The sequence below is a fragment of the Pelodiscus sinensis genome, chromosome 32 (assembly GCF_049634645.1).
Source record: "Pelodiscus sinensis isolate JC-2024 chromosome 32, ASM4963464v1, whole genome shotgun sequence".
NCBI classification, from domain to species: Eukaryota; Metazoa; Chordata; order Testudines; family Trionychidae; genus Pelodiscus; species Pelodiscus sinensis.
In genome coordinates, this window is record NC_134742.1 from 4,019,494 (window position 1) to 4,089,718 (window position 70,225).

Here is a 70,225-nt window from a genome sequence, read left to right on the forward strand (position 1 = left end):
GCCCTATTTCCGGATGGACAATAACTTTTGCAGGGGACCACTTAATGAATGTTGGTACCTGATCGCAGGCCGGCTCCGCCTCCCCAAGAAGGGGTAGGGCTTTGGGCAGAAGGGGCGAGGAATAGCCTCCCCCTGGAGTTGTCTGGAGCCCGATGCTTTGCATTAAAAACAGGTGAAATGCACACAGCTGGGCAGCCACCACCAGGGCAGGAGCTGGGCGGGGCAGGCAGGCAGCTGCCCAGGGTTGCTGTGGCTATTTAAAGAGCTCACAGCTCTGGCACCTGCTGGTGTAGTACCATGCCCTTTAAATAGCTGCAGCAACCGCAGGCTCCCAGGGAACACAATAGTACCGGGGCCGGGAACAGGGAGCCGTTTGAAAAGCAACAATTTAAAGAACATAAGAACATAAGAACGGCCGTACTGGGTCAGACCAAAGGTCCATCTAGCCCAGTAGCCTGTCTGCCGACAGTGGCCAGCATCAGGTGCCCCAGAGAGGGTGGACCGAAGACAATGATCAAGCCATTTGTCTCATGCCATCCCTCTCCAGCCTCTGACAAACAGAGGCCAGGGACAACAATTCTATCCCCTTGCTAATAGCCTTTTATGGACCTAACCTCCATGAAATTATCTAACTTCTCTTTAAACTCTGTTCTAGTTCTAGCCTTCACAGCCTCCTCTGGCAAGGAGTTCCACAGGTTGACTATGTGCTGTGTGAAGAAGAACTTTCTTTTATTAGTTTTAAACCTGCCACCCATTAATTTCATTCAGTGGCCTCTAGTTCTTCTATTATGGGAACTAATAAATAACTTTTCTTTATTCACCCTCTCCACACCACTCATGATTTTATAAACCTCTATCATATTCCCCCCAGCCCCCCATCTCCTCTTTTCTAAACTGAAAAGTCCCAGTCGCTTTAGTCTCTCTTCATATGGGACCCGTTCCAAACCCCTAATCATTTTAGTTGCCCTTTTCTGAACCCTTTCCAAGGCCAAAAGGACTTGTGGCTCATGGCCCAGTGTAGCACTGCAGCTGGGAGCCATTATAGAGAACCCTGATATAAACAGAAAGTGGCCAGATGCAGTCTGCAGGCCAGATAATGGCTCCCAGCTGCAGTGCTACACTGGGCCATGAGCCACAAGTCCTTTTGGCCTTGGAAAGGGTTCAGAAAAGGGCAACTAAAATGATTGTAAACAGGCAGGGAACTCAGTCACTAGCGACTCATGTATTTAAACCAAGACATGGAGGCTACATCTAGACTGGCATGATTTTCCGCAAATGCTTTTAACAGAAAAGTTTTCTGTTAAAATCATTTGCAGAAAAGAGCGTCTAGATTGGCACAGATGCTTTTCCGCAAAAGCACTTTTTGCGGAAAAGTGTCCGTGCCAATCTAGATGCACTTTTCCACAAAAAAGCCCTGATGTCCGTTTTCGCAATCGGGGCTTTTTTTGCGCAAAACAAATCTGAGCTGTCTACACTGGCCCTTTTGCGCAAAAGTTTTGCGCAAAAGGACTTTTGCCCGAATGGGAGCAGCATAGTATTTCCGCAAGAAGCACTGATTTCAGACAGTAGGAAGTCAGTGTTCTTGTGGAAATTCAACTGGGAAGTGTAGACAGCTGGCAAGTTTTTCAAAAACTTGCCAGTCTAGACACAGCCGGCAGGTTCATTTCCTCCTGCCAACAACCCATCTACCTGCAGGGTCAGTTCCTCTTGCCAATGGCCTGGAATTGTTGTTTTTCTCTCCATATATAGATAAAAAAATTTCCTGTGGGACAACACAGTGACGTCATCACATCACGCTGTGTCCACAGGAGCCAAGCCCCACCCACTCCCAGCCTGGCCCTCCGCAGGGCCCACATGGAGAGTTGGGGCTGCCTCTGATTTGGCCCTCCCCTCCCCTCCCCTTCCCTTCCCTTCCCAGTGACCAGGGGGAGAGCCATAGTAGCTACGGCCTTTGCCCTGCCTTCCCTGGTGGCAGAGGTGGGGTGGGGGGCAGAGACTGGGTCCAGGGTGGCTGCAGCCTGGCCCTTCCTGGTGTCCGGGGGGAGAGCCTTGCCCACTGTGACCTCCACCCAGCTCGCCCCTCTAGCAACCGGGCGGAGAGCTGAGCCTGGCCCAGCCTCTGCCTGGCCCCCCGTCCGGGCGGAGAGCCGGGCCTGGTCGGGGTTGGTGTGCAAAGAGCCAGAGCTGGCTTAGGGCAGAGGGAAGATCCAGGGCTGTGCAGGGGGTGGGGAGAAAAGATGGACTGGGGCAGCCTCGGCCCCAGGCCCTCCCTGGTGGCTAAGGAGAGGGGGGAAAAACCAGGACTCAGGCTCCCTGGCAGCTGCGAGGGGAAGGGCTGGGTGGGTGGCCTTAGACCCTGGCCCTTTCCAGCTGAGAGGGGAATTGGTGAGTGTAGCGAGCAAGGGGTGCAGCCCCCAGTACAATTAAAAGCCACATCTGTGAGTACAACCATTTTGTACGTGCTACGTTTGTTAATAATAGCACATGCCTTTTGCACGCTGCATGTGTGGCGTGTTGCGCATAAAAAAAAGTCTAGACGTTTGAAATCAAAGGTCTACATTTATGAGTTTTATCTGAATAATTATTGCAGGTTCGGGCCTTTTGGTGAATGGTTTCATCTGTCACCGAAATGCAGCTGTTCTGGGATGAACCATATCGGTTGTTTAACATCAACACTTTATACCAAGAACTAAAAAAGAATGCTGTAACCACAGTGCTAGAGGTAAGTGGAGTTTGGTTTTGTTCCAGTGCTAATCAGACAACAACATAATATAGATCCTACATTCCTCCAGTAATACCATTTTTAAAGATGTCGAAGAGCTGAATAGTGATTTGAGTGACATTTAAAATTCTTTATCTGACCACAATAATTTCAACCCCTGATCTTCTGCCTGAACTTCTGGACTTTGTCCCTAACTGTGTTCTTGTTCTTTGATTCAGTATTTTCCATGAGAGAGTGTTACAACCCACACTGAGTTAAGTATAGCCATGCAAAACTTTCTGTTGTTTGCTTTCTTTCAGAGAAAGGAAATGGAGGGTTTCACCAATTAAACTGTCCACTTCAAACCTGTCATATCCCTGAGCTCCGTAGCCCAACTGCTTTTTTTTACAATACATGGAATAAGCTTGAAAACCTAGTGGAGAAAAAAAAATCTGAAGAATCGCCAAATTCTTAATATTGTTTGTCATTGGGGCTTACAGCCTTCATAGAACCATAGAACCACAAAGCTGGAAAAGACCTCAGAAGGTCATCAAGTCCAGCCCCCTGCTCTAGGCAGGACTGATCCCAACTAAATCAACCCAGCCAGGGCTTTGTCAAGCCGAAACTTAAAAACCTCTAGGGATGGAGACTCCACTACTTCCCTAGGTAACCCATTCCAGTGCTTCACCACCCTCCTAGTGAAATAGTTTTTCCTAATATCCAACCTGAACCTCTCCCACCACAACTTGAGACCATTGCTCCTTGTTCTGCCATCTGTCACTACTGAGAACAGCCTCTCTCCATCCTCTTTGGAACCTCCCTTCAGGAAGTTGAAGGCTGCTATCAAATCCCCGCTCACTCTTCGCTTGTTATTTTCAAAGAGGTTAACTGCATACATACCTATTAACTGTCATGACTTGTTAACCAGTACTATAGCACCCTTTTTGGTGCAGGGTTTTGCAAAGCCAGCAGACTGATGTTTTTCACTAACTGCTCTGTTCATGATCACAAACATCTTCACAGACTAAATCATTTTTTGGTGCAACTCTTCTGCCTGCTGTCATTCCTCCGACAGCAGCATCTCCCGTGATACATAAATTAAACAGGACTATGTATTTTGCGGTAGCATTTGGAATTGTTATGGAGACAGATGCTAATGTTATACATGCTATGAGCTGATTGTATATAATCACTCTGAATGGAACTCGCCATTGAAAGAGTTAGTTTTACTTTGACTCAGCATGCACACATATTCCACTGTAGGTGCATGTGCACCCAACACACTAGAGTTAGAGACTTTTGCCAGCAGTACCACTAGTCAGCGCCTGTATCTCTGTTATCCTTGTGCACAGAGCCAATGATAAATGTAGGCGCGGCTGTTACGTCCTCTCAGATCCTTCTTACTGCCCATGGCAAGAGTTGGAGTTCTCCATCACTCATGAGCTGTAGTTAGCTCGCTTTAAGAGAGAGAAAGTTTTTCACATTGTACATAGTACAACAGGTACGGTTGTATCACAACCTCCCTAGGAAGGAAAGGCAGGGGGTTGCCACATGACAATACCTGTAAGGCATTTAAGTGTGGGGTAGAGTGCAGGGGCCTTATGGCAAGGGGTTGGTGGGTGGGTGTGTGTGTGTGTTCAAAGCAGGGAGGTGACAGTGTGGGGCACTCAGGGAGGGGGTTGGGATGTGGGGGAGGTGCAGGAGTCAGGACAGAGGGCTAGACCTGTGGGGAGACAAGGCAGGAGTCAGGGCAGGGGTTGGGGTGTAGAGTTGGGACAATCTGATTTGGTGACCCTGTCCCATGTTGCTCCTGTTCCTGGCCAAGTGGGAGCTGTGGAGACAGCGCCTATAGACACAGGAAGGGAACACAAGGTTCAGGAGCCGTTGTAGCACCTCTGGGCTATTGGTCCAATGCCTGGGATCCCAGCTGCCAACCCCACATGCCTAGGGCTCTTGGCTGGCTGCATTGCTCACTGGGGCTCTGCTACCAGCCCCATGCACCAGTGGCTTTGCTCCTGGCCTCACCTTTTTGGGGTGGAGAAGACAGGGGTAAGGAGGCTGGATCAGAGCCCCACCCCCAGCCTGCCACTCCATTACTTCTGCACTGGAGCGCATGGCTTGCTTTCGCCGTGCTTCCAGTTTAGTTTAGTTAGCCAGTTAGCTGTTGCGGGGAGTGGAGATTTGCCAAGAAGGAATCACCAGGATTTCAATAACATGTCGCATACAGGGCTGCTATTCTTGTCAGTGACAGGCACAAAAGCTGCCTAATTTGCTTAGCTAAGAGACATGAAAGAGGAAAATGTCCTAGTTGTGCCTCATTTCTAGTTTCCAATGAGAATGAAGAAGCAGAGAAATTTCCTCCTTAAAATTCTTCTTGAAAAGATGACGTGTCCCTCCATGGAGGATGGCCCCAGCCCCTGCAGAGTGGGGGGTGCCTCTCCAGTTCCTCTAGCCTGGAAAAAACATTTAGTTGAAATTTCACTTGTCTTTCTCTCCTACGGTCTCCTCAGAGCTCTCAGAACCATCAGAGACCGATAAACTGTCCAAGTCTTGCTTTTTACCTCACAAAAAGGAACTTTAAAAAGTTCTTCAGTGCTGAGCTGAGGTCTGGTCATAAGCACCAATGCTTCAGAAGAGGTGTCATCAAGACTGGTGCCTTCACCTTTTCCTGGAAGGCTCTTTGACCCCTCCCCATCAGGTTTGGTACCAGCTTTGGCAGCTGTCAGTGCCATCCACACCACAAGCATTTTTGTCTCCCTCAGCTAGGCTCACTTTTGCTGAAAGTGCATTGTCCAGTCACAGTCACAGCTGCCTCAACTATGTAGGCCCTGTGTCTCCATGTAGCAGTAGGCACCATCAGTTTCTGCTGCCTCACCTTTTGGCATTTCATCTGCCTCGTCCGCTTCTACTGGCTCTGTCGGACACTTCAATGTCATCGTTTGGGGCACCACCGTGTGTCGCCCGTGCCGAGACCCACCAAAGCCATAGGAGGTGCTCCCCCATTCACAGAGGAGAGTTTCTATTTCCTCTTCAGACTCTGCACATGACAGACTTGTGTCTCTTCCAAGGTCTTTCAGGTCTCCATAAAGATGGCAGAACAAGGAGCAATGGTCTCAAGTTGTGGTGGGAGAGGTCCAGGTTGGATATTAGGAAAAACTATTTCACTAGGAGGGTGGTGAAGCACTGGAATGGGTTACCTAGGGCAGTAGTGGAGTCTCCCTCCCTAGAGGTGTTTAAGTCTTGGCTTGACAAAGCCCTGGCCGGGTTGATTTAGTTGGGATTGGTCCTGCCTAGAGCAGGGGGCTGGACTTGATGACCTTCTGAGGTCTCTTCCAGTTCTATGATTCTATGATCATGCTCTAAGGTTGCTGAAAACATTGAGCAAGGCCAGTATTTGTATAAGGATGCCCCTCTGTGGTCCCCACCATCATGGGCAGTTCTGTGCCTCCTGGACTGTGCCAAGGCCTTCTGTCAGCTACACAATCCAGAAGGACATCATCTTCTCTAGCTCCTGTAGCCCCTATAGAGCATCCTTCTTTAGAATCTCCATGTCCTTGCTCACTGAGTAGGAAGCGGCAAGGGGTGAAGCCTCGAGGTATTTCTTCCTCTTCTCCTGATGAGACCATCACACTAGAGTCAACATTGTCTATCTATGAAGGCTTCAAGGTCTTTCAAAACCTCATAAGGTGAGTGGCATCGCAGGCGGAACCAGTGGAAGACAATACACACAAACAATTGGAGGCCCTGTAGACTCCTGCCCTTCCTATTAATGCAGTTCTGTTGGAACCTGCTAGCATTCTTTGGCGGACACCAGCTTCTATTACACCCACTGCCAAAGAAGTGGCGTACACAATATAAAGTTCAATTCCAAGAACATGATTATTTCTTTACTGACTTTGTCCCAGATTCTCCCATAGTCATGGTAACAAATGAATGAGGCAATTATATTTAAAGGCTACTCTGAAAGAAAAGGAGCTTACGAGAATGGATTTGCAGAAGATGAAGACCTGTATCTTTGCTAGCCTTCAAATTAAGGTGTTAGAACTTTGCCTCTCGGATGGATTACAGCAATATAATATACTTAGACATGAAACCTCCTGCGCTTAGGAAACTCTTATTAGTACAGAGCGCTCTGCAAGGTCTCAGGCCTGGTCTACACTAGGATTTTATGTCGAATTTAACCACATAAGGTCAATTTTCTAAACAGTGAGTCCACACTACCAAGCTCGTTCTTTAAAGAGCCACTAAAGGTGCTTTTGGTCCTATTGCTTTTCACGAGGAGTAACACTAAATTCAGCCTTGCATGCTTGACTTTGTTGTAGTGCAGATGCAGTGTTGTGAAATTCAACATTCTTGGCCTCTGGGAGACTGTGCCTACTCAGGCCAAATCTCTTGACTCTACTGCTCTCCAGGTGAACAGGAAAAGCCTGTTGAATTTGAAGTTCATTTCCTGACCTCAGAGCAGGCAGCACAATTGAGCAGCGCACATGGCTATGAGTTCCATGAGTTCAAGTGCTGTGAGCACCAGTTGCAGACAAGCACCAGCATGGAGCATGCAGGAGATCCTGGACCTCATTGCTGTATGGGGAGAGGAATCTGTTCCCACAGAACTACTAATCAGCAGACATTTATGCCAAGATCGCAAAGGGCATGGAGGAGAAAGCATATGCAAGGGACACCCAGCAGTGCCACGTTAAAATAAAAGAGCTTGGTCTTGGAAGAAAGTTCCAGATGGCAGCTTTGTGAACAGACAGGCCGTCCTAAAGATGTGCACATCGTGCACCTTTCCCGACCATCCCACGCTGATATTGGTGAAATGACCCTTGTGATCCACCAGCCCCTGCAGCACCATTCAGAAGTAGCTCTTGTGGTTTTGTACTCCTTGGCATGGTGCTCGGGTGCCACGATAGGCATGTGTGTTCTGTCTATCGCCCTGCCACAGTGGGGGAGCCCCAGCTTGGCAAAGCCCTTCACTATGTCCTCCATGTTTCCCAGAGTCATTTCCCTCTATAGCAGAAGGATACTGATGGCCTTGGCCACTTGGGCTATGTCTACATTGGCAGGTTCTCGTGCAAGGGTTCTTGTGCAAGAACACGACCACACTGCCATGTGCTTTTGTGCAAGAGCATCCATGGCAGTGAGGACGCTCTCTTGCGCAAGAAAGCTCTAATGGCCATTTTAACCATAGGCCTTTCTTGTGCAAGAAACCCCTGCCAAGCATCCACACTGTCCTCTTGCACAAGAGCTCTTACACAAGAGGGCTTACACCTGTTACAAAAAGGGCGTAGCTCTTGTGCAAGAAGTCCTGTCTTCCGACGCCGTACTGCAAATCTTCTTGCACAAAAGTGGGCGGGCAGTGTGGACGCTCTGAAGGTTCTTGCGCAAGAACAGCCGTTTTTGCACAAGAACCTGCCAGTGTAGACATTGCCTTGGATCACAACAGCAATTCACAAAGTGCCTTGAAAGTGACCTTGAGCATTTGGAAGTTTTGCAGCCACGGCTGTTCATCCCATCCCTGCATCACGATGGGGTCCCACCAGTCTGTGCATGTCTGACAGCACTTGAACTGGGTTCCACTGTTACCAGAGGATCAAATCTGACACTCACTTAGCTCACAAGTGCTTCACATAAGAGCATGTTCATGGCCTCCTGCAATTCATCCTCATTCCGATGGACCATGGATATCATGTGGATATGTTCCAGCATACAGCACATGATGGTTAACATCGTTATCACAATGTGCAGCGAGCTCCAGCATGGAATCCATGCTCGCAGTGTTATGGTATCTGCATGGGTAGCCAGGTAAAGAAATGGCATGAGAAGAATATTTACCATTACAATAAACTGGAGTGGAGAGTGAACAAACAAGTGCATTATGGGATGCTGACAGCATGTACCTAGAACAATCTGCTGCATGGTTTTGGTCCTATTGTCCATCAAGAGTTTAACCCAGAATGCAAAGGGCCACAGGCTCTAAGGTATAGCTACCCACAGGGTAGCCTGCCATCTGAGGTTGTGCTACTTTGACCTACTTTCAACAGTGTCAAATTCTCTTGCAAAGTGGGGACACGTGCCTTAGACTTAACAAAATTGGGTGGTAAAACATCGACCTTAATAAATGAAATGTAATCTTGTAATGTAGATGTGGCCTCAGTCCTTGTCTTCAAAGCACTCAATGGCCTAGGCCCAATGCATCTAAACCGCCATCTAAAGCTCTAGGATGAAGGCTGTTATAATAAATTAAACATACTATATGTTACTTCCTTCAATCATGTTTGTATATTGACCATTATCAGGGCTCACCGAACATTATCAGGGCTCGTCCGGCGCAGATCGCCCAAACCTGGCTCTTCTGGGTTGCAATCTACTCACCACGGGTGAGTAGATTGCATTATTTGTTGAGCCCTGCCCATTATTGTGAAGATATGCGCCTTTGACTTAACCACATTGGATGATAAGACATTGACCTTAAAAATTTCAATCCAACTCATAGAATAGATGTAGTCTTAGTCTTGTCTTCAAAGCACTGTATGGCCAAGGCCCAAGGCATCTAAACCACCATCTAAAGCTCTAGGATGAAGACTATAGTTGTCAATTGCATTCCCCTCGTCCAATGGGATCACCCAACAGAAGCAGGACACAGAACGTTCTCTGGAATGAATTTCCCAAAGAACTAAGGATCATCACAAACTTTCCCATCTTCCACTCCAAGTGCAGGGCACGTTTCTTTGGCCTTGCTGTCTTGCCATCTCTAACCACATAGCAACAGGTATATTTATATAAAAACAACAACCCCCCCACACACACACGCTACCAAACCAAGACATTTTGCTGCACATTTCTCCCTCTGGGGAGGTGAGGAGAGAACAAACACATGACAGGTGTTAGTCACGTTGCCTAATGCACTAACACAAGTCTCTCAGACATTACGTTGAGGAGCACATTGTAAGATCTGGCATAGAAAAGAACAGAAATATGCTACTGCTCACCAGAGGGCAGACATCCACATGAGGCTGCTCTTAGATACAACTGTACGCTCACATCTTCCTCTGTACTTGCCATGGCTGGAGAAATAATTTATGCTGATTTAAACATTCCTGGAGCCAGTTCCTCTTCGAGGCCACCAAAACGATCTCCGCACCTCAGTAAGTGGATTTAGTTTCTTATTTTTGCCCCAACATGGGTAGTCTTTGGTGAGGATTCCATTTTTCTAAGTTGTTTAGGTTTGGTTTTTTGACTTGCAGCCTAGGCAGTTTAGAGAAACTGTGTCTAGAGCCAAAAAGCAGCTCCATGCTTTATGTATGGTAGGACTGAGCTACTGGGAAACCCTTTACCACTCTCAGCATTTGGCAACTGAATTCTCTTAAGGTAATAGAGTGCCCTTTAGCTTGTTAGTGCTACATGTCACGGAAAACTTCATAGCAGCTGACAATCAAAGCCTGCAAATGCAAGTGCAATGCAATACGCTGTACTTTGTATGGTGCCTTCCTACTGATTTCGCATGTTTTCAGACATACTAGCAAACTATTGAGGTATCAGTACATTGTAAGTGGGTTATAGTTGGGGGTGGGGGGCAGAGAGCAGTTCATTGGGCAAGTCTGAGAGAGAATGATTGAGCACAAGGAATGTGGGTTGCTCACAAAATAGAATTTATTATATCAGAGGGAGGGTTAAAATCCACATACCTCTGAGAGAAGAGGTGGAATCTGAAACCACGTAGGGAGCCAATTATGTCCAGAGGGTGCTGGGTTTGGGGAGGGTGCCAGGCTCAGGGAGAAAAGGCTACAAATGCAGTAAAATCTAAGGTACTCAAAAGCTTAACGGAAGGGAAGAGGTGAGGGAGAGCACCAAAGATGCTCCTCATCTTGAGTGTCATTCGATCTAGATAATGGGGGCAAGCAGGATAGGTCTGCTAACCTTGTAGTGATATAAGGAGGGAGAGAGAAGCCCAGTATCTGAAGAATGTAAAAAATGGGACCAGAGAAGAGGAAGAAAAGAGAAGAACCTGGCCAAGACGGGTGGATGAGTGGGAATGACAGAGACAAAGAAGTGGATTTTATACTGGGTGCTGAAATGGCCACGAAACCAGGAAAGCATTCCAAAGACAGAGATGTTGTGATCTGTTTCTGAGTCCAGGCAACACAGCAATTTATTGCACTGTAGTTCAACTGAAGTGTGGAAAGTCAGGGGAAGAAAATGGCAGAGATGGGGACCATCAGGAGTTTCAGTGTTGGAGGGAATAATAATAAAAATATAAGAAACAATGTTGTGATCGATTCAGACAGAGATCCTCTTGAACAGGGGTGGCCAATGAGTTAGACACGAAAAGCCAAAAGAGCTGGGGACAGTAGTGCAGAGAGTCACACATCCCTCCCCCAGAGTCAGGCACCCTTAGCCCCCATCCCCAAGCCAATGCCCTCCCCCAGACACAAGCACCCCCAGCTCTCCCCACTCTAACCCAATGCCCTCCCCCAGAGCCAGGCCCTCCCAGGCCGCTCCCATTCTACCCCAATGCCTGGGTCTCACTGGAGCTGCCACTGCCACAGCCATGCACGTCTCCCTCCAGGCACTGGGGCACGTGCACAAAACAGGCATGTGGCTCTGAACGAGCTGTAACCCTGAGAGCCGCATTTCTGTAAACAAAGAACCGCATGTGGCTCAAGAGCCACAGGTTGGCCACCCTGCTCTTGAGATTGTCATTTGATGTGCTGGAATTACCACTGGGCTTGTCTAGCTGCCCTCTTGGGGACCTTACCACCCTGTCTTGCCAAGTCAGAACCTCTGGTTTCTCCCAGCCAAGACACAGAGTCGGGAGTCACTGCTCACAACAGAGCAACACACACACTGAGATCCACTCAACCCTGGGAAGGATCAGGCAATGGGATTTGAAAAAGCACACCGGCCCGATGGGACCAGAACCCCAGATAAATCCATCTCACTATGCATGAAGTTTATATAGAGTGAGCTCGTAAATTATTTGCTCCCATTATCAAGGAAAGAGAGATAGAGATGAACAGTGGTTGTGCCCTCTCATAAGAACATAAGAACGGACGTACTGGGTCAGACCAAAGGTCCTTCTAGCCCAGTATCCTGTCTGCCCACAGTGGCCAGCACCGGTGCCCCAGAGAGGGTGGACCGAAGACAACGATCAAGCAATTTGTCTCCTGCCATCTCTCTCCAGCCTCTGACAGAGGCCAAGGACACCATATTATCCCCTAGCTAATAGCCTTTTAGGTGCCACCTAACCTCCATGAAATTATCTAGCTTCTCTTTAAACTCTATTATAGTCCTAGCCTTCACAGCCTCCTCTGGCAAGGAGTTCCACAGGTTGACTACACGCTGTGTGAAGAAGAACTTTCTTTTATTAGTTTTAAACCTGCTACCCATTAATTTCATTTGGTGTCCTCTAGTTCTTCTATTTAGGGAACTAATAAATAACTTTTCTTTGCCTGCCCTCTCCACACCACTCATGATTTTATAGACCTCTATCATATCCCCCCTCGGTCTCCTCTTTTCTAAACTGAAAAGTCCCACTCTCCTGGTAACAATTATTTACACTGGGTTTATTAATAAACAAAAGTGATTTTATTTATTATGTATAAAATGTAGGATGTAAGTGGTTATGAAGAATAGCACACCAAGCAAAGTTAGTACACAAAATAAAATAAAACATGCCGGCTAAGCTTAATGCATTTAAGACAGGGGTTCTCAAACTTTGTGATACTGCGACCCCCCTGTAAGTTGCTGCAACCCCCCTCTAAGTTGTTCACGACCCCCCTCTAAGTTGCTCATGACCCCTAGGGGGTCAGGACCCACAGTTTGAGAACCCCTGCATTAAGAAGCCTGTTACATGCAAATTCTTACTCTAACCGTAGCTCTAATCCTCTTTTTCACAAGCTGGGCAGCCTACCAGCTTGGGCCTGATCTTTCCCCCTGTTTAGCATAAGATGTTTCCAGTGGTCATCGTGGTAGGTAACTGGGGTGTCCTGGTGTCTCGCAGCAGCTCGTATTGTTTGGTTTCACGCCTTTATATAGATTTTGCCACAGGCCAGAATCCTTTGGGTTCAGTTCAAACTTTTCTCACTCTGAATGGACAAGTCCAGTGTCCAAAGTGGTTTCCAGCATCTAGTGCCCTGGTCACTTGTAGGACCAACCATAGTTGAGGCTCACAGGAGAAGCAAGACTATTCGCAGCTCCTTGTCCCAAATACGGGAGCATTAAGTTCCTTACGTATTATGAATGGTCCTCACAGAACAGGCCTAGATCAAGAACAACAAGGAGTCTGGTGACATTTAAAAGACTAATGATTAGGGCATTAGGGCACAAGCTTTTATGAGCTTCAGATTCTGAAGAAAAAATACCTAGCTTAGTGTGTGGTTGTCTAGTTAAATTTAATTCTTGCTGTGAACCAGCATAAAATCGTATCTATGCATGTTAGATATTCTTTTCAAACAGGATCTGATCTACTCTTGAAAAGTATGTTAGGAGTTAGATTTTGCACGTGACAGCCGTGTAAATCCAGAGTGATGCCCTAGTGGTCAGTGTAGTTGCTACAAACACTAACTAAGAGCTGAATTGGACTTTACGTGGTTTCTTTAGCCAGAGTTACATACGTTTGTTATGCTGAAAACTGGCACTATGTTAAGGAATGGAAATTTAGGCCCCAGTCCTACTCTGATCTGATCCCTTTACGGGTGGATCTTCATTCACACCTGCACAGAATCCCATTGAAGTAAATGGGCACAAGGGCCCATCCATGTGGATCCAACCACAGGTCTGAGGCCTTTATTCAGAGTGGGGACCATTGTGATCATCTAGTCTGACATGCTGAGTAGAATTTCCCCAGAACAATTCCTAGAGCAGATCTAGACAGAAACATCCAGTTTTGATTTTAAATTTGTCAGTGATATTGAATCTGCTATGACCCTTGGTAACAAGATATTTCCAGTCCTACAACTAAGGGCCTTCTCCTCCACATACTTGCAGCCGAGGTGCAAAGCTTTGTGCTGTGAGTCTCCAGGCCCCAACCCACAGATGTTTATGACCATGTTTAACTTCCCTCAAATGAGTCATCTCATTGAAGCAGTCACTCACAAGTTTCACAGGGTCTAAGGCTGAAATTAAAATTAAGTTGTTTCCTAAGATGCTGTCAAAATCCTGCAGTCACAGCATTGACGTTATATAGCAGTTAAAATTGGAAGTCAAGTTCTAATATAAGGATGATTTTGAGCTTCCCACTTCCTTTTCTTAAAACCCCCTCTCATTTTAGCCTGAAATAATTCATGATAGTCTGAAACTACCAAATCATTTTCCTGAGACATTTTAAAGTAAAGTACAATAAACAAGCCATTTAAAAAAAACAGAAAACACAACCCTAACTACTAATTATTCAGTATTAATTACTATGAAATATACCAGGCGGCAGTGCCAACGGTTCTAATTAGGAGCAGGTGCCTTATTGTACTAGGTACTGAACACATATAGACCAGATAATAGTTTTTCATTTTTCAAAAATTATTCCCACTGTTGTGACCACTTGTAATCTCAGGATAATTAGTTCTGTAAAGTTCATAGTAATGTTCTGAATTAGGTGTCTGTGAAAATCCACACACAGTGATACACTTATATGAACAAAATGATGTAATTTTTGAATGGACTCCAAATTAATATTCATTACAACAGGAAGAAATTTAAGTCTCCTGTAGTGATTGGAAACCCTGTGAGTGTCACAAGCTTCATTTGGAACAAAAAATTAGTTTTTCACCCTTTCCCTAGTGAACATAGGGAAATGAAGGGTGAGATAGGTATAAATATGTTTCTCTTTGTCAAGGGCATTCCCCACTCTGGCACTCCGAGTGCCACAAGAGACTTGACAATATCTTGCCTCTATAGGCTTCTGTTTTTAAAACTTCCCAAGGTCACAAAATCCCTGACCTTGGGTGGCATGTTGCCACCACCCAAGTGCAAAACCCCTTTATTTGTTAAGCCAGGAAGACTCATTTGGGAACTTCTTCCCATGGGGTACCCCAAGCTCTTTACCACAAGAGAGCTTGAAAAAAACAAACAAACTATAATCTCTAAAAGCTGACCTCCCAGTCTTAGGTATTGATACACAGATCCCCTGTTACCTTCCAGGACACAAGAATCAGATCACAGTCTTAAAAAGGGGGATTTTATTAACAAAACAAAAACATATGCTTGGAAAAAGAATACTTGGTTGCTAGGCGTTATCGAACAAATGAGAAAAAACAGATTACAACTCAGAGAATTGCTTCCCTGGGATTCAGCTTCAGTTACTTTGTATGGGGAGAGAGAGGGGCGCATGGACGCAGCACAGAGGAATTTAACCAAACAAAACAAAGAAAATAACCTGATCATGTCTAATTAAATATTCCCTATTGCTTACTTATCTGTAGCTTTAAGGACCAATCCATTTCTAGGCATGGATATTTCTGCCTGGGTCAATTCATCTTTTTTCCCCAGTTCCTGGTTTGAACTCCTCACAAAAGAACTACAGAAGGTAATCAATCCCCTTTCAATGCAAATCTCAACACTTTCTTCCCATTGGTTCTTCTGACTCCCTGACAAAACTTCCTGGCTACCCTGGGTTAACCCTTAAGTTACTGAGTGCTGGGATGTTTAGAAAAGAGTAGCATCCCTTCCACCCATCAGACTGCTTACAGACTATTACAGAAGATTAGTATCTGCTCTTTTTGCCCCCACATCTGCCCCCTTCCTCACCCGGCGACAGCCCTGATATGCTTTTACCATGGGTATCACATTTCAGGGAGGCCACAAGAAAGGATATGAGGGCAGAGTACGGCTGTACAGAATGATTTCAGGAGGCTCACCCAGTGCTTTTTTTGTGATGGTACTGCCCGGTACGCAGTACTGGCACCTCCTGTCAGAACTTATCTAGAAAGAACGGAGAGTACCGGCACCTCTGTAATGGAAATGGCCGACAGGGTGTTAAAGAGTACTGGCACTTACAAAAAAAAAAAAAAAAAAAAAAAACCCTACTGAGCTCATTCATGCATAAGGGACCGTGTAGAAAAAGGTGTGAAGGAGCCCTGCAGAGAAGTGGATGAAAGCGCCTGTCATTGTTAACGCTGTGCATGGTGTCATATGAAGAGGAGTGGAAGTCCCATGTCAGGAGGCTGCAGGAGGCTCCAAAAAAGAACAAGTTTCATTTTTAATTCTCCCACTGGGGGCTAAGGGTGTTCCTCCAAACAATGTCTCTCATAGGTTCCCCTCCATGTCCCTGGTGGCATCGCATCGCTGTGGGGGCCGGATGGGCTGGGAACATCGTCCTGACAGTAGCTGTGATAGCGCTGGGGGCTTGGGGTAAGTAGCACCCACCTATTGACCCATTTGGGTTTGATTCTGCCCCACGAATTCTCTTCTCATCCCCAAATCTGAACGACGTTCACGTCCCGATTCCAGTCGGTATGTGAATGAACTGGCAGGCATCGCCTCTCCACCAGGGGAAAATGTTCTAGGAACAAGACAGAGCTAAGGGCTGGATGCATGAAATGTGTGTGGGCCGGCTCAGGCAGGTTCACTCTTACATGTGGGTGGGAGACAGGAATACACCTGTATATTCAGTGAATGGGATTCCCTGTCTGCACCCCAGGGCTGTGTCTAGACTGGCAAGTTTTTCCGCAAAATCATCTGCTTTTGCAGAAAAACTTGCCAGCTGTCTACACTGGCCGCTTGAATTTCTGCAAAATCACTGACGTTCTCATGTAAGATTGTCAGTGCTTTTGTGGAAATACTATGCTGCTCCCGTTCGGGCAAAAGTCTTTTTCCGAAAAACTTTTGCGCAAAAGGACCAGTGTAGACAGCCCAGATTTGTTTTCCGCAAAAAAGCCCCAATTGCAAAAATGGTGATCGGGGCTTTTTTGTGGAAAAGCTCATCTAAATTGGCTACGGATGCTTTTCCACAAAAAGTGCTTTTGCGGAAAAGCGTCCTGCCAATGTAGACGCGCTTTTCCGAAAATGCTTTTAACGGAAAACTTTTCCGTTAAAAGCATTTCCAGAAAATCATGCTAGTGTAGACATAGCCCAGCTGTGATGGGTTAACACTCCCGTGGACCTGGGGCTATTTTTTATTTTGGCCAGCAGCGCATCATGACTGAGTCAGGTTACTTGCATACCGTGGGCCTACACTGCTTCCGGAAGCAGCCAGCTGCCAGCACATCTCTGCGGGCCCCTGGCAGGAAGGGAGACAGCATGTCTCTGTGTGCAGCCTGCACTTGTAAATGCCACCCTTGCAGCTCCTATTGGCCATTTCCTGGACAGTGGGAGCTGTGGGGATGGTGCTGCGGGAAGGGGCATTGTGCATAGCATGCTAGGGGCCACAGAGATGTCCAGCTCCCGACAGCATCTGAGAGTAGCATGAGGCCATGGCATGCGGGCAGCCTGTCTGAGTCTTGCTGTGCTGCTGAACTTCAGCAACCCAGAATTGGGGAGATCACAGTGGATTGACTGGCAGAGGCAACAGGCCTGACCAGTCGATCACAATTGGTGGGTTGGTGACCACTTGAATTTATTTTTGTGGGGCCCCACATAGCCCAGTGCCCTTGGCTGCAGCCGCTAAGGTCCCTCTGTTAATCCAGCCTGGATGGATACTACACTATTTGGTGATTCACACCCTTACACACACACAATTGTTTTATTAATCCCTAACTAAGTGCAATAGAAGTGATTTTCTTTGATGTTGATGCTCTTTTGAAGTTTCCCAATTGCAGGGCTCTTGTGAAGGACAGTGCAGAGGGGCTCTGAATACATCGGAGAAGAATGAAACCAGAATCGTCAATAGCACTGAAGTCAGCTCCAGCCTGGAGGATTTCCGGTCTCGCTTGAAATCCATTCTCTGTGAACCCCCCAATGGCAGCTTGGCAGGTACTGACAGCTCTTACTGTCCCAGAGCTGTGAGTCATTCTCCGTTAATGAGTCTGCAGCTATCGCTGTGACAGGAAACCCAGTCACCATATGAAAGGGACACTGAGTTTGAAATACAGTGGACCAAATTCTCATGCATAGTGAGACTCCTTAGTATACATTACTCCAGTGCTGTGATCTCCAATCACTCACAAACCATGTGAGAGGCCCTAAAAAGCATGAGATGATTGGTTTATTTTAGGAAAATTATACAGTTTGGATTGTTTCTATTTGCCTTCTGGTTTCTAAGCCACTTGGGTCCTGCAATCAAGCTTTTCTCTGTCATTATGAGGCTAGAAGCTTTCTTTAATGAAACAGAGTCTCACCTAATCCCCTGGTTTAGGAGCTGGCACTTAAAAGAAAACACCAAACTTCACACGATGCAAAATAAAAACATGGCAGATGGTGACACGGCTTATGTGACAGTGTGAAGGGGGCTAATGATAGGAGTAAACTTTCATTTTTCAGTCAAAGTGCTCGGGAGGCAGAAGACTATTTCAACAAAACCTAGAAAAGTTTAAATGCAAAAAGTGTTCTGTGAAAATTTTCATGTTTTTTGCCAGGCAGCTGCCTTCATAACTGCAGCAAGAAAACAATGTTGAGGGCATAGAGTGATTTTTTAAGTAGACACAAAGCTTTTTCATATGCTGTAATGCTTTAGATGCAGTAGTAGTGATGTACTATCCCAAATTCCTCAGTCAGTTTTAATTTTTGTCAATTCTAATTAGTGGGTGCAGGTTAATTCTGTGGTTACTTCCTTCTGTACCAGTGTGGTTATTTCACTCTGACATCAGAGAGTGCCTGCTTCAGAGGCTGTGTTTAGACTACATCCCTTTTTTGAGAAGGGATGTAAATTAGACATATCGATATTGCAAAATAAGCTGGGATTTAAATATCCCATGCTTCATTTGCATAATGGCAGCAACCATTTTTTTTCAAAACAAGGCTTTTTGGGAAAAAAAAGTGGCCGTTTGGACGTGGATTTTATGAAAATAAAAGTATTTTCCAAAAGATCTGTATTCCTCAAAAAATGAGGTTTACAAGATCTTTCGAAAAAGGCTTTTATTTTCAGAAGATCCACGTCTAAACTACTGGGTTTTTTTTTTTTTTTTTTTCAAAAAAGCCCTGTTTGGAAAAAAAAAGTGGCAGCTGCCATTATGCAAATGAAGCTCAGGATATTTAAATCCCGGCTTCATTTGCAATATCAATATGTCTAATTTACATCCCTTTCTTGAAATAGGGATGTAGTCTAGATGTACCCAGAGAGTTTAATCCTCAGCTGTTTGTGTAGAGAAGCAGCAGTGACACCTAGTGGTCAGAGTACTTCCCATTGCTAGATCACAAGCAGTTTTAACAACAGTGCAATAATATAATTTCTACAGAAGGTAGATCACAAAGGGTTTTACAAACTATATAGTACTCACAGGGGTCATTTCTCCACCATTGAAATGGAGCCACCTCTGGAGTGAAACTCAACAGCTGTCCAGCAGTGCCCAACACTGCCTTCCAGGAAATGATTGAAGAGGAACCCCATAGCCTGCTGGAATTGTGGGAGGTGTTATTAGAGGGGCAGATTGTAGTACCCCATGTTGGAATTTGAACAGATTCAGATCCCCCCGCTCCCCCGCAGATGACTGGCAGGTAGCACATATAATGCTAACATTTACAGTGTGATCCTGGCAATTACAGGGTGGTGAGCCTGACTTCAATACTGGGCAAAAGGTTTCCACCATGAACAGTGCAGTACTCTGCACCCCTTATTTTTCACGGTGATACTATGGCAGGTTTATGACAGAGTTATGAGGTATTTTCTGCAGGATTGGTCATGTGAGATGTCAGTGGCAAGGTTCTGATTTGCAGAATATAATTGCATGAATGTATAATTTTTGTAGTCGATGTTATGAATATTGCTCTATACCTGTATTTCAAATGTAGTTACAATGGGGGAACAGTCATGTTGTTTTCAATTTAGACAGTGGATGAGGAGGGGCCTCTTTGGGACAATGAGCCAGTAGAAAAAAAAATAGACCCTAGGAGATGCTTATCTCCCACATGGGGAGCCTTTCTGAGCAGTGACAGCTTTAGAGTTAGTGAGGACCTGTGCTCAGCTTCCTTTTTGCCCGTCCCTGGGATCCAGTCAATAACAAGAACAACCCAGGAAACTACAGACCAGTTAGTTTAACTTCTGTGCCAGGGAAGATAATGGAGCAAGTAACTAAGGAAATCATCTGTAAACACTTGAAAGGCGGCAAGGTGATAGGGAACAGTCAGCATGGATTTGCAAAGAACAAATCATGTCAAACCAATAGGATAACGAGTCTTGTGGATAAGGGAGAAGGGAGAAGCGGTAGATGTGGTATACCTTGACTTTACTAAGGTCTTGATACTGTCTCGCATGATATTCTTATCAATAAACTAGACAAATACAACTTAGATGGGGCTACTATAAGGTGGGTGCATAACTGGCTGGATAACCGTACTCAGAGAGTAGTAATTAATGGTTAACAATCCTGCTGGAAAGGTATAACTAGTGGGGTTCCGCAGGGGTCTGTTTTAGGACTGGATCTGTTCAATATCGTCATCAACGATTTAGATATTGGCATAGAAAGTACGCTTATTAAGTTTGCAGATGATACCAAGCTGGGAGGGGTTGCGACTGCTCTCATAGAATCATAGAATCATAGAATAATAGGACTGGAAGGGACCTCAAGAGGTCATCGAGTCCAGCCCCCCGTCCTCAAGGCAGGACCAAGCTCCACCTACACCATCCCTGACAGATGTCTATCTAACCTGTTCTTAAATATCTCCAGAGAGGGAGATTCCACCACCTCCCTTGGCAATTTATTCCAATATTTGACCACCCTGACAGTTAGGAATTTTTTCCTAATGTCCAATCTAAACCTCCCCTGCTGCACTTTAAGCCCATTACTCCTTGTCCTGTCCTCAGAAACAAAGAGGAACAAATTTTCTCCTTCCTCCTTGTGACACCCTTTTAGATATTTGAAAACCGCTATCATGTCCCCCCTTAATCTTCTTTTTTCCAAACTAAACAAGCCCAGTTCATGAAGCCTGGCTTCATAGGTCATGTTCTCTAGACCTTTAATCATTCTTGTCGCTCTTCTCTGTACCCTTTCCAATTTCTCCACATCTTTCTTGAAATGTGGTGCCCAGAACTGGACACAGTACTCCAGCTGAGGCCTAACTAGTGCAGAGTAGAGCGGCAGAATGACTTCACGAGTTTTGCTTACAACACACTTGTTGATACAACCTAGAATCATATTTGCTTTTTTTGCAACAGCATCACACTGTTGACTCATATTCAACTTGTGGTCCACTATGACCCCTAGATCCCTTTCTGCCATGCTCCTTCCTAGACAGTCGCTTCCCATCTTGTATGTATGGAACTGATTGTTCCTTTCTAAGTGGAGCACTTTGCATTTCTCTTTATTAAACTTCATCCTGTTTACCTCTGACCAGTTCTCTAACTTGCTAAGGTCATTTTGAATTATGTCCCTATCCTCCAAAGAAGTCGCAACTCCACCCAGTTTGGTATCATCTGCAAACTTAATAAGCGTACTCTCTATCCCAATATCTACATCATTGATGAAGATATTGAACAGTACGGGTCCCAAAACAGACCCTTGAGGAACTCCACTTGTTATCCCTTTCCAGCAGGATTTAGAACCGTTAACAACAACTCTCTGACTACGGTTATCCAGCCAATTATGCACCCACCTTATAGTGGCCCTATCTAAGTTATATTTGCCTAGTTTATCAATAAGAATATTATGCGAGACCGTATCAAATGCCTTACTAAAGTCTAGGTATATGACATCCACCTCTTCTCCCTTATCCACAAGGCTCGTTATCTTATCAAAGAAAGCTATCAGATTAGTTTGGCATGACTTGTTCTTCACAAACCCATGCTGGCTCTGGAGGATAGGGTAATAATTCAAAATGATCTGGACAATTTGGAGAAATGGTCTGAGGTAAACAGGATGAAGTTTAATAAAGACAAATGTAAAGTGCGCCACTTAGGAAGGAACAATCAGTTTCACACATACAGAATAGGAAGCGACTGTCTAGGAAGGAGTACGGCAGAAAGAGATCTAGGGGTTATAGTGGACCACAAGCTGAATATGAGTCAGCAGTGTGATGCTGTTGCAAAAAAAGCAAACACGATTCTGGGCTGCATTAACAGGTGTGTTGTGAGCAAGAGACAAGAAGTCATTCTTCCGCTCTACTCTGTGCTGGTTAGGCCTCAGTTGGAGTATTGTGTCCAGTTCTGGGCACCGCATTTCAAGAAAGATGTGGAGAAATTGGAGAGGGTCCAGAGAAGAGCAACAAGAATGATTAAAGTTCTAGAGAACATGACCTATGAAGGAAGGCTGAAAGAATTGGGTCTCTTAGAAAAGAGAAGACTGAGGGGGAACATGATAGCAGTTTTCAGGTATCTAAAAGGGTGTCACAAGAAGGAGGGAGAAAACTTATTCATCTTGGCCTCTGAGGATAGAACAAGAAGCAATGGGCTTAAACTGCAGCAAGAGAGGTTTAGGTTGGACATTAGGAAAAAGTTCCTAACTGTCAGGGTAGTCAAACACTGGAATAAATTGCCCAGGGAGGTTGTGGAATCCTCATCTCTGGAGATATTAAAGAGTAGGTTAGATAAATGTCTATCAGGGATGGTCTAAACGGTATTTGGTCCTGCCATGAGGGCAGGGGACTGGACTTGATGACCTCTCGAGGTCCCTTCCAGTCCTAGTATTCTATGACTCTATGATTCTTTGAGTGATGTCCTCGTGGGTGCTCCACTGTAGGGGTATGTCTACACTACATGCCTCTGCTGACAGAGGCATGTAAATTAGACTACTCGACATAGTCAATGAAGCAGGGATTTAAATATCCCCCGCTTCATTAAAATAAAAATGGCCGCTGTGCTGTACCGGCTCATCTGATCGTCTGCACAGTGCGGCAGTCAAGATGTGGATCGGTCAACAGGGAACACTTTTGTCGACCGTTCCTGTAAACCTTGTTTACTGCCACGCTGTGCTGATGATCAGCTGAGCCGGCACAGCACGGTGGCCATTTTTATTTTAACGAAGCCGGGGATATTTATATTCCCGCTTCATTGTCTATGTCAGGTAGCCTAATTTACGTGCCTCTGTCTGCAGAGACATGTAGTCTAGACATACCCTAGGTGTTGGGTTGCCTGGCGCTGTAGATCAGAGCTTTTCATAGCAGTAGCTGGTCGGGCCACACATGTGCTTCAGGCACCTCGTGCTGTTCGTACTTTTTGCTTCATGTGCACTGTCCTATCTCTTCTCAGTTCCTTCATTCGAGCCCTCAACTACAGATGGAATTTGCCTCACTCCTCTGCACCCTGTCTCGGGGAAATGCACTTATTTAGTTAGAATTAAAGTTTTTACACTTAGTAGTTAACAGTTGTCTTAGTACTAGTTTTTTGTCATTAAAAAAAAACCATGCCTGCATCAGACGGGCACTCCTCCTGTATCAGATATCTTGGTGAGGCACATATCCTTAAAAAATTCCTTACTGCTCCAAACTTACTGCCCGGTCTCATCGTGACAGGAAGATGCGGCTTCGTATGCTCCTCTTTGACAAGGCTCTTTAGCCTCCAGGCACCGGGGATTCTGGCTCTCATATGGAGCCTCCTAAGCCTGAAAGGAGACAGGCAAGCTCTCCCGCGCCAAAGGTGGCGAAAAAGAGAGTCTCTGCAACATGCTCCTTATCACCCCGAATCTGCACTGGTGACAAGCTGGGTACTTCTGGCACCGCGACCATCCGTTCCACTAAACCCATTGAACCGAAGTCATGGCTTATTCCCACTTCTAGAAACCTCATTCCACAAGGAATAATGCCTAGTCTGAAATAGCTATTTTGAAATAAGGTGTATGTAGACTCTTCACTGATGTTATTTCGATATAACCCAACCCAAAGCCATTCTTAGTTATTCCTCCTGAGGCTCTAAATAGAGGTAGCACATCTACATTAAGGAAGCCTGCCTCAGACTCATTTTGAGGCTTCCCTGCAGTGTAAAAGTACCATTTTGAAATAAGCTATTTTGGAATAACTATTCTGGAATAGCTTATTCTGAAATAACTGCAGTGTAGACGTACCCTGTGTGCTGACCCCTGAGAAAAGCTATTTTGGGAGGTATCCCAAAATAGGTATCCCTTGGATAGCTACTTCGCATCCAAGGAATGCGTCCACTATTTCGAAATAACGGATGCACTATTTTGGCATCCCTGTAAACCTCATTCCATGAGGAATAAGAGATGTCTCGAAATAGTGCTTTATTTAGAAATTTGGCACCATGTAGACATGCCAAATTTCAAAATAGCCTATTTCAAAATAAAATCTAAATAAGATACGCAATTTCCACTATGCAAATTGCATATCTTATTTCGATTTTAGAGTGCAGTGTGGATGTAGTCTGAGTCTGAGGCTTTATACACCTCTGTAGAGGAAACGTCAGCAATATCTGGTACTTTATTTCCTCTCCAAAACAGAATGAAACCCTCCCTCTCACCCCTATTCGGTATTTCCATTTTGAGTCCCTTCCCTCCATCAGACAGGAACAATGGCACCCAAGGTATTTCGGTCTGCTAAAAATGGCATTTCCATTGAAAAAAGGTGCCCAGATCTCCCAAAGGGGAAACAGGAAACCGAGTGGGACTAGCTGGAGTCCTGCAGCCTCTCTCAGAGCAGGGCTGGCGTCACTGCTCAGTCAAGCCCTGCCTGCCCCCTGCCAAAGCCCTTACCTGCCTCCCTGGCACGACTGCCCCCCGACCCGCATGTTCCTCTGCACTCCACTTTTTGAAAGGAGCGGGCATGGCTCTCATTGGCTGCAGCCCACTGATCAAGTTGAAAAGAGGAAATGGGACACATGCCCATTTTGCCAAAAAAGTCGGTACAACCAGGACCAGGCTTAGAAAAGGGGCTGTCCAGCCACAACGGGACGGCTGGTTGCTCTGATCCAAAAGGAACTTTGAACATTTTTAACGAGCTGCAGCCTGACTCTTCAGAACTGATGACACCTCTGTTCCCATCTCTCCCTCCAGAGGGCGCCGGGTGCAAACTATGCCCCAGGGACTGGCTGCTGAGTGGGGACAAGTGCTACTGGCTGTCAAAAGAGAATAAAAACTGGACTTGGAGCCGGGACGACTGCTCGGGGAAGCGTTCGCGACTGCTCGTGCTCCAGAGCCAGGAGGAGCTGGTAACTCACAACACAAGGGCAGCCACTAATATTTTTCTGTGGGTTCTCCAGCCCCAAAGTACCTACAGAGCCAGCACCTCAGTCTTGACTGGCCTTGGGCTGCCCTGGTAGCCCCACCGGGCCTGACTCCGAATCACCTGCTTCCCTCCCCTGAACCACTCCGTCTAGGGGCACCGTCACAGGTGAGGCTGAGCCAAGGGCGCCCTTAAAGGGCCAGCTCACCCTGTGATACCTAGGGCTGGGGCTGGTGTTACCAGGTCTGCACAGAAAGTCACATTCCCCTGCCTCTGTGCTGGGACCCTGCCCACCTAGGGGTGACAGTGAATTAGCTCAGATGCTGATGGGCTCTCCTGCTGGCATATTACAGAGCCAGAGCAGGCATTTAACAGGAGAACTCAGGGAATTCCAGCCTGTTCCACCTATTCACCCTTCCCTAAATAGAAGAACTAGAGGACACCAAATGAAGTTAATGGGTAGCAGGTTTAAAACTAATAAAAGAAAGTTCTTCTTCACACAGCACATAGTCAACCTGTGGAACTCCTTGCCAGAGGACGCTGTGAAGGCTCAGACTATAATAGAGTTTAAAGAGAAACTAGAGGTTAGGTCCATAAAAGGCTATTAGCCAGGGGATAAAATGGTGTCCTTGGCCTCTGTTTGTCAGAGGCTGGAGAGGGATGGCAGGAGACAAATCGCTTGATCATTGTCTTTGGTCCACCCTCTCTGCGGCACCTGGTGCTGGCCACTGTCAGCAGACAGGATACTGGGCTAGATGGACCTTTGGTCTGACCCAGTACGGCTGTTCTTATGTTCCCCTCTGCTTGCCCCTCACAGGTCTCCTTACAGAATGTTACACAAGGTGCAAGCTCTGTGTGGATTGGGCTTAAAGTGACAACCCCTGGGGGAAAGTGGACTTGGGTGGACAGCTCCCCATTGGACCCAGCGCGGTGAGAGCTGCCTGTCACTGCCTGACGCTGCCTGAGAGATGTTTGGGAAACGCTTCCGCTGTCCAACATGCTGCTGTTAAATATGCATCTGTCTAAGGCCTGGCCTGCACCTAGACGTGTGACCAGCCCAGCCACCTTGGTTCAGGGCATTTTTGCTGCGCCAGAGCAAGCCCTCGTGCCGCGGCCACTCTACCACCGCAGCTGTGCTGGTAGCAGGGCAGCGTGTGCTGACTGGGGGTAGAAGAAGCACTGACATGTGACCAGGGCTGTGTCTGCACTAAGCGGTTTCCATTGTCACCACCCAGAAACACCTCCTGGTGTGGCCAAGGCGCCAGGAGCTGCCCTATTGCCCCTATATCTGAGCACCTCACGGCCTTCACTGCATTGATCCTCTCACACCCTGGTGAGGCAGGTCTGGGCTATTAGCCCCATGCTACAGATGGGGAAAACTGAGGCACCAAGACTACTCACCAAGCAGTTCAGGTGCCTGCCACTGATTGACTTCAAGGGGAGGTGGGTTGAGAGTCCCACCTCAGTGACTTGCCCTGAGTGTCACAGGAGCCTGGGCAGAGCAGGAATTGACCCAGCTCAGCGCCCTAACCACTGAACCAGCCTCCCTCTGTCACATCAGCTCCTCTGGGTGGGCAGCTGGAGGCTGGGTCATGTCACCGCTGCACAGAACGTGGCCACTGCTCCTGCTCCAGGATGCCCATCGGGGAGACACCGATACAAGGTCATGCCTAGACCCTCAAATGTCGAGTCATGGCCCTGGCCTGGGCTCTGCTCCTCCAGCTGAGCTTTGTGCTCCCACAGCCAGAAGTGCAGGGAGGAACGTGATGGTGTCTCTCTACACCCCCCACGGGTAGGCCAGGAGGGTTAAGCCCTCAGGCTGCAGTGAGCCCCAGGGCCTCTGCCTGCAGGGGCTTCAGTGAACCCGGCCAGAGAAGTGGCTCTGCAGGGGAGGATCTCTGGGGACAGAGCAGCCCCCTGTCACCCTCTCCCACAGCAGGACCCAGAGTTGGGAGGGGTGAGGAGGGTGCCAAGCCCCTGCAGGGGGTGGCTGTGGAGCCTGCAGGATCGGGACATGAGCAGGCCCGAAATCACTTCCCCAGCAGCACGGCAGAGCTCAGCCGGGGGCCGGAGACACTTCCCTGGGCCGCCCTGTGTGGGGTTTGGCACAGGCAGGGCTCAGCTCCTGGCCAGCGCCCCACACGGGAGGGTCTGAGCTTTCCCGGGGAGCTGGCCCAACCAGAGGCAGGGGGAGGGAAGGAGCCTGCCGGACGGGCTGTGGGTGAGCCGAGTACTTTCACCATTGGCTGGTTCCCTACAGAGCACTGGGAGGGGGATGCGCCCCAATGGGGCAGGATACATGGGCAGTGGGGCTGAAGGGGCGAAGCAGAGAGAGGACAGAAAGGGTGGGAGCATGTAAAGCGTTGATGGGTGGGAGCAGAGGGAACATGCAACTGGCTGCTGCTTGTCTCAACTCACCAGCCACTGCAGCTCCCAGCCAGCGCCAGCCACAGATAGGATGGGGGAGCCTGGCCGACAGAGCCGGCAGGCAGCAGGAGGAGCAGCCAGTCCTGCACACTGCAGATTTGCCCTCCACTCCCCACCCTCATCATCAGCCCTGACCCCCACACTCACCGCCAGAGGGTGGGCAGCTGGTGAGCAGGGATCTGGCCCGCAGCAGGATCTGCCAGTATCCATGGGCAGGGAGGGGGGGAATATAAAATATGGGACAATTTGCCCATTTTAATGAAAAAGTCAGGACACCTGCAGGAAGGGGTTGCCTGGTGCAGGAAGGGGTTGCCTGGTGCAGGAAGGGGTTGCCTGGTGCAGGAAGGGGTTGCATACCTGCATACCTGGTGCAAGAAAGGGCTGCCTTCCCAAACTACCTGACTCGGTCCCTGCTCCAAGATCCTGGGGGGCCATTCAGGCTGCTCACCCTGGACCCTCGGGAGGGGCTTCATGTGTGGGTGCTCCAGGGGTGGCTGGGGTTCCACTGGTCTGACGCTCAGGTGCCCCAGGGCAGCTGGTCACAGGGGCATTAGGGGCCACGCTGCTTGACAACTCTGGGTTTAAGTGTGGGAAGCTGGGGCCAGCAGCCATGGGGGGAGAGGGCTGGTGGGTGCAGAAGGGGCAAGGCGATGGGGGTGGGCCTAGCCTGTCTCCCTTAGACAGGGCAAGGAGCAAGGGGGAGACAAGACCCACCCCGGCCCTTTCCTTGTTACCAATGACATAGACTTGCTCTTTCATTCTGCAGCTTCCCCGTCTCAGGCCCCGTGGATGGGAACAGCTGCGGTCGGACCAAAGGCAGCCGGATTCAGTCAGATACGTGTGATACTGACTTCAAATGGCTCTGCCAGAAAGAAGCTGCCGTGATATAACCAGTGGGACCAAGGAGCAGTGTTTGTACCCCTGTAACGTTAAGACGTCTCAGTGGGGGCAGCCAGATTAGTCTGTAACCTTAAAAACTACTTTTAAAAAACAAGTCGTCCTGGGGCACCTTAGAGCCTAACAAAACTCTCCATATGGAATCATGCGCTTTCGTGGGCAAAACCCACCGCCTCAGATCAGATGATCTTGAGTGGAAAAAAGCACCGTTTCCACTCAAGGTCATTTCATCTGAGGCTGTGGGTTTTGCCCACGAATGCTCGTTCTATACTCAGGCTATGCGCAAAAGGGCCAGTGTAAACAGCTCAGATTTGTTTTGCGTAAAAAAGCCCCGAGCGCAAAAATGGCGATCGGGGCTTTTTTGTGCAAAAGCATCTGTGCCAATCTAGACGCTCTTTTCCGCAAATGCTTTTAACGGAAAAGTTTCCCGTTAAAAGCATTTGCGGAAAATCATGCCAGTCTAGACGTAGCCCCTGTGTGTCTGTAACTGCAGCCTGCCAGCCACACCTGGGACACTCTCTAGCTTTTCCCAGTCTTGGTTACATGGCAGGGTGACCCCAACACACACCCGGTCCTGGATTTTCCTCCAGAATTGTAGGCTCTCTACTGGCCAGCCCTCTCCTGGCTGGGCCTGAGATGTTAGGTCTGTTTTAAGGGAATAATACATGAAAATGTGTCACTTTAAATACCGCTACTCAGGCAACAGAAACACTGGATCGGATTAAACAACAAAAGTTTATGAACCAAAGTATACAGGATTTTAAAAAAGTGTAAGCATGGGCAATAAATATAAGGAAAAGTTGTGTCTAGTAGTCAAACTAATAATACTGAATTTCAATGTAAAGGTTGACCACATCCTTCCAACACCACTCACCAAGCCTTTTGGGTCAGGACCATGCCCCCCCAATCCAATGGCCGTTTCTTGTATCTTCATCAGTCGTGTGGGGGAGGGAGATACCTGGGGGTGTTTGTCCCTCACTTTTATAGATCAGCCCCTCTCAAAGTTCTGTGCAGCTGAGTAGAAGACGACAAGGAGTCTGGTGGTGAAAGAGGTTCTGACTGTTTCTTCTCCTCTGTTTGAGGTGCAGACTGATTTGTTCCTGCCCCCTTCCTTGCCAAAGAACAGCCACTTAATGGCTGATCAACTTTAATGACACCTGGGCGGAAGCATCAACTTGTCCTTGGTCTTTGAGAAACAGGCTTTGCTTACTCCTCAGACTTGTCTGATGGATACACCTAGTCATGATTTGAGTGTATGTTCACAATGCCGCACTGAATGTTGTTATACACATTTCACCACGATAGTGTTAACCAGCAAGCTGTGCGTTTTCAAAGGATACTTCACAAGGCATATTGTGTAGAGAGATTATTACAACAGCATGCAGGGTGTGAATACTGCCTAGCAGAGTGTCTCGCTGGGAGTTGCAGAGCAATTCTAACTCCTGCCTGCTGCCTTGTGCCAGCCTAGGGCTCTAAAAGTTCACGGAAAATAGTTAACACCAGTTTAACATTTCAGGCTTTTATTTTTTTAAAAAAGCCCCAAACTAGAAATTGGCAATTAAAGCTGCAAACTTCAAAATCACCTGGGTTTTCACCACAATTCCAAATGACCCAGAAAAATTCATATTGAAAAACATCTGAGGGGGGGGGACACCATTTCCCACTCAGCTCTGTCCCACTCTATGGAATGGTCTCCTATACACAACCACCTAACCTCAGGATGATTCTTACCAACAACCCCAGGACATACCACACTAATACCAACCCTGGTACCTTCCCTTGCAACAAACCCCGTTGCTAACTTTGTCCACATATTTACTCTGGTGACACCATCACTGGACCTTACCATGTCAGTTACAAGATCAAGAACACATATTCCTGTTCATCCAGAAATATAATTTATGCCACCATATGCCAACAGTGTCCTTCTGCTATGTACATTGGACAAACTTCTCAGACACTTCGCCAAAGAATTAATGCCCACAAATCAGACATCTTCAGTTTCTTTTCATTTCAACCAACCTGAGCATAATCTTAATGACCTTACTACGTGTATCTTACTTCAAAGATACTTTAACACCAGATTACAAAGGGAAACCTCAGAACTATCATTCATGCTTAAATTTGACACTTTACGAATGGGCCTTAACAAAGATGCTAATTATCTTACTACAAAGATAGCTTCCCCAATTATCACCCCTAGTATCATTATCTCATAGATATTTGCCTTCCCCCTCACTCCTTTCTGTTTTAAATCTGATTTGTCAGTTTTATAATGTGTTCATTTTTTTTTCATTGTATTCCTTTGGTATATATGGTCATGCCAATTCTCTTCCAGAATTTGATCGGACGAAGTGCGTCTGGTCTACGAAAACTCATCACCTATTAAACCATCCTGTTAGTCTTTAAAGTGCTGCATAGTCCTTTCTTTTGTTTCAGCAAGATCAGAGGAACACAGCTACCTCTCTATTACTATTAAAAGGCTCCACTGAGAGTTCTCTGAAGCAAAAAGCTTCTGTAGGGGGCTCTCGGGCAGGGAAAGCGGAGGCTGGTGCTGTGCCTCTCGGCTCAGGGACGATCACGACTCCCTGCGCCAGGTGAGGTAGGTGGGAAAGGCCGATCTGAGCAGTTCCACTGGCAGGAAAAACAGGCAGCCGTGGGGAGAGGACGAAATGTGCAAACGGCTTTTCTGGCTTTCACCCAGAGAGGCTCAGAGCAGGTGTGATGCTGAAGAAAGACCAATCCAGCTTTCCCAGGGCTAATTCTACCACACTCCTGCATGCCTCCTCCAATTCACACCCTGCATGCTGTTGTAACGATCTCTGTACACAATATGCCTTGTGACGTATCCTTTGAACACACGCCTGTTACGAGGCTTCTCCCCCTGGCGTCTCCTTTGCTGCTGTAAATACATCGGGTTTGCTGCAGATCCATTGTGCCTCGCTGGTGCACCGTGAGCTGCCGACCCCGTTCTCGTCGTTCAGGAAGGCGCAGTCACCTCCTCCTTGGATCACAAACCTGCAGGGCAGAAGCCAGGGAGCGGGTGTGAGGCAGGAGCCGGGTGTTTCCCGTCGGTCACAGACAGGGGGCAACACTCTAACAGGGCAGGGAGCTGCTGCATTCACAGCCCCTCAGTTCCCCTTCCTGCACCAGCCCTGCCCCTCAGTAAAGGGGAGAGCTAGAAAGGGGATCGTGAAGCAGCAGGGCCAAGAGGGTCTATGAAACTGGCCTCCATGGATAGGGGGACCGTATTTCCCTATACCTAACACGGGCACCAAGGGGGCGGGGGTGCAGGCATGTGGGGCTCCTGCCCTATGGGGGGGGGGGGTGTCCACCGGCACTCAGAGCTCCAGCAGCTCCCCGCCCACCCTGTCCCACTGCAGGGATGAAGTTCACCCCAGCAGCACGCAGGGGAGGGAACCCCCCGGCACTTGGGCTTCGGTGGCTTGAAGCCCTGAGCATGGGGGCTCCTCTCCCCCACCCCTCCTGCTGCGGGAGAAATACAGGACAACGTGCCCGTTTTTTTAAAAGAAGTCGGGACGCCGGGAGGAGGTCCTAAATAAGGGACTGTCCTGGGAAAAACAGGAGACGTGGTCACGCTATCCATGGAACATTCATGCCGGGGGGGGAAAGTTAACCCCAAATCTTGCTCCCACCGCACGCCCAGCTGGGGTTGGAAGAGCCCCAGCAGGCTCCACCCTCTCCCCTTAGTCTGCCCTGGGCGTAGGTTTCAGGGGAGCAGCACATGGCGAGGAGCAGCAGTAACGCAGCACGGAAGAGCTGGGGCCAGGCTCCCCGGGCACATTGTATCATGGCCTGGAGCCAAGACACCAGCAGCACAGACCCAGGGGCTGTGGGGTGGCCCAGCCACTCACACCCAACTTCCTGCCAGAGCTGCAGCCCAGCACCTCCCCCCTGGGCACAGGGGCAGGATCCAGGCCCACAGGAAACGCTCCCACACAGACCATCCTGTCTCCTCAGGAGCAGGTGCCGGGCTGGAAGGAGGCCCAGCACCACTCTGGGCAGATTGGGATCTCCCCACCCCCAGACCTCCAGCCTCTGGCTCTGGGTGGGCTAAGATGTGTCCCAGAGCCAGGCTAACCCAGCCCCCGCCTGCCTGATCACATGGCTGAGGGGAAGGGGGTAGGGGAGGCACCAGCATCCTGCCAGCAGAGCGCTGCTGGGACGGCAGTGATGCACCCGGAGCCTTCTGCTGGGGTGGGCCCCCAAAGGGTGGCAAGTTTCAGAGTTAACACCCCATTGAGATGCCTGCGGCAGCTCCTCCCCTCAGTGATAGTGTCTCAGGCTTCTGGCTGACTGAGACAGGGGTCATTTACTGGGGGAAGCGGGTTTCAGAGCCCACAACGCGAGTGTTTTGTGCAGTGTAGACGTACCCTGAGCGCTCAGGACGTGCGCCTTACGTCTGCAGCGCAGCAGGGAGTGCGGCTCCCAGCTCTGGAGCACAGACCTGTGCTAGCAAGACCTGAGCGACTCACAGCAGCAGCAGGGGGGACGTAGTGGCAGAGGTGGCGGCTCGAGCCAGCCAGCCAATTAAAGACTCCCAGGAAGACAGTGCCACCCAGTCAGCTCATGCCTGTCTGCCTGGTCTGGGAGGCCGGGTGCCAGCTGCAGCGCAGACATGTCCCTAGCAGGTTGCTAAGTGACGGCCTGTGCCATAGGCACAAAGGCAGGCTGCGGCCTAGCGCAGGGCATGCTTGCTGGAATATTGCCAACTGACCGGATCCCTTAGCCCACCTTGGGCGTTTCCTGGTTTCCCACCCGTCACTAAAAGAGTGAGTTTGTTTTTAAACACAAAGCTCTGGGGTGTCTCAGCACCCTTTGTGGGGAGGGGGGCGGGGGTCTCTGTGTGGTGCCAGCATACACAAGTCCCGCCCCTGCAGCTCCAATTGACCAGTTTCCAACCAACAGGAGCTCTGAGGACAGTGCAAGAGCCAGCGCAGAGCTACCTCTGCCCTCCCTGACCAGGGTGCGCTGTGCACAGAGACACGCCAGCAGCAGCTGGCCACTTCCAGGAGCAATGCGGGGCCACAGCAGGTAGACAGCCCTTCTGAGCACCCCTCTGCACCACAGGACTTTTAACAGGACGAACAGAAATGTTGGGCAGGCCAGATCTGGCTGTGGCATACTTTGCCCACCCTGGTTTAACTAGTTATCGATCCATGATAGGAACGTCCCTCTTGTCCCATGACAGCCTCTGCTGGGAGACCTTGCCCAAGGCTTTGTGAAAGTCTAAGTACCCTCTATCCACTCAATCCCTCTTGTCCACACATTTGTTTATATCCTCACAGAATTCTAACACACTGATGTGGCAGGATTTCCCTTTACAAAAGCCCTGTTGACTCTTCTCCAAACATACCATGTTCACCCATGTGCCTGGTAATTATGGTCATATGGTTTAGCATAGTTTCAAGTAATTTGCCTGGTATTGATCTGGGGTCTAGCAATCCATGAGCCTCAGAAGTGTTAGTTAAAAAAAAAATCCATGAGCTGCCCTCCGGTCATGGGGTGTAAAGATAAACGTAAGAAATGGGTTACACCCCACCGTCAGCACTTCTGCAATTTCATTGCCAAGTTGTCCACCCATGTGATTCAGACACTGCTGAGGTACAGACATAAAAATAAATTAATCAAATCTGCAGAAGAAACAAAAAACAGGACTGTGTAGCACTTTAAAGACTAACAAGATGGTTTAATATGTGATGAGCTTTCGTGGGCCAGACCCACTTCCTCAGATCAAATAGTGGAAGAAAATTGTCACAACGATATATACCAAAGGATACAATTTAAAAAAATGAACACATATGAAAAGGAGGAAGGGAAGGGAAGGAGGTAAATGTCAGTGAGCTAATGATATTAGAGGTGATAATTGGGGAAGCTATCTTTGTATCAACGACTTGATTACCTGCATCCTGCTTCATAGACCTTTTAAGACTTCACTTCAAAGAGAATCCTCTGAACTGTCATTCATGCTCAAATTTGACACTTTACACTTAAGTTTGAATAAAGACTCTAATTATCTTACCCATTACAAAGATAGCTTCCCCAATTATCACCTCTAATATCATTAGCTCACAGACATGTACTTCCCCCCCCTTTCTTCCCCCTTCCATTCCCCTTCTGTTCTGAAATTTGATTTGTCCTTTTCATATGTGTTCATTTTTTTAAATTGTATCCTTTGGTATATATGGTTGTGACAATTTTCTTCCACTATTTGATCTGAGGAAGTGGGACTGGCCCACGAAAGCTCATCACATATTAAACCATCTTGTTAATCTTTAAAGTGCTACACAGCCCTGTTTTTTGTTTCAGCTGTACCAGGCTAACACGGCTACATCTCTAACACAAATCTGCAGAAGGCTTTCATTCCTCAATCTTTCCACAGAGCTGAATCCACCAGCATGGAAGAATGAAAGATTTGTGGTATGTAAACAACTGAAGCATTGCTCCCTATCATCTAGGAAACAGCATTTTTTTCAATGTGCACAAACAGTGCTCAGAAATGATCCTATTAAACAATTTCAACTTTAATTTCAAGCATATTTCATTTCATGTATCGATACGAATCGTAAAATATCTCGTTTGCTATGTCAAGAAAATGAGCAATTTTGTTTTATACCTCTAGGGAACAGATACACGTAAGCTACCAAATGGCTACTGAAAAATGTGCAGTATTAATAGTGTTTGTATTTGATTTCATAGCGTTAGTTATCCCTTCTTTTAGAATTTTTTCTTCTATAACATTTTAAAAATTCATGTAGCTAAGCTATTTGTCAGTAACGGGCAGGTACCACGGTGGCACATCCACACAAGTGCACATGGCCTCAATATGGGGGCACAAGACAAAACTCACTTGACTCATGGTTGAAAATCTTAGAAGGAACTTTGGCTGCTGTTTGAAGGTCAAACCCGGCTACTGGCTCACGTGGGGGGTAGTTATTAGATCACCCAGAGCCCACTGAAATCAGGCTGGGGGTGTTGTCTGCACCCTCTTTGCTGTTTCTCTGTTCCAGTGGCAGCCGCAGGCACCCAGCATGTGTGACCATCAAGCATCTGGTATGTAGATGCCTCATCAAAGATTCAGGGACCTCGTTACAGCCAAAGATATGTCCATCAGCCAGCAGGAGACACTGGCTTGCACCTGTCACTAACACACCCAGCACACACTCTTCCAAGCGCTCTCTGGCTGTTCCCACAGCACTAGCAGGGGGCTTGGCCTGAACTCGATGGCTCAGACACCAGGCACCCAAATCCCAGGGAGATCACAGAGAGAGAGGAAAAGACTCACCAGTGGTTGAATTCGGTGCCGTTGGCCCATTTCCAGGGCTGGTCTGGGTGCCTCCAGAGGCCAATCCAGTGGTCGAATTTGCCTTTACTGTGCTGCATAAAAAACTAGAAGAGCAGAGGGGGAGGCGGTGTCAGGGCCCGACAATCCCAGGTGCGCACAGAAGGGCTTTAAGTGTTCACAGGAGGAGGGGCTGGGGATTTTCCCCTCCCCCTTGCCCAGCTCTGGGTAATTCAGTATTAACCCTCCTCTGCCAAACCCAGCTCCCCCCACCCCAACTTCCCCAGGGCTTGGGCAGCGCTTGGGAGCTGCTGGGTCCAAATTCCCACCACTTGCCCCCCATGCCGGGCCAGGCTCTGTGTGAAACCCTCGCCTGACAGGGCAGCCGGGCTCCCTCCAGCCCTTCCCGGGGAAGGAGAGAGATAATCAGTGCAGGGGATGCTGGGAGAGGCCAGGCCTAAGGGGACCCCTCCCCCATCCTCAGCTGGCTGCTCTTCCCCTACCCAGGGGCACTGGCCCTTCCAGCCGCACTGGGGTCTCAGCCCCCCCCAGCCCCAGGCAGCCCAGCAGACACTGGGGCAGCCCAGCCCCAGAGGGTCATCTCCTGCTGAGAGGCCTGACAGTGGCTGATCCTCCCATTACTGACACCAGAGGGGCCCTGGAAAGTCCATTGGCTCTGAGCTGCTCCCTGCCCAAGGGACAGAGCCCAGGCCAGGCCAGTGCGCCGAGTCTCTCACCATTTCCTGCGGGGTGTCAATCCCAGCCAGGGAGGCCCCCAGGGCAGAGCAGTTGCTCCAGCTGTCGGGCCAGTTCCCTTCGGTCTTGGAGAAATAGTAACATTTCCCCTGGTAGCCGACCCAGGTGTCCGGGCAGCAGGGACCCCATGCAGCTGGAGAGCGCCCAGATAACACTGAAATGGGACAGGAACAGGTGGAGTGAGAGGGAGCCTGCCCGTGGGTGGGGAGAAATGATCCCGGCCCCCCAGGCTGCCTAGACTGCTCTGACCCTGTCAGGTACTGGGTGGGCTTGAAGGGGAACTAGGACAGTGGGAATCCAGCCCCATGGGAGCGTTACTTGTCCCTGGTCTCACAGGGCCACTAATCCCAGTTCACATTCAATAGGGAGGCAGCTGAGGCCCAGGCGCCGTGTCAGAGCCGGGGGTGGGCTGAGGGAGGGGGCCGTGGTCAGGGCTGGCAGCTGGCAGGAGAGCGACGCTGGGTAAGAGGCGGGTTCAGCAGGGGTGGCCAGGCCGGTTCCCCTGCTCGCCTGGGCCGCTGCCCCTCCCCTGCTCTGCGCTGGGCTGCCCAGGAGGGGGCTGAGGGGTGGGGGGGAACAAACTCCCTGCCCTTCGCCAGGCCAAGCACCCGCTGCCTGGAGCTCCCAGCGCAGCCAGACGCAGGGCAAGGGAGATGCCTGGCGGGAGGCTCACTCACTCTGTTGTGGGGCTCCCTGCACCCATAGGGTGGAACCCCAAGCTCCCAAATCTCACCATGCCCTGAGTGAGCCAATGGGGCCCATTCACAGCCGGCTTATACCAGGGTGGCCAGCACTGTAACCATGGTGGGTCTGTTACACCAGTGCAAACCCCTGGCACAGATGCGCTGGGGTCACATGTCCTGCTCTGGTCACTGACTGCAGTGGCCACACCAGAGCAGGGCCTGCCCTGCCCCACTGCCGCCCACCTACCTCAGCAGTTTGCACCAAGTCCGCTCTGCCAAAAGAGCCACATGGGCCCAGAGTCACCCCCGTGCAAACAGACATAGATTCACCCCCCTCGGCCGGCTGCTGAGCCCACCTGGGGGCCAGTGCTCAGACCCCAGAGCAACAGATAAACCCCACCCCAGACATTCTCACAGATCCCCCCCCAAACACACACACACACCCCACACGCCTTCCCCAGGCCAAGGGCAGACACAGCTGGGCCCATGTTCAGCAGGAACAGCTGCCCTGGTTGCTCACTGGTGGGTGTCATACAGTGCTAATGGGGGTGTCTGTGCTGCACCCCACGGCTCATTTCAGTGATGGGCAACTGCCAGCTTGGCCCTGGGCAGGTTTTGGGAGGAGGCAGGAGCATCCCTCAGGAAGCCTCTGTCCCAGGGGCAGGAGTCGGACAGGCCAGGAGGAGACGCTGTGACTGGGGCAGCCCCAGGGGGAGAGATGTGCAGAGAGGGGGGCAGGGAGGAAGCTGAGAACTCACCTGCCAGGGCAATAACAGCCATGAGGAGACCAAAGATCACGACTGCGGCGACTCCGAGGGCAACTGTCTTGTGTGTCTTGCAGTTACAGTGAGACCCTGAAACAGAGGGACCAGTCAGGCCAGGCCGCGAGGCCGCGTCTCACTGACAGCACCAGGCTACGGCTGCCCTAGAAAACGCCCCGTTCTGCCCCTCGCGCCTCCTGCTGGATGCTCTGGGAGAGGCGCCCGGGGGCTCAGGCAGGCTGGGGCTGGCAGAACAGTCCCTCCCCCCTCAGCCCAGCACCCCTTGGCACCGCCAGCCAGGCCGGCACCAGGCCGGTGAGCTCAGGGACACAGAGATAAGGACCCGCATGTTCCCATGGCAAGAGCTCAAGCTGCTCTGCCCCCTCAGCCCAGTACTGGCTGAGCCCACCCTGCCCAGCGCCCGTCCCCGCACACGGGGTCTCACCCGGGCACCACGCAGCCGAAGGGGGAGAAGGAGCCAGGCTGAGAGGGGCCAGGGCTGCCACAGGGGGTCTGACCCACTAGCCCAAACCACCCCTGCCTGGCCACATGCCCAGTGCTGTGTGCGCCAGCCAGCCCCTGGGAGCCAGGGATCGGGGCCCTGAGAGCCCCAGAGCTTCCAGCCCCTGCTGCCCACAGACGGGTTGGGCAGAGCCTGCCCCAACCCCGTCAGTCTGTGTCTCTCCAGCCTGGTCCCAGGCAGCAACACCCCGTTATCTGGCTCCTGTCCTGTCTCCAGGAGCCTACTGGCATCAACATGCAGCTCCTGCAGCAGCACATGGCTGTCAGCACTCCCACCTGCTGACTCCATGGACTCTCCGCCGCGCTCGGGCTGGGGACGCTGCCGCAGGCGCTGGGCCGGGCTCAGCTCCTCTGGGTGACTGGTCCGATGCAGCAGTAGCAAAGCTCCCTCCCTGTTCCGGACTCCCTGGCAGAGCGGAAACCAAAACAGGCCAAGCAGGAGAGGTCAGGGCAATGCTCCCTCTAATTTTTTCCTTCCATGTGCAGAATCAGTTTTGTTCTTTGGACCAAGGCATGTGCAGATGTGCACCACTGTAAGGGAGCCTGGACAGCCCTCCCATGACCAGAACAACGACTACAGTGCTAGGCCTCATCCCGGCCTTGTCCAAAGTATGGCTCTCTAACACACCACCCTGGGTCTCACTCGAGTCTGGGCACGCACGTATGTACACAGGCCACACCAGAAAGGGTGGGGAAAGTCAGGAGTGCTGCCCAATTATGCAGAACTTGTACAGGACAGCGAGACCAGGCCAAAAAGACCAGAAACAACCTGGTGCTAGGATATGCCGTGTTTTTGATAAGAGAAAAATTCCAGAGACAGGCAGAAAAATATGAATGAAGCTATCGTGGATAGTTCTCTGAAAACTTCCACACAGAGTGCTGCGGCGGTCAAAAAGACAAATAGGATGTTAGGAATTATTAAGAAAGGGATAGAAAATAAGACCCAGAATATCTTACTGCCCCTGTATAAAACTATGGTACGCCCACATCTTGAATACTGTGTACAGATGTGGTCTCCTCACCTCAAAAAAGATATTTTGGACTTGGAAAGGGTTCAGAAAAGGGCAACTACAATGATTAGGGGTTTGGACTGGGTCCCGTATGAGGAGAAGCTAAAGCGACTGGGACTTTTCAGTTTAGAAAAGAGGAGACATTTGTTACCAGATTTGCCCAATACTCTGGGGTATGCTCATTTATCAGGGTTACCCTTATGGGACTGGGGGAAGGTTAACAGTTCTATCAGTGTGCTGTTGGTGCTTACTTGTGCTCTCATATGGAGCTGAATTCTCCCTGCTGCCAATTCCCCCTCCCACTGGAGCTCTCCTGCAGGAACTAGGTTCCTCAGGATGGGGTTCTTCCCACCTTAGCAACACACACAGGCACTCACACCCACTAATCAGAGCACGTCTGAGAGGACTGGGTACTCAGCACTCACAAGCTGACCCCCTCATATGTCCCTGGACTCAGCTGGCTGGGTTTCACAGCAATGCCACACTGCACCCTCATGTGCCTTTGGACTCCGTGGGCTGGATTAAACAGCACTTTAAGCTGCTATCCTCATAAGCCCCCAGGTTCAGCACCCCCTATCCCCACTTTCACACCACAGTCATTCACAGGTAAACCACATGATGAGCAAACCCCACAGGATTTTGGGCACTACAGGGATCTTTTGCTTGGGTACAAGAAGCGTTGTTGCAGAGCGAATGGGGAAGCCAAAACAAAACCCCTTAAGGAAGAGTGAGCAAAAGAGAAAGAAAGAGAGAGAAGCAACCAGCTTAACAATGAAAGTGATTTATTTCTGAGTAGTGAATAGATATCAAACAGTTACAATATTAAATCTAACAATTACAATATTAAATCTAAATTGAAGCTGATTACAAATGTTAGGTAATCATATAACAGTTTACACAGGGCAGGGTCAGGAGGCTATGCTTAGAGAGATAGTTGAGAGAGAGAGAGAGAGAGAGAGAGAGAGACCTCACCACTCCACGGAGCTTGCACTGATCAGGGTTCCCAGATGATGATAGTAGCCGGGGGTCCAGAGGGCAGGAGAAAAGCAGGACAGAGCCCCCAGCACGATCAGACAGGAGATGAAGAAGTCTCAATGGAACTGATGCAGTTTAAGTCCAGGTATCAGAACAGTTTTCTTGGGACAAGGACAGGAGTTTTTATAGGGATAGTTCAAAGAGAAAGAGGAGAGACAATAGAGACTGATCACCCCTGGTTATGGGGGATGTTCCTTGAACGAGCTCACAATGCAACTAGGCAGTTTCAGTATTTTAGATGTCAATAGGATCGTTACTAGAATTGGTCTGATAATGACTAATTTGGGTGTGAGCAGGCCTAGGTTCATTAGCATCTGGAGCAGGGATTTCCCATCAGGCAGTGCTTCTCTGCTTTCGGTGTCCCATAGTTCAGTGCGGTTCCTGCCTTGGAAGAGCTGCTCTCCATTCTGTATGCTAATGAGATGTCCCTCTGTTCCATCTTTAATGCAAATGAGGCTGGGGTGTTTCCTTAGTTGTATCACCCTTGTCTGAAGCAGTTTAGGTGTGTCTTCCCCGGCCTTTTCATTGCTTTGTCTTTGATTCTAGCAGAGGCCTGAGGGAAGGGAATGGTTTTCCATGAATGTCACTCCCTGACTCCCCAAGAGCACAAGGCTGACAGGTGACCATGTTCTGGTTCCCCAATAATCACAGAGCTGGTGGGTAACAGTGTATAGTTAGGAATCTGTAATCTGTATGGAGACTGGAAGTCTCTCTGAATGTGGTTGAGCAGTGGGCAGAGCTCGGCCTATGGACATGCTGATTAGTGAGGCCCTGTGGGACAATAGCACTTAATGGGCCAACGACACGCCTTGGGAATGGTGACCAACACCTAAGGGCTACCAGCAGGGAACACAGTGATAGGCCACTGGCCAGGTGACCTGCTGCAGCCAAGAAGAGACCAGGAAGGATGTATAAAGATGCCATGTAGCTGACTCCATCTTGGTAATCAGCTCAGCACTTCATCCCAGAGGCAGCAGTGCAGGGATCGAAGAGCTGGAAAGAACTGAGGACCCGTTTTAACCTAGGATGTACAATAAGGACTTCCAAGCCAGCAGCTATAACATCTCTGCTAGTGCCTGCATCGAGATCTGGGAGATGCAATGCATGTAGCGTATGATACTTTAGCACCCTTACTCTCATGCTTTTCTTTCTGGTAGCAATAAATCTTTAGATGTCAGATGCTAAAGGATTGGCTCAGTGTGATTTGTGGTAAGGTCCAGACGGTAAATTGACCAGGGATCTGTGGCTGGTTTCTTGGAACCGGACAGAACTTGTTTGGGGTAGGTGAAATTGGGTTCTAAGACCCCTCACCTGAATATGAGGCCCACTGCCATCTGGGGCACGGATATTGCTGGGATGTTGGAGGGGTTTTGCTCGTGAGGCTTCAGGCAAGCAGCTGAAGCGCTCTGTGGGACTGATTTGCAGCCTGTTTGGGAAGGTCTCCAGTCTGGGGTCTGTAAGGAGCCCCAAAGTTGAGCAATTCGCCCTGAATGGACACCTTCAACTGTGCCCAGGCCAGTCCAGTATGTCACATCCCCCTTCCTGAGACATCTGTCCGTTTTCAAGCTCCCGCTGCACCTGAATTCCCTCCCAGGGTTTACATCTCTCATCCCTTCCCACACCCAAATCCCCCATTCCCACCTCAGAGCCCGCACCTCCTGTCTCAACCCAGGGAGAGTGCATAAGGGCCGGGGACAGCAAGTGATGGAGAGGAGGGGAATGGACAGGATTGGGCCTCAGGGAAGGGATGGGTGTTTGGGGAAGGTGGTGGGTGCTTGGAGTAGATCTTGGCTTGCCCTGATATTGAAGAAGGGATCTTCGGTGTAAAAAGGTTGGAGAGAACTGATAACGAAACTGAGAGGCTCATTGAATCCCTTGACTCTGGGAGCTGGGGTTGAAAAGCAAATGACAAAGTTCACAGGATGCATGAGAAAAAGATGACAAATGGCCACACAGTGTGCAGGGGGCCAATGCGAGAAGTAAATGCTCCTGTTCCAGTCACAGGCCTCAGGAGGCAGAAGGTGATTCCAAACACACCTAGAATAGCTGAAATTCAAAGCTGGTTCCGGGAAGAATTTCATGTTGAAAAAAGGCCGTTTTTTTCCCTGCCGGGTCTCCTCCTACCCGCCCCAGGAAAGCCAAGTTCAGACACCGGGGCGATGTGTTTAGTAGCTGAGAAGCTGTTTAACGGGCTGTGATGCTTCAGGTGCAGGAGCAGTGATCTACTGTCCCCCCCAACTCCTCAGCCAGTTTTCATCTCTGTCCGTGTCAGGTGGTGGGTGCCAGGTAAATGCTGCGGCTGCTTCGTCCAGTGCCAATGGGATTATTTCACTCCGACATCATCAGTGGTGCCAGGGAAGGAGAATCACTTACACAGGGCTAGAGCTGTGTCCACACTGGGGGGTTTCCACTGCCCTAGCAACACTTCCTGGTGCGGACCAGGCTGAGGGTGCTGCCTTGGCCCCCACTACCATAGTGATCACCTCCTGGGCATCGCTGTACTGATCCTCTCACCTGCCTGTGAGGCAGGGCAGTGCGATTAGCCCCGTGCTACAGGTGGGGGGAACCAAAGCACGACACGACTATGGGATTCACAGAGCTGTGTAGGTGCCTGACACTGACTGACCTTAAGGGGAGTTGGGTTGGGAATCCCAGCCCAGTGACTTACCCTGAGTGTTCCAGGAACCAGGCCAGAGCAGGGAGCTGAACCCAGCTCAGTTCTCTAACCACTGAACCAGCCTTCCTCTGTCACCTGTGTCATGAATCATGGGTAGTGTGAATGGTTAGCACGAGTGCATGAGTGAATCAACAGTAAGTGAGCTGAAGAGAGGCCATGCTGAGGTCCAGGCAAGCGCCCCAGAGAATTATGGACTGGTTTGTTCTGGACAAAACCCCTGGAGGATTATGGACGTGTTTACAACTTTAAGAAGAATCATAGAATCATAGAATAATAGGACTGGAAGGGACCTCGAGAGGTCATCGAGTCCAGCCCCCCGCCCTCAAGGCAGGATCAAGCTCCGTCTACACCATCCCTGACAGATGTCTATCTAACCTGTTCTTAAATATCTCCAGAGAGGGAGATTCCACCACCTCCCTTGGCAATTTATTCCAATATTTGACCACCCTGACAGTTAGGAATTTTTTCCTAATGTCCAATCTAAACCTCCCCTGCTGCACTTTAAGCCCATTACTCCTTGTCCTGTCCTCAGAAACCAAGAGGAACAAATTTTCTCCTTCCTCCTTGTGACACCCTTTTAGATATTTGAAAACCGCTATCATGTCCCCCCTTAATCTTCTTTTTTCCAAACTAAACAAGCCCAGTTCATGAAGCCTGGCTTCATAGGTCATGTTCTCTAAACCTTTAATCATTCTTGTCGCTCTTCTCTGTACCCTTTCCAATTTCTCCACATCTTTCTTGAAATGTGGCGCCCAGAACTGGACACAGTACTCCAGCTGAGGCCTAACTAGTGCAGAGTAGAGTGGCAGAATGACTTCACGAGTTTTGCTTACAACACACCTGTTGATACAACCTAGAATCATATTTGCTTTTTTTGCAACAGCATCACACTGTTGGCTCATATTCAACTGCCGGTCAAGAAGGACCGTGGGAAATAAAAGAACTCTGTGTATGTGGCTGAGGCAGCGTTTCCAGCATTGCCAGATAAGAAAAGTAACAAGAGAAGAGTCTAAGCAAGGACAGACCATTGTTTCTCACTAGTGGTGAGGCAAGTGGTGCAAAAACCAAATATTTCTGGATCGGTCGTGGACACACCAGGAAGAAGAAGGGGGTGTCACTAACAGACATCACCCCACCTGGACTGTGTGCAGCCAGTGGATGGCATCCCACTGGCCTGGCCCCTGCCGAGGGGATATATACCACGCCATTTCCCCCCAGGAGTTGGAATCCATCGATTCGGCATATTGGTGTGATGTGCACATTGGACTTCCACCTCAACCAAATGAACCAACATTCCCTGGGGTCAGGCCAGCCCCAGAGGGTGAGTGTGTGTGAGTGTGTTAAATTGAATTAAGAATTAAGCTGCTAAATTGGGTTAAGGAGTAGATGTAGATTGTTATTCCATTTAAATATTGCTTTTAATGCCTTTTAATGCTTGTGATGCCTTTTAATGTTGTTTTTATTGCTTAGTACTAAATATACATGTAGTGCCCCACTCCACCTGGTTACCTTCTTTAAGGCCAATTTGCTTACAGGTTTTGATGGAGAGGTCTGGGTTCTTCTGCATCCCGCCACCCACTCAACTTTATTTTTTCCGATGGATTTATTTGGCGGTGCCTCCACCCCCCCTCACTCCTTCCTGGCAGGGTCACCAGGGCAGCTTGGGAGAAAACTTCTAACCCAGGGGAATCCCCACATACTTGCCAGGTAGTTGGAGACTCCCAGAAAATAACACAAACACATGCACTATAATAAACACAGTTATATTAAACAGGAGACAAATAGAACAGGGTGAAACACTATTTTTAAGTTCACCGGTGCCCAACAACTATAAGGTTAGTGTCCCGTTGGTACGTGCACTTTGCTGGGGCCCTTGATGACTTTTGACCACAAAATTCTTCTCTGCAGTGGTTTAGCAGTGGGGCTGACTGGGTCCAGTACAGCCCAAAGGACTCACAAGCGGGAGAAGGTGGTAAATCCCTCCACAGGTTTAATATACAGCAGGTAATAAAATCTCCAAACAAATTCCCTGACTTACTAACTAAAAGATGCTGCACTCACACACTCCATGGATGAGCCTCAGGTTCAGAGATGACTCTGTCACTGCAGAGGGGCTGCTCTCTTCTGGCAGGGATCCTCCTCTGGCAGGAATCAGGCTGCTTCAATCCCGGAATTTCCCCTCACCACAAAGGGGTGCAGGGCTCAAGGTGCAGGCCACACAACTGCACCAAAATTCAAACTATAACCTCCTAGCCCAGCATTCAGACACACACACAGCAGGCAGCAGCCCCGAACCAGCAGACAGGGCAGAGCTGACCATGGTGGCTGGTCCCACCCAGGGAGCGGGAGAGCCAGCTCTGCCTCGCTGGGGAAGCCTCCCAGCAAACTCCACAAACTGGGAATCAACAGTGGAGACATAACACCCAGCTGAGGGATCCTGCCTTCCGGTCCCTAGAGGCTAGTTCTCAGGGGGAACCCTGCATGCAGGCCTGGGGTTCACTAGCTCCCACACAGCCAGCTTCCCCTTCCCTGGCTGGCTCCAGACTCTCCAACCAATGGCTCCTCCTTCCCCTCCTGAACTCCCTGGGAGGGGCATCTCACTCCCTATGGGTTGCTGGGCAGACTCTGTCCCTGGTAGGGAGGGGGAGCCAAGGCAAACTCCCTGCGCCTGTCCCTGAGCTGCCAGCAGACAGAGCCCCAGGAATCCAGGTCATCTCCTTGGGGTTCCATCCACATACATAGAGAGCTTTTCAAACTGCTCCTGAACTGAGCGCAGTAAAACTCGTTACAGGGATGTCTGAAATACTGAGGAAGACTCTTTTGCTCTGGGAATAATGAACCAAATGCCTTGTGTGACATGGCTTGATCAACCGGATCACAGCGCCCTCTAGTGACACCTGTTGGCTGCTCTGCTCTGGCAGCTGGAGGCTGCGCCATGACACCGCTGCACCAAACATGGCCACAACCCCTGCTGTGCCAGGGGGACGTGGTGGCCGGCGTCCCAGTCTCTCCCCCTGGTGCCCGTTGGGGAGACACCTACCCAGCCCTCACCTCTGCCTGTCCCCAGCCCCGCTGTTAGTTCTGTCCCTGCCCAGCCCCCACCTCTGCCCTTGAGGGCCTGTCTGCTCCCTGGGGCTGAAGTAGGTTCCTTCCACCTCCCTTGTCCGGATCTGTGACGGGAGGGAGGAGGTTTCAGGGTAATAGAGAGGAGGAGCCAAGGGCTGGGTACAGGGGAGTCCTCCAGGGTCACAGAGACTGGGGGTGTGAGGCCAGAGGCTGGTGTCAGGGGGACAGTCGGAGCTCGGTTCCCCCCAACACCGAGATCAAGGGTCAGATTCTCTCCCCAGGGAGGGAGCCCGGCGGGAAAGTGAAGATCAGGACCTCGGTAGCAGCCTCGATAAATGTCACCTGCCCCCAGTCACAGTCCAGACAAACCCGGATCCTGCTGGGGGGGTTCAGGGGCAGGGGGGTGGGAGGGTCAGTGAGAGCCTAGAATTGATCCTGCACAGCCCAGACCCCCCTCCGGGGGCTCAGGCTGATCCATCCCTTCCTGCTCGCAGACTCTCTGGACACCCCCACAGCCCATTGCCCATCCCCCACCTCCACCTCCCAGTAATGTCTCCCCGAGGTGAAGCCCTCTCGGCCCAGCACACAGGGCCAAGTGTCAAATCTCGCCGGGGTGTCAGCCACTGGCTGCCATGTGTCTGCCCATCTCACACGTTTCCCATCCTCAGACGGGACGAGCCGGGGATGCGCCATGTCTGGATCCAGAGTCACGTTGGCTGGGGGGGGGGGGAGAATCAGAGCGTGAGGGGCAGAGCTCGGCCCTGGGGGGGTCGATGGCATCAGGGACAGAATCTGCCCCAGCTGGGCAGTGACTCAGGGACTCTCCTGCCTCCAGGAGCACCCGGCTCTGAGTGGGGAGCAGCCCTGAGGTCTCGGACTTCGCTCCTGAGGTTCATCCCACCGGCCAGAGACAGAGTGAAGAGATTTACTGCCCCCGATCTGAGACTGTCTTCCCCTAAGGCACCATCTGTCCCTGGGTGGGGATTAGTGGCCAGGGGCAGACTGGTAATCAAAATAGGCCCAGGAAATAGGCCCGGGGGAGGAGAAGGGTATGTCTACACTACCCCGCTAGTTCGAACTAGCGGGATAATGTAGGCATACCACACTTGCAAATGAAGCCCGGGATTTGAATTTCCCGGGCTTCATTTGCATAAGCGGGGAGCCGCCATTTTTAAAATCCCGCTGGTTCAAACCCCGTGCAGCGCGGCTTCCTATTCCGAACTACCTAGTTCGAGCCCAGTGTAGCCGCGCTGCACGGGGTTCGAACCAGCGGGATTTTAAAAATGGCGGCTCCCTGCTTAGTTCGAACTAGGAGGGTAGTGTAGACATACCCGAAGAGAGGGTGGAGGTTGGGGGCGGGGGCACACAGGTGGGGGGAACAGCCAGGCAAGGGGGGGTTCACAGGCAGGGGCGTTGCAGGGGAGAGAACACAGGCAGGGGTGGCTGGCCGCGGGAGGGGGGGCCACGGGCGGGGAAAGGGAGAGTTGCGGAGGAGCACACGGGAGGGGTTGTGGCTGGCTGGAGGGGGCACACGGGCAGGGTGTAGTAAAAACTAAGTGTGCTTCTTCCCCTCCATTGCTTAAGCTCGAAACAGCACGTATCATTTAGCTGATTGTGCATGTCTTAGATGCTGCTAAACTTTCTGCCAGGGAACTGAGTAAACTTGCAGTGACCAATCACGTTGCGACACGCTGACCAGAAGGAATGTGAAATCTATAAAAGTTTCAGCTCAGGCGATGCTCAAGGTCGACCTTGCTTTGAGCACTGAGCTCCTCGGCCGAACTTGTTTGCAAACAATAAAATAGAGTTGGACCCAGCCTGAAAGTGTGACTCTCTTCTTGAAGCAAATTGAACTAGCCCCCAGGGGACGAAACTAGCAATTTATGCAACAGGTGTCCCCTTTGGGCCCCGCTCCCAGGTAGAGTCGGCAGCCACAAGGGCTGGGTCAGTGTCTGGGGGTTCCCCTGCTGCTGGGCCCCAGGACAGGCCTCCCTCCCCAGCCACAGCAGGGCCGGTCCCAGGCTAGGTTGGGCCATGGGAAGGGACACACCACAGGTGTGAGAACACCGACCATGGCTGGGTTCAAGCCAGGTAGAGGGGTCTGCCCGGGTAGGTCTGGGCCTGGGGGCTCGGGCTGGGAAGTGGTGACCGGGCCATGGAAGATCCCAGCTACAGCAGGATTGGGTCCAGGGGGTGAGGGAAGTGGCATGTCCAGGCACCCACAGGTCCAGGTGTATTGGCTGCAGCTGGGTTCGGGCTGGGAGCCCCCGAGCCCTTCCTCTCTCCTCTCGCTCTGCCCAGCTAGGGGAGGGAGGAGACGCTCCCCTTGGAGCCAGAGTCCAGCCAGCCACCGACAGTCACTAGCTGAGCGCCTGCTACAGCCCTCGCTCTGCCGGCCGGGCTATGGAAGGGCCTGCAGGGGTTGCCACTGAGCAGACAGCTCAGGTTTAAGCCTCAAGCCCCAGCACAAATCCTGCAGCCGGGCACCTTCACTTACCTCCGCAGAAGCTCAAAGGGGAGGGGGGAGCCCTGTTAACTCTGGCTGGGGAAAGGAGACAGGAGGCCCCATCTCTCCCATCCTGGCTCTTTGCTTCTGTCACGGGCTGTGGGGGAGTCACCGGCCTGCACCCCCATCCGCAGCCAGACACGACTCTCACCGGCAAGTCGAACTGAAGGTTTATCGGTTCACAGGACACAGCGCAGCGCGGGATCTTTGTTAACACAGGGACCAGGAGCAGGCAGGACCATTCCTCTCTGGGAAAAGGGCTCTGGGCCCGGCTCCCCACTTCCTGCTCAATCCCCCTCCCTCATCCTAACCCAACTAAGACTGACCCTTCCCCCCAGACCCTCGTCACCATCCTGGAGTCAGCCCCGCCCGCCCCTTTGTTCCCCTTCCTGGTCGAAGGTCTTGTCTGTGGCCCCCTGGTCCTCAGGACACGAGACTCAGGACAGGAGAGACACATTCACCTCCACAGTGAGTCATGTCCAGCCTTCCCCTTCCTCAGCCAAGCCGTGTTGCAGTGCCCAGGGAAACTGAGGCATGCACACACACAGAGTTATTACAGAACAGCACAGGACAGTAGACTCACATACAGCACCACCAGGCAACAGAGTGAACACAGACCCCGCGACGTCACGACTTCCCTGCAGGCATCACCGGTGGACATGGTAAGAATCCGCACTTAGAGCCCAAGGCTGGGAACCACGTTCCCTGGAGGGAGAGGGGATCTAGAAAGTTCTCAGGGGTGCAGGGGGGTAAACAGGCCGACACTGTGACATGTTAGGATGGGCTAAATCATCCTGCATCGGGAGGAGCAGGGACGGGGTATCCAGAGGCCCCCAGACTGTGGATGGAGGCAGGAAAACCCACAAAAGTCTCTGCCTCACAGGATATTTTGCAAAGACAAGAAGAGGCAGCGAACAGCCGGGCAGAGGAGGGGAGGCAGGAACTCAGGCTGGGGGGGAGAAGGGACTGAACACTGAGAGGGGAGGGAGAGATGATTTCTGGGTTCCCGCTGTGTGTGTGTCTGCGGGGGCAGGGCTGAGGTTTCCATGCCCGTGATCAGGACAGCAGAGATTTCTCCCTGCCCCCTCCTCTTGGGAATGTCGGGGGAGATTTCGCTGGGGGTCGAGGTTCCGGGAATTCCCCAGCCCCCCTAAGTGCGGCAGCTCCCCACGACCATGGCCCCCGACTCCACTTACCGTCCATGTTCTCCTGGGTGCTTCAGGGAGCGTCAGACCCCCCGGCTCAGCTCCGGCTCAGGGTGGGAGGACTCCAGCCGGGTGTGGCTCCCCCTCGGCCTGCGGCTGGACAGGACACAGCAGGGAGTGGTGACCCCGTCGCCCGTCACAGCCTGGCCCTGGGAGCCGGGTCTGATGTGGGAGGGTGCAGGGGGAGCCCCTCACCAACCATGGAGAGAAGCCAGGGGGGAGGGCAAATTAGCCATGAGCCTTGTACACCCTGTACCACCGGGTCTGGCAGGGGGGCTATGTCTGTGGGGCACGAACTTACAGATAGTCAGGGACATAGGGCAGAGGCTGGCAGAGGGGGCTGTTTGTGGGGACAGACTGGCAGTTAGTTAAGGACATGGGGGAAGGGCTGGCAGAGGGGGGCTCTGTCTGTGGGGCTCAGACTGGCAGGTAGTCAGGGATGTGGGGCAGTGGCTGGCAGAGGGGGCTGTGTGTGTGGGGCACAGACTGGCAGTTTTTCAGGTACATGGGGGGTTGGTGACTAGCTGGTCTCATGGGGGTGTCTGGGTGGGGAAGTTTCTAGGCTGCGGGAGACGGGGGGTCGGGTTTGGACGGGGGGCACAGGCAGTGCTGGGCTGTGTGTGCACTGGTGATACAGGATGCAGAGTTAACGGGTAGAAAATCTTCACCCCTGGCCTGTGTTTCAGGGGCAGCTGGACCAGCCGACGTGGTTTCTGGTGCTTCCTTTGAGCATCCCCCAGGGAGCAGGTCGGGGCTGTTGTGTTCACTAGTCTGATGATGACGATGATGATGGAGGAAATGTTGCCGTTCAGCTGAGTGTGAGCAAAAGCAACACACACGCCCAGGAGAAACCACGTCCTAGTTCCAGTGCCCAGTGCACCCCCCACATCCCTCTTCTAGCCTCTAGGCCTGGTGCTCCTGGGAACCTCTCCTGGGACCCCCCTCTCTGCCCCGGTGCAGAGTCCTAGAATCACTGGGCTGGAGGGGCCCTGAGAAGTCAGCTCGTCCTGTTCCTGCTCAGCGCAGGGCCCAGCCCAACTCACTCACCCCAGCCAGGCCTTTGTCCGGTCTGGCCTTAAAATCCTCTCAGGACAGAGATTCCCCCCTTCCCCAGGCCTCCCGCTCCAGCGTTTCACCAGCCTCAGTGAAATCGTTTCCCCTAATACCCACCCCAGAGCTCCCCAGCTGCAACTCGAGACAGTCGCTCCTTGGGATCCCCTCTCTGGCCATGGACAGACCCTCTTAGGCCTCTGCCTGGCCTGCATCCTCTGCCTCACCCACCCCCAGCACAACCGGCTGTGAGCCCCAGGCCGGACCTTCCTCCTCAGCCCTCGCTCTGGTCACACAACAAAAGGCCTGGGAGCACTTTACAGACCAATAAAACATGCAGGTGGGATCATGAGCTTTGGCGGGCTCAGCCCCCTGCTTCAGATGACCGGGGGCTGGGGGAGCATCAACCCTGCCCTGCGAATCAGCCCCCCCCGTCCTGCTGGGCCTGCCCCCCGAGGGAGCGGAGTAGAAAAGCCTCTGGAGCCGCTCAGGCCGGGCCGACTGCAGGAGGAGGAGGATGCGCAGGGAGCTCCGGGCCCAGGGGAGCCGAGGGGGCAGGAGCCTCCAGCAGCAGCCACGGCCAGGGAGGCCCTCGGACGGGCTGTGCCCACAGGCCGCGTGAGGGGAGAGACGCCAGGGCTGCTAGGAAGGGGCCCAGGGCGGGGATTGTTCCTGGGGGCTCAGCGTGTGGCGGTCGGAGTCCCTGCTCCTCGGCCAGCAGGGCCCAGGGCTTGGGCCCAGGGACACGGGGGCTCAGGCGACGGGGCGGGAATGGGAGCGTTTGTGCTGCCAGCTCCCATCGGCGGCCCTTGGACTGACATGGGTGGGAGGAACTGGACCGGCTGCCCCGCGCTCCGCAGAGGGAAACGTGGGCTCCCCAGTGCTGAGCTGCTCCAGACAATTCTTTCCCCACCGTGTGGCTGGGGGCTCCGGCCAGAACACGCCTGCTCCTACTGACCCCGTGTTGGGGGGGGGGAAGGGCTTGTCAAGGGGTCAGACGGGCAGAGCCCGTGGGGGTTGGGTGGAAGCGGCTGCCCCCCTCTGCAGAGACCAAGTCGTGCAATGGGGGATTCTCCATCCCTTGCCATTGCTGAGCCGTGAGGTGGGGGCATCAGTAACTCAGCCAGGGCGAGTGGGGCTGGGACCGGAGGGGTGGGGAAGGTTCTGGGGTCTGCAAGGTGCAGGAGCTCAGTTCAGATGAGCATGATGATTCCTTTGGCCCTTCAAATCTGAGCCCATGAGACCGGCCTCTGGGCTGCTCTGGGACTCCTGACCCCAGCTATGACCCACAGCCCCTGCTCTGACTGCTAGTCATGACTGCTCCAGCCAGGAGTCTGGAAGGGCTTTTCCTGAGGCAACTCCCCTTCTGTGCCTGTGGGCTGCATGCACGGCTCTGTCCCCACAGGCCCTGGGGTGTAGCCTCCCCCTCAGCTGTCACAAGAAAAGTTTTTCAAGTCCTCTGGTTTGCAGAGAATGGCTGAGACCAACCCGAGCATGTGCTTAAGGGCAAGAAAGCAAAGCTCATACAATCAATGATCCGTTTATTTCTCTTCAATCTCTTTATTTTAAACCAGTCTCACATTCTTTTACTTGGCTCCTGAGGTGGGTGGAGATTTTGGCGTTGAAGGAGCATCTCTCGGACACCACGAATCACTTCTCCTCTTCCCGGCAATGCAGGAGAAGGCAGCAGGGACTCCAGAGTCAGCGGGAGGCTGGATACATCTGGGCTGGCCCCAGTGACCGGCAGACACAGAGTTTTGGGCCTGGCTGAGCAGCAGGTTTCTTTTCACACCCGTCTGTTCCCAGGAGTCTCTGACCACTCCCTGCCGTGGGTGCTGCCGTGTGAGCCCTGCCCTGGCCCTGGGCGTTCCTGGCCAGGCCCTCCCTTTGCTCCTCCACTCTCCATCCAGGCAGATCTCTGAGTTGGGGAAACCTCCCCTGAGAACCTGCCGCCTCCTCCGTGGAAGTGGTGGGAAAGGGGCTGCCGGGAACTCCTGGCCGTGGTGGCCCTCGGGGTCGTAGAGGAATCCCCTAGTGCAGCGTTTCTCCCCCTGGGGGTCCCTGCCCAGAAGGGGGCGGCAAGGCGAGGGCAGGAGGGTTGCTCACGGGGGCACCGGACGTTTGGGCTTTCCCAGCCGTGGCCTCGTGTTCAGTCCCCAGGTCCCCATCCCGGCGGAGTTTGGAAATAAGAAGAAATGTCCCTGATCTCTCCTGGCCTCCCCAGCTGGGCGGCTGGAGGGGCAGCTGCTCTCTGCCCCCAACCTGGCCAGCAGCGGCGCAGACGGAAGGGTGGCAACGGCATCGCTGCCTCCACTTCTCCTGCGCTGCTGCTGCTGCTGGCACTGACCCCACAGCTGGGATCCCGCTCGCTCTGGCCACCCAGCTTGGAAGGGAGCGATGCCCCCAGCAGGGGGCAGAGGGAAGGATACAATGGCAGCCACTCCCCCTTCCTTCTGCGCTGCTGCTGGGAGCGGAGCTGCCCTCCGAGCTGGGCACCTCCCCTGTGGCCCCTGCTCTGTGGTCCCCAGCGGAGAAGGCAGCCCTGCCAGCAGCAGTGCGGAAGGAACGGTGGCAACAACATGCCAGGCCACCCTGCCTCTGCGCTGCTGCTGGGGCGGCGTTGACTTCTGAGCTGGGGGACCCGTCAGTGACCACCCCTCACTCGCTGCTCAGTGGGACCCCTCCGAACTGGGCCCCACAACAGCAGCCGCTGCTCTGCTGCTGCCCAGGTGCAAAGGCAGCGCCACCACCTGCAGCGGCACAGAAGGAAGGGCTGAGATACCCGACCAGGCCTCCCTTCCTCCTGTGCTGCTGCTGGCGCTGACTTTGCAGCTGGGAGTCCTGCCAGCATGGGCCGCTCGCAGGCTACTCCGTGTGGCAGGCCAGGATGTCCCCAGCAGCGGCACAGGAGGGAGGGCGGCGGTCGCAGACCTTCTGTGCTCTGCTGGGGGCAGGCGGCCTTGTGCACATGGTGCCTGCGCTCTCTAGCTGCCCAGCTGAGAAGTGAGAGTCACGGCCAGCAGCGGCACAGCAGGGAGGGTGGCGATACCAGACCAGCTCCCCTCCCTCCTGCGCTGCTGCTGGCGGTGGGGTTGCCATCCAGGTTGGGCACCTGACCCCTTGTAACTGCCCCCAGCCTTCCCATTAGTAGGCAGAGCCACTACCCGCAGCAGTGCAGAGGGAAGGGAGGCACCGCCACACCAGGCCGCCCTCCCTTCTGCGCTGCTGCTGGTGCTGGCGCTGCCTTCTCAGGTAGGCACCTGGCCAGTGGCCCGTCTCTGGCCACACACCCAGCTGCAGCACAGGAGGGAAAGTGACAACAACAGATCTCACCTCCTGCCTTGTGCGCTGCTGCTGGCAGCCGTGTGGCCTTCCGAGCTGGGTGTCCTGCCAGCAGCCACCGCTCTCCAGCCCCTGGCGCGGAACGTCGGGCTGCCCCCAGCCGTGGCAATGAAGGAGGGCGGCAGTCACAGAGCAGGCCACGTTCCTTCTGTGCTGCTGCTGGAGCCGGAGTTGCTGCCCTGGCCACGTGCCCGACCCATTGCATTGTTTCCCAGCCGCCCCCCCCTTAAAATGCAGCGCCCCCACCAGCAGGGGTGCACAAGGAAGGGAGGCAAAACCACGCCAGGCCTCCCTCCCTGTGCACTGCTGCTGGGGGTGGTGCTGCCTTTCCACCCGCCCACATGGGCAGAGGGAGCTGCCACCAACGGGCGCAGAAGTCAGGGCAGCGACGCCATCGAATGCCGCCCTGTGTTCTGCGCTGCTGCTGGTGACCCTGCTGCCTTCCGAGCCAGGTGCCTGGCCAGGGGCTGCCGCCCTGCAGTGAGAGTGTTAAGGACTAGCTGACTAGCCGACAAGCAAATGCTTATTGGATAGTCACGTCGACTCGGCAGTTCCCCCCTTACTGCCTCTATCAGGTAGAGGTGGCAAAGGGGAGGGAACAGACGGGACTTCAAAGCGGCAGCGCCACATGGAACCCGGAGTCAGCTGGGGGATCCCAAGCAGACCCCAGACTCCGAGTGGGACTGCTGCTTGGAAATGCCAAGCGGTGACTGGGATTAGCAGTCCCCAGCTGACCTCGTTTCCATGCAGCATTACCCCGGAACCCGTCATCAGCTGGGGGCTCCCCCACTGATCGGGAGGGTCCCCAGCTTATCCTGGGTTCTGGGGAAATGCAGTGCGGAGCCGCTGACCCCGGGCTCTGCCTGGCATTTGGAAACTTCAGCGCCGCATGGAGCGCGGGGTCTATGGGGGACTCTGATTCTCCGCGGACCCCAGGCTCCATGAAGGCTCTTCTGTTTGAAACGCAGAAGAGCCTCCGGATGTCCCTGGCTGTGCATGTTCCAACCCCCCTGGGGCCCTTGTACATTTCAAAGTGCCCATCAATTAGTCGCGTTGTCGCACCAGGCTCACCCTCCCCTCTGCGCGGCTACCAGCCACGGCGCTGACTGTCCGGCTGCCCGGCGGGAGAGGTGGCGCCGTCGCCAGCCGTGGCAGAGAAGGACGAGGAGTAGCACCGTCCAGGGCCGCCCTCCCTTCTCCACTAGGGATGTCAGACAGGGAGTCATTGAATAATCGGGGCACTGCATCAAGCCGTAGCAATTCCATGGTTATTCGAGAGTTGCCTGGCCAATGCGCTTCTGCCCCAATCCCGGGGAGCCCCTGGCCACCCCATGCCGCTGCCTCTGATAACGAGGCAGCAGTGCGGGGTGGAAGCAGCCCCTGTCCACAGGGCATCCGAGCTCCCTGCAGACGGAGGCTGCACCTGCATCCCACGCAGCAGCCTCTGTGTGCCGAGAGCTTGGGACAGTCCCGGACAGAGGCTGCTCTGCAGCGTGAGGGGCAGGAGCAGGCGGCTTTAAAGAGCTGGTGCTCATGGGGAACCAACTCTTAAGCCAGCTACCCCGGAGCCCCAGCTCCTGCCTGTGCCCATCCCCCCCTTGCCTCTGTGGGAGGCAGCAAGGGGGAAAAGGGGGCTTCTGCAGAGGTGGCATGGGTGGAGAACCTGCTTAAAAGGTGGCTCCCCACACATACCAGCTCCTGTCTGCCCCCGCCACATACTGCTACCTCTGATAGCGAGGCAGCAGTGGGATGGGGGGGGCCGAGAAGTGGCTCCATGGGAATTGATACACATGGGGAGCTGTCTTAAAAGCCGCTTCCCGCGTGCACCAGCTCCCGCCAGCCCCCCTCACCCTCCGTGTTGCTGCACCTTGATCAGCAGCTGCACAGGGGTAGGAGGCCAGGCAGCTCTGTGGCATCTGGTGCTTATGGGGAGGCAGCTTAAAATCCGGCTCCCCCAGACATCAGCTCCCAACTCCCACCCCTTGCTGCCTCTGATAATGAGGCAGCCGGGGGAGGGGTGCGTGGAGTCGACAGGATTAACCACTAAGCCCAGCCGTATCGGTTAATCGTGTAGCCGACGACACAAGTTGACATCCCTAGTTAGTGCAGCTGCTGTCGCCGGTGCTGCCCTCTGAGGTAGCCCCTGGCCAGTGGCACCTGATCTCTGGTCACCCCGTTTGGGAGGCAGGGCTGACACCCGCCGCGGTGCCGAAGGAAGTGCTGCAATTCCACCCCTCCTGCACCTCCTGCTGCACCGCTCTTGGGAGCAGCACTGACGGCCGAGCGGGTGACCAGAGTCGTGGCTGCTCCTGGGGCGCCAAGCTCGGAGGACAGGGCCACCGCCAGCAGTGGTGCAGAAGTAGGAGTGACACAACACGGAGCCACCCTGCTTCTGTGCTGCTGCTGGCAGGGACGCCGTCCTCTGATCTGGGCCCCTGGCCAGCAGTCACCACTCCCTGGCCACCCAGCTCAAAAGCCAGCCCCACACCCTGCAGAAGGGGACGAGCCAAGACTGTACCTGGGCTGCGGCTGGGCGTGGCGCTGATTTCTGAGCTAGGTGACCTGCCAGGGGCCACCGCTCTGCTGCCACCCAGATCGAAAGGCAGCCCCACCGCCAGCAGCAGTGCAGAAGGAAGGATGGCAACCACAGACCAGGCCTCCCTTCCCCCTGTGCTGCTGCTGGCAGTGGCCCTGCCATCCGAACCGGGTACCCAGACAGCGGCTGCTGCTCTCCAGCCACTCAGCTGGGAAAGCCGGGAGAAATCCGACAGTTTTTAATATTTCCAAACATCTGCCCAGAGGAAGATTTGAAGCCCGAAGACGAGGTCATGGCTGGGAAAACGCAGGCGGCCAGTGACCCTGCTCGCGAGCCCCTTCCCCTGGCCCTGGGACCCCCTTGTGGGTGGGGAGCCCCAGCTGGAGAAAGGCTGCACTAGGGGATTTCCCAATGACCCTGGAGACCAACAGGGCCGGGAGTTTCTGGCAGACCCTTTCCCACAACTTCCAGGGAATACGCCGGAACTAGGGCCCCATCGCGTCCCCCTGCAACCTCGCCCATTTCACAGCCAGACCGTGTCCACACTGCTCCCTGGCACACTCCAGGGGGTTTCCGTGGGAAATTTCCCGGCTCTCTGACCGGCTGGGTCCTGGCCCAAACTAGGATTGTGTGCAGTGGGGGTGGGGGCGTCCCAAGAGTGCCAATTTCACTTCCCAGCAGCCTGCGGGGCAGGGCTAGAGCCGTTCCACCCTCACTTCTCCCTGCCCCTCAGGGTGGCTCTCATCTGCCCCCTCCGAGAGTGCCCGTGTCGGGGCAGGACAACTCCTGTCCCATCCCGGCCGAGTCAGGCGAGCAGCTGGTGCCCCAGACCCCTCACCACGTGGGGAGCTCAGACTCCCCTCGCCAACCCCCCTTCTCCCTGCCCGTTGCACGTCTCCTGGCTGTGAAATGGGTGGGGCCCTAGTCAGGTTCCCAGGGACCTTTACCCCCCACAGAGCAGGGGTGAGGAACCTTTGCTGGGTCGGGGCCACTGACCCACAGAGAAATCCATGGGGGGCTGCACACGAGTGAGAAACAGCCCCCCCTCCCCTCCCCAGCGTGGGCCCCCAATGCAGGGGGGAGCCTCGACCTTCAGGGGCCGGATCCCCGCCAGCCGGGGCTGCATCCGGCCCCCGCGCCTGAGGTTCCCCACCCCTGCTGTAGGGCTCTGCACTGGATGGGAGTCTCCCTGGGAAGGGCCTGGCCAGGCCTCCGACGCCCAGGGCAGGGCTGCGAGGCGCCGGGTTCGCGGTGGCTTTTCTGCCCGGTGTCCTGGCTGAAGGGCACCGAGCTCGTCTTCTGGGAGAAGCGGCGCAACGGGGAGGCCCCTTCATCTGATCCAGGCTTCAGCAGGTCCCGAGGTGCAGCCCCCGTCTGGCCTCTCTCCCCTGGCCGATCGGTTTCCTCCTCCGCTGCCCTGGTCCCGTGTGTGACCTCGCCTGGTCCTGGCCTCTGGGCTGGTTCTTCAGCCTTCAGTCTGTGCCACGACACGCCCCGTCCCTGGGCTGGAATCGTCACCATCCGGCCCCTGGGTCCAACTCGCGCCTGGTGTCGAGGGGACGGCAGCTTCTCTGGCCACAAAGCCTGTGGGCTCCCAGCTTCCCTCTGGCAGAGCCCGGCATAGGGCAGGGCAGCCTAGTGGGTGGAGTCCATAACCACAGTGTAGCCCGATGGCCAGTCAGTACCTTGCCCCTTTTCTAAGGGCAGTGTGGCCCAATGGCCAGACACCCCCTTCCCCTTTTTCTCAGGGCAGTGTGGCCCAATGGCCAGAGTCAGTACCTTGCCCCTTTTCTAAGGGCAGTGTGGCCCAATGGCCAGAGTCAGTAATTGCCCCTTTTCTAAGGGCAGTGTGGCCCAATGGCCAGTGTCAGTACCTTGCCCCTTTCCTCTGGGCAGTGTGGCCCAATGGCCAGTGTCAGTACCTTGCCCCTTTTCTAAGGGCAGTGTGGCCCAATGGCCAGTCAGTACCTTGCCCCTTTCCTCTGGGCAGCGTGGCCCAATGGCCAGTGTTTTGCCCCTTTAGTCAGGCAGTTCAGCCTAACGGCTGTAGTCCATAAGTTGGCCTTGACTCACGAGGCTGTGCAGGTCCCTGTCCAGAGACAGGAGATGGGTGGGTGGTTCTATCCCCAGCGGCGGGGGGGGGGGGGGAGCCCCTCCCTCTTCCCGGTGCCCGGCCGCGGCTGCGGCTCCACTCCCAGCGCGAGCAGGAAATGCGAAGTGCTGATATCGCAGGCGGCTCCCTCCCCAGCTGTCGTCACCTCCCCCTGCCGAGCTGCAGGCACCTGGGGCCAGGGTCAGACCAGGGGAGCTGGCGTGTCCCCGTGGCCGGGCTCCTCCTGTCCCAAGAGAGCAAGGGCCTGTCAGACGCGGTGCCTGGGAACCAGGGGGCAGGGGGAGCTGGGCCCTGGGATGGGCGTAGCACCTCTCTAGTGCCCCCCAGGGCCAGACCCCTCCCGGGCTATCAGTGCAGGAGCTGGTGATGCCCCTCTCCCCCGAGCTGTTCCCCTGCGGCGTCCAGCTGCCCTAGGGCCCTGGCTGGGGCTGGGTACTGAGGGGGAAATCTCGCTCCCCTGGGGTACAGAGCCCCCAGAAGGGTCCGAGGCTGGAGGTCAAATCAGTGAGGCAGGAAAGAAACCTAGAAGAGAAAACTTTATGATGCATGCATGCAGGCTGTCACTTCCAAGAGTGAAGCAGCCCTGACACACAGATTCAGGGATTCTTTATACAGAATGTTTAGACAGTTCAGTTGTGGATTGTTCTTCTTTAACATATCAAAGTCTCAGCAGAAGTACTCTGAGACTTCTGTTCACCCCAGGAGTGCTAGAAGTAAGTTTTTACAGTACACAACGCCACATAAGAACTTGAATGGAGGAGTCTACAAGGCAAACTGTGACAAAGATAAGAGTTTACATGATAATTTGTGACAGACTAGGAGTATCCATGAATTTGAGATAGGCATTGTAAGGGTCTTTGATTAGAGTTAATTTGATTCTCTCTGTTACAGGAAGAGAGGCCTGGAAAACTTTTTAACCCTTACAGCAGTTTTCTTTCAGAGAGTTTTGATTTTTGCACAGTCCCCCCCTTAGACACAATTGGAGTTATTGGATTTTCCCCACAATTCCCCCCTTTAATACTCCTATTGGAGTATTACTCAAAGTTATTCTAGACATTCTTAGGTATTTTTCTTTTGCTGGGATGAATTCTTATCTTAGAGGGAGGTTTTCTTTATCTGCTGGGTAAATGACCCACTGCCCATTCAACCCCAGATCTTTACCAGTGCCAATTTTGCTTTCAAAACACAATGGAAACATAGTTCCTGATGGATGTAATGCTTGAGTAAGGGGAATCTCTGAGGCAATCAGATTTTTATGCCAAATCTGCCTGTTCCCCCCCATGACTATGTACTTCTGGCACAGTGTTATCATTCTGGGCATCTACCCATTCCCGCTCTCCTGTAGAGTACTGACTACCAGTAGATCTGAATTTTAGGGGTCTGGTCCATAGGGAGGCAGGAGTTGGGATAAACTGTAATGGTAAAAGGCCTTCAGAGCCTTTTATAAGCTGTTCACATATCCAACAGTCACTTATATTGGTGAGGGACACAACCTTTTGCAGGGCTTCCCAATAAGGGTGGGGAAAGTTATATACTAAGGCTATTCTGACTACTAAAAGAAGGAAAACAATCCTTATCCTATTATAGTATCTTAAATTTCTAAAGTAGAAGGATAATAATAATATAGTAATTATCTAGCAACTAGCAAAGCAGTCTTTTAACTAAACTTAATCAGTTAGTATTGTTTGGCTTGCCTCTGCAGGCACTCTTCGAGATTTCGTAGTCTCTTAGTTCACTCAATACTGGAATGGCTTCCCCTTTGTGAGAGCTACAGGCGCCAGGCTCACCTGTAGGTCTTTTCTGGCACAGTCCTACCTCTCAGGTTGTACCTCGAAGCTCCTAGTGGAGGCCGGTTTGGTAACAGTCTGGTTTGAGAGTCTGCCGCCTCGGTCCACTGAACCTCGTCCTCAGGTGATTCCTCCAGGGAGGGGTCCTGGGTGACGGGGTCAATCAGCTCTGTTGGATCTGCAGTTCGGCGTACATGACTTGCGTGGATCTACGAGGGGCCCTCCTTTACCTTTACTGCTGTGTGGGTGATGAGCAGCAATTGGAACGGTCCTTTCCACCGGGCTGTCAGGGAATTCTTTCTGCGATGTCCCTTCACGAACACGTAGTCGCCTGGTTGGATGTTGTGGCACGGCACATCAGTAGGTACTGGGAGGGCTTCCTTTACCTGCAGATGCAAGCTCTTCTAACCGTCATTTTATGTCTAGGTTTTTTTCTTTCTGTGTGGCTGCTAGCCTGTGGGCCTCCTGCAACATTAAACTGCTTACAAATCACACATGAATTAGATATTCTTGACAGCTTCTAGGTGCACGCCTAGGGCGTACCATTGTTTTGGGATTTGTGAGGCCACCCCCCTTTTGCTCATGTGTGTCATTTGATGAGACACCTGAGCAAGCTGCCGTGTGAGAGATTTTTGGGGCGACTGGGCAGCCGTCAGGTGCACCCATTATCCCAGCTGGGGATAAGGAGCAGCCTGCTCTCTCCCAAAGGTTTTTCTCTGCAGGTTGAGCAGCTTGCTGTAGTTCTATCAGGTCCTGCAAAGAAACAGGGAGGGAAAGAGAGACCAGAATCTGAAAGGGAGTCAGAGGTCCATGTGCTGCTGCATGTCTGGCGGTTGCATCAGCACTCCCATTACCCAGAGAAACAGGATCAGTGGCACCTGTGTGGGCCGGGCAATGGGTAATAGAGAGGGATGTGGGTAGCTGAATAGCATCAAGGAGTTGGGAGATAAGGGGACCATGAGAGATAGCAGAGCCAGAAGAGGTAAGGAAACCTCGTTGTTTCCAAATTTGTCCTGTGACATGACAGACAGAGAAAGCATACTTTGGGTTAGTATAAATGGCAGCAGACTGTCCGGAAGCTAAAAGGCAAGCACGAATTAAAGCGATAAGCTCAGCAGCCTGAGCTGATTTTGATTCCTGGAAGAGAAAAGGCCTCTAAAACATCATTATCTGAGACCACTGCATATCCAGCCTCTACTTTACCAACTGCATTTCTTTTACATGAGCTATCAGTATACAATACAAGATTTGCATTTTCCAGCAGTTGAGCAGACAAATCTTGGGGAGGCTTTACACAGTGCTCAAGCAATACTTCACAGTTATGGGTATGTGCTTTACCAGTAGAGGGTAAAGGAGAAAAAGTAGCTGGGTTAAGTACATTACATCTTTGAATTACCACATTTGGGGAAGAGAGGATAACATTCTCATACAGGGTTTGTCTTTGAACAGATAGGTGCTGGGTGCAGTGTTGCTGTAAGAGAGCAGAGACAGCATTAGGGACCTGTAAGATAATGCTGTGGCCTAATGTGACAGGTTGGGCCTTTTTCAAGTAATTCAGCAGTAGCTGCAACTGCCCTTAGACAAAGTGGGAACCCACGGGCTACTGAGTCCAGTGTTGCAGAAAAATAAGCTACTGGACGAGGTGTGGGTCCAAGGGGTTGACAGAGAACTCCAGCTGCAATTCCATCCTGTTCATGACAAAACAGAGTAAAAGGCTTGCTATATTTAGGTAAGCCCACTGTGCAGAAGAGTTTTAAGGGAAAGGAAAGCAGATTCACATTCTGGGGACCAGGTCACTGGGTCAGGAGCTAAGATTAAGAGTAGAATAGTAAGGGGCCTGATGAGTCCAGAAAAGTTAGGAATCCATTGTCTGCAATATCCTGCAGTACCCAGAAATTTGTAAACCTGACTTTGGTGAAAGGGTGAGGAATGGAAAAAGCTTGTGAGATTCACTCAGGTGTTAACTGGCGGCCATCTCCTGAAAGTAAATGTTCTAAGTACTGAACTCTTTGTTTTACAAACTACAATTTGGCTTTGGAAGCCTTGTGACTCTTTTTAGCAAGACACTAACACATATGAGGTATCAGTTTTACATCTTTCCTCAGTTTTACTAGCAATTAACACATCATCAACATACTGAACTAACACAGAACTGCAGGGAAGAGAGAGAGAATTAAGGTCAGCTTTTTTTTAAAAACTGAGAAAACAGAGTAGGGCTTTTACAATAACTTTACAAAAACATGTCCAGGTTAATTGATGACTCTGAAAGGAAAAGGCAAAGAGAAATTGGGAATTCTTGTGCACTAGAATAGAAAAGAAGGCAGAACATAAATCTATTACAGAAAACCAGGTTAGTTACTACTGGAAATCTAGGGATTACAAACTTATTAATGGCTCTTAAGTCTTCTACAAATCTATAGATTTGCTTTTTCACAGGTAGTATAGGTGTATTACATGGTGAAGTTGTATAAACATGTATCCCTTGTTTAAGGAGGGAGAGATTACAGGCTTAATGCCCTCTTGTGCCTCCCTAGCCAATAGATACAGGGCTACCCTTGGGAAAGGCTTGTTGTGTCTGTATGTTATTTGCACTGGTGTTGCAGAGGCTAGCAACCCCACTTCATTCACATGGGCTGCCCACAATGTCTCTGGGACATCTGAGAGGTCCAGGAGGGGTGTATGTCCTGAGGTCTCATCAGATTCCTCTGAGAGTAGTAATGCCATCAATTTGGAGCCTGATAGGGGGGGAAGGTCAACAAATATCCCTTCCTCTCTACAGAGAAGGTTTGCACCCAATTTACACAACAAGTCACATCCCATAAGGTTTACAAGAGAACAGGGAGATAACAGGAAAGAATGTTCAGCTGACAAGGGTCCAAAGCGGGTGGGGGTGCAGATGGCACATCTGGGGAATCAAGCTGTTTCTTTAGAGTAGCCAATTCTTGCTGCAGCTTTTCAATAGAATCTTTTTTTGCTAGCCATAATGCTCTGATTTTTTTTTTTTTTACTGCCACATCCTCCCAGAGGCACCAATATTCCATCTGGTTAGGATGTTTTTCCTCGAGGAAAACTCTAAGATAAGCAAGCTTTTGTAAGTCAAAGCTCTAGTTGCCATTTATTCTGGGAATTCCCCTGAGTATAGCCATTCCAAATGCTCAATAATTCCTTAAGTCTCCTTAGTTTCAAACCTGCAGGCAATACCTAGCTGACTGATCATCTGAGACAAGGGAGTCCCAGGCTGTGAGAAACCTTTTCTCTCAGTAGGAGACAGACTTGAGGGAGCAATCTTATCCATGTTAGCACTGTCTTGTCCAAGGACAGCACAGGAGCCCAACAGTACTACCCTCTCCAAGGATAGCACAGGCGTCCAGCAACACTACCCTCTCCAAGGATAGTGTGGAAGTCCACACAAACTGTCAGCTTCACTCACACTCCTTATGTGCCGGGGGAAACCGCCCTTGCTTTCAGTAGCTGTGCAGTGACACTGACAGCACTGGTGTGGCTGCAGTCCCCCTCCGGACTTCACTCACTCAAAACCATGCGCTTGGACTCGCCACCAATCAGTCAGCAACAACAACAACAACAACAACAAAATCCAACCCCTATTTGGCTATACCCAGTGTTTTCGTTTTAAATTTCCCTCAAGCCTCTTAACCAAAAATTTTAAGTAAAAGATGACTCTTACCGCCAGCCGGTCCAGCTGGTGACGAGAACAGGGAGGCGGACCGGGGGATTTTAAATGGATCCCTTACCCTCCAGATGCGCGCTGTAGTCCGTTCCCATTCCCCATCATCAGCCTTTCCAACTGGAGTTCCAAGCCATCCCACTTCTGACACCAAATTGAGGGGGAAATCTCGCTCCCCTGGGGTACAGAGCCCCCAGAAGGGTTCGAGGCCGGAGGTCAAATCAGTGAGGCAGGAAAGAAACCTAAAAGAGAAAACTTTATGATGCATGCATGCAGGCTGTCACTTCCAAGAGTGAAGCAGCAGCCCTGACAGACAGATTCAGGTATCCTTTATACAGAATGCTTAGACAGTTCAGTTGTGGATTGTTCTTCTTTAACATATCAAAGTCTCAGCAGAAGTACTCTGAGACTTCTGTTCACCCCAGGAGTGCTAGAAGTAAGTTTTTACAGTACACAAAGCCACATGAGAACTTGAGTGGAGGAGTCTACAAGGCAAACTGTGACAAAGATAAGGGTTTACATGACAAATTGTGACAGACTAGGAGTATCCATGAATTTGAGATAGTCATTTGTAAGGGTCTTTGATTAGAGCTAATTTGATTTCTCTCTGTTACAGGGAGAGAGGCCTGGAAAACTTTTTAACCCTTACAGCAGTTTTCTTTTAGAAAGTTATGATTTCTGCACAGTTCCCCCCTTTAGACACAATTGGAGTTATTTGATTTTTCTCCCACACAGGCACCAGGGGAGCTGATGGAGCAAGGGGAAGAGACATGGTAGCAGAGGGAAAAGGGAGAGGTTCATAAGATATTTATTAATAACGTGGGTGCCACAGTGGCACATCCAAACAAGCCACCTTAACTCAGTACAGGTGCACAACACAAAATTCATTCTGCTCATGGGAGGAAACTATTAAAGGGAACATTTCCCCCAGCCTCTCTGCCCCCGAGTTAATGTCACACACGTTGGGCTAATGCAATTGCAGGATAGTTGCATGAGGGGGGGTTCGGTGGGGGCCAACTAATCCCTATTGGTAGGAGGATGGTGGGAAAAGTCCTTAGGAGGGGTCCCATGACACCTTTTACTTCTGGTCATGTGTCCATCTTGCCCCAAGCATGTTACCTCCAGAGGCCTGCTTAATGGGGGTCAGTAGCATGGTTAACAGGGGTCAGGGGCGTAGTTAATGGGTCATGGGTGTATGTGGCTAATGGGGGCCAAAGAGTAAATTAAAAAACATTCTTTGATGTGAAAAAGTGGGCCGTTCTCAACCCATTTCCTGGGCCTATTTTGATTGCCAGTCCGCCCCTACCCCAGGGCGGTGCAGCCCCCACAGATGCAGGTGGGGATGGTAGGAGCTGCAGGGGCAGTTCTTGGGGACCAAAAGGGGCCATTTGAAATCTGGCCTCTCAGTTACAAGCTGTTTGCTGGAGCTGGGCCCAGCCCCTCCCTGAGCTCTGGTCCTGCCTCTTGTGCTGCCTCCCAGAAGTTGCAGGCCCAAGGCCTGTCTCTGAGAAGGTGGGGGAGGGGAGGGATGGAGAAGGCAGTGGGGAGGGACAGGGAGACGTGGGCTGTGTAACACTGGGCCTCTGGCTCTCTGGTCCCTGGCCCAGGCACACGGGACCATTGTAACCGGGATGTGACTCTGCCTAAGCCAAGCCCGACTCCGGCCCCTGCAGCCATTGAGCAGCGGGTCACAAGTGGCCTCCCGACCCTGCTCTGCCGGCACAGGGTGAATATGGACCATGGAGCCCACCACCCTGCCTCAGTTTCCCCAGGGATAAAGTGGTTTTCTCCTCATTCTGATTGCTGCCTCTGGAGGCCAGCACCCCATCGTGCTGCTCCGTGTAGACACACTAAGCAAACAGCCCTGCAGCGCCCAGCGAGAGCCAGGAGTTCACACACAACCCCTCACCTCCCATTAGCATCAAGGGTAGGGTTGCCAGGTGTCCGGTGTTCTATCAGACAGCCTGATTGTTGTGTCCTCTATCCAGTAAAAAAAAATTAAAAAATACTGGACATGTGCAGTGTCCGGTATTTTCTGGTTTTCTGGCATCCAGAAGCCTGGAGGGGGCGGAGGAGTGGCTGGGAGGGGGCGCGACCTGCGCTGGGAGTGATGCCTTGGGGAGGAGGGGAAGCCCTGTGTGTGCTCCTGAGCGCTGGACAAGCGCATTGTGGAGCCGCAGCCGGACTCGCTTCACCAGGACTGTGCATGGGACAGGCAGCACCTCCGGATCTGCACATGCCCGGGTTAGTCCTGCTCCCCTCTGGCCGATACGCTCCCTCTGCGAAGTCCTGCTTCCTGCCGGCTGGTTCTCCTTCTCCCGATCTCCCCTGGCCAGCCCCACTCCTACTGGCCACCCCCCCTCCACCCTGATCTCCCCCAGCCAGCCCCGCTGTCCCCGACCCTTCCCGTCCCCTCCAGCTCTGCTTCCTTCCAGGTGCCCATCCCCCAATCTCCCCCGGCCAACCCCGCTGCCCCTGAACCCCCTCCGCCAGCTCTGCTTCCCGCCGGCTGCCCCCCCCAATCTCTCCCAGCCAGCCCCGCTGCACCTGAAGCCCCCCTCCCACCAGCTTTGCTTCCCCCCCCTCCTCCCAGCCAGCCCTGCTCCCCTCCCGGATGGTCCCTTCCCCCCTCCCCCATCAAGTGTGTCCAGTATTTTTTTTAGACTACCTGGTAACCCTAATCAAGGGACTAAAGTGCCGAAAGCGGCTTTGATGCCAAAGTCTCTGCAGGACCTGGGCCTAGGCACCGACAAAAGGCGAGAAGTGAACAAGGCCTGAGTGTGTCTGTGACGTGACAACCCGGCTCTGGGCTCCCCGTGCAAACCTGAATCTCCCCTCTCCTCCCCCAGACACTCTGCCGGATGCACTGGAGGGACCCCTCAGCCTGTATAGACCAGGTGAGCTGCCTCAGGCCTCGTGCCCCCCTCAGAGCCAGGCCTGCTGTCAGGCGCAGTGCGGTGCCAAAGGACAGGCACCGGGCAGGCTGTTTAGCACCTCTGGCCAGGCCCCAGCCATGGGAACAGAGCCACAAACTGCCCCTCCCCCAGCTTTCACTGGCACAGGGGCCTCCTCCCGCCCCCAAACGCCTCCTCCTGAGCCAGCCCAGAGCCCCAGCCCAGAGTCCAACCCCCCAGCCCAGAGCCCTTTATCTCCAGGAATCCCCAAGGGTATGTCTACACTACAAAGTTAATTCGAACTAACAGCCGCTACACATACAAACCGCTAGTTCGAACTTAATTTGAACTAGCGGAGCGCTTAATTCGAACTAGGTAAACCTCATTCTATGACGACTAACGCCTAGTTTGAATTAAGTAGTTCGAATTAAGGGCTGTGTAGCTACTTAATTCGAACTAGTGGGAGGCTAGCCCTCCCCAGCTTGCCCTGGTGGCCACTCTGGGCACCACCAGGGAAACTATTCTGCCCCCCTCCCAGCCCTGGAGCCCTTAAAGGGGCACAGGCTGGCTACGGTGCCCGTGCCAGGTGCAAGCTTGCCAGCACCCAGCCAGCAGACCCTGCACCTGGCACGGCACGAGCTAGCCACCCGCTGCCACCCAGCCCTCCCCCTCTTCCCGGGACCAGGCTGGCGGCTCATGGGAGCCTGCCCAGGTCCGCAAGAGGCGGGCGCCCGCCCGGTTTAGTGAAGACCTCATTCACAACCTCCGCACTAGGCACAGGAAAGTGGCCGTCTAGGGCAGGAGAGCTGCCAGCCTGGCCACCCAGGAGCAGGTTTGCATGAAAATCAGGGTGGTCCAGTGAGACCCCCAACCCTGAGCCCTGAACTTAGAATGGCCGTACTGGGTCAGACCAAAGGTCCATCTAGCCCAGTAGCCTGTCTGCCGACAGCGGCCAACACTAGGTACTCTGGAGGGAATGGACTAAAGACAATGACCAACCCATTTGTCTCGTGCCATCCCTCTCCAGCCTTCCACAAACAGAGGCCAGGGTCACCATTTCTACCCCCTGGCTAATAGCACTCCATGGACCCAACCTCCATGACTTGATCTCACTTCCCTTTAAACTCTGTTCTAGTTCTAGCCTTCACAGCCTCCTGCAGCAAGGAGTTCCACAGGTTGACTCTTTGCTTTGGGAAGAAGAACTTTCTGTTACTAGTTTGAAGCCTGCTACCCATTCCTTCCCCTTGTTCTCTGGGGAAGGGAGTGGGGAGGTCCAAGAGGGGAGTTTCTCTTCCCCCCAGTGACTGACGGGCTGTGCCCAGCATGGACTCTGGGGCACGTGGGGACATTGCTCTTTCTCCTGCTCCCAGCAGAGGACCCAAGAGTCCATGGGAGGGTCCCTGCTCTGCCGGGGGAAGGGATGGATCAGACCCCAGAGGACCAGGGCCCGGGGCACAGACAGGGGCAGCCCTGGGCCCATGGCAGGCAGCTGGGGAGCTGCTGAGAGCAGAGTTCTGGTCCTGTTCCCCTTTTCCTCTCCCCCCGTGTGAGCTCAGTTTCTCTCTCCCTCCGCCCAGCCCCCACTGGGACCCCCCTCAGCTCCCTGGGGCCCCTCTTCCTTCTGTCACCCCTGAGTCAGCCTCCTGCCATGGCTGGGACAGAGACACCCCTGTTCCCTCCGCACGGCACCTGGGCACCCCCAGTGCAGGACTCGCCTTGTTCAGCCTCTTCCCGCCCAGCCCAGCTGGGGCCAGTCCCTGCCCCTCCCTGCTGGCTCTGCGGGGTCTGGGCGCTGGGCCGGAGGCTGAGCACCCTGGTGGGGGGCAGGACGGAGCTCAGCCCAGAGCTCCAGTGCGGCGGGAAAGGAGCCGAGCCCAGACGTGCCGTGCGGGGGAGACGTGTCCCAGGGGGAATCACAAACCCTGCCCAGAGGCAGCTGGGACCCAGGGACATTTCAATGGGGAGGGGCCCAGCCATGGGCAGGGCCTGGATCCAGCCAGCCCTGACCAGGCAGTTTCCATCCCGTCCCTCTGGGGTCCCCGGCCCTCTGGGGTCCCCGGCCCAGAGTTGCTCATCCAGGGAGAGGGGGCAGATTCCCAGTGTCAGGGCCCCTCTGATCCCTTCTCTCTGCCACGGCCCCTCCCTGCCAGGGAGTGAGCTGCCCCTTGGGCTGGGCAGAGACCTCAGGGCTGCTCCCCACTCAGAGCCGGGTGCCCCTGGAGGCAGGAGAGTCCCTGAGTCACTGCCCAGCTGGGGCAGATTCTGTCCCTGACGCCATCGACCCCCCCCAGGGCTGAGCTCTGCCCCTCACACTCTGATTCTCCCCCAGCCAACGTGACTCTGGATTCAGACACGGCGCATCCCCAGCTCGTCCTGTCGGAGGATGGGAAACGTGTGAGACTGGGAAACACACGGCAGCCACGGCCCGACATCCGGGAGAGATTTGACAGTGTGTCCTGTGTACTCGGCCGTGAGGGCTTCACCTCGGGGAGACATTACTGGGAGGTGGAGGTGGGGGTTGGGCAATACTGGGCTTTGGGGGTGGCCAGACAGTCTGTGATCAGAAAGGGAGGGATCAGCCTGAGCCCCAAAGAGGGGATCTGGGCTGTGGGGTGGTGGTGGGATCAGTTCCGGGCTCTCACTGACCCTGCAACCCCCCTGCCCGTTAGCCCCCCCCCCCCCCCCCCCCGCAGGATCCGGGTTTGTCTGGACTGTGACTGGAGGCTGGTAACATTTATTGATGCGGCTGCCAAAGCCCCGATCTTCACTTTCCCGCCGGGCTCCCTCCCTGGGCAGAGCATCCGACCCTGGATCTGGGTGGGGTGGGGCACAAACACCGAGCTCCGACTGTCTTCCTGACAGCAGCCCCTCTGGCCTCACACACCCCAGTCTGTGTGACCCTGGAGGACTCCCCGGTACCCAGCCCCTGGCTCCTCATTTCTATGGTTCCTGAAACCTCCTCCCCTTCTCTCCCTGCAGCTCCACTTAAGGGAGGTGGAAGGACAGAGGAGCAGACAGGCCCTGAAGGGCAGAGCTGGAGGCTGGATAGAGACAGAACTAGCAGCCTTGCTGGGG

General features: G+C 52.3%; 2 protein-coding genes across 2 annotated transcripts; one reads left to right on the forward strand and one right to left on the reverse strand.

Annotated features, from left to right (window-relative positions):
- The first annotated feature begins 8,510 nt into the window (after nucleotides 1–8,510).
- Nucleotides 8,511–28,800, forward strand: LOC142823220 (killer cell lectin-like receptor subfamily B member 1B allele C). Its single transcript, XM_075913840.1, has 6 exons — nucleotides 8,511–9,846; nucleotides 15,947–16,045; nucleotides 17,438–17,605; nucleotides 24,727–24,881; nucleotides 25,713–25,825; nucleotides 28,089–28,800. Exons 1-6 carry the CDS (start codon nucleotides 9,762–9,764, stop codon nucleotides 28,210–28,212), a joined length of 744 nt encoding a protein of 247 aa, XP_075769955.1. The 5' UTR covers nucleotides 8,511–9,761; the 3' UTR covers nucleotides 28,213–28,800.
- A 193-nt stretch (nucleotides 28,801–28,993) lies between these two features.
- Nucleotides 28,994–38,824, reverse strand: LOC142823219 (C-type lectin domain family 2 member B-like). Its single transcript, XM_075913839.1, has 5 exons — nucleotides 38,521–38,824; nucleotides 37,720–37,815; nucleotides 36,260–36,432; nucleotides 35,526–35,629; nucleotides 28,994–31,237 (listed from the first exon to the last, which is right to left on the reverse strand). Exons 1-5 carry the CDS (start codon nucleotides 38,531–38,533, stop codon nucleotides 31,087–31,089), a joined length of 537 nt encoding a protein of 178 aa, XP_075769954.1. The 5' UTR covers nucleotides 38,534–38,824; the 3' UTR covers nucleotides 28,994–31,086.
- Nucleotides 38,825–70,225: the final 31,401 nt, after the last annotated feature.

Excerpts from the sequence above, each read along its gene's own strand:
- LOC142823220 (XM_075913840.1), top strand. The coding sequence starts at position 9,762 with ATGGCTGGAGAAATAATTTATGCTGATTTAAACATTCCTGGAGCCAGT. Across the intron at positions 9,847-15,946 it reads AAAACGATCTCCGCACCTCA|GTTCCCCTCCATGTCCCTGG; the intron begins GTAAGTGGATTT and ends TGTCTCTCATAG. Across the intron at positions 25,826-28,088 it reads TCCCCATTGGACCCAGCGCG|CTTCCCCGTCTCAGGCCCCG; the intron begins GTGAGAGCTGCC and ends TTCATTCTGCAG.
- LOC142823219 (XM_075913839.1), bottom strand. Across the intron at positions 36,433-37,719 it reads GGCTGTTATTGCCCTGGCAG|TGTTATCTGGGCGCTCTCCA; the intron begins GTGAGTTCTCAG and ends GTCCCATTTCAG. Across the intron at positions 35,630-36,259 it reads TTGACACCCCGCAGGAAATG|TTTTTTATGCAGCACAGTAA; the intron begins GTGAGAGACTCG and ends CTGCTCTTCTAG.